Source organism: Camarhynchus parvulus, chromosome 2 (assembly GCF_901933205.1).
Source record: "Camarhynchus parvulus chromosome 2, STF_HiC, whole genome shotgun sequence".
Taxonomy (NCBI): domain Eukaryota; kingdom Metazoa; phylum Chordata; class Aves; order Passeriformes; family Thraupidae; genus Camarhynchus; species Camarhynchus parvulus.
In genome coordinates, this window is record NC_044572.1 from 44,400,162 (window position 1) to 44,470,252 (window position 70,091).

The window sequence follows — 70,091 nt, forward strand, 5'->3', positions numbered from 1 at the left end:
GTTGTTTGTTTGGTTATTTGTTTTAAATCTGGACTTGGGCCTAAAGCAGTGTTAGCTTTTACTTTGGGAAAGTTTTCCCACTCTGCTTTGGTGCTTTGTTATTGGAGTAGAGTGAAAAACTATATGGTTTTTGGCTTGTGGATTAACCTGGGCTCCTCTGTGTTTAAGAAATAGAGAGTCTAAACTGCACTGTGTTTCATCTACCATTGGTGCTGCAAATCCAAAAGCTTATCTACTTGTGAATTGGGGAGAATGAATTCTGTGATGCAAGCTTGTTTGTTTCTCTTTGTTATTTCTTTTGTCAGGTTTCATATATGGGGGAAGGGAAAGCCTGAAGTTCTGCTTCACTCTGTTCTGAAAGATTTATCACATGGTCAGGCATAAGACTGTTTCTCAGCTCTGATCCTTACTGTCCTTCACCCTTTCCCCTCTTCAAAAACATTCTGTTTCTGAAGTGATTTATTGATGTTGCTCCTTGGTAGCTATAGCAAGTCAAGACAATCAAGTGCATGGACTTGAAGTTTAGATGTATTCCCCTTGAGGTTTAATGCTTATACTTAACAGCAAATTGTCACTGTACAGCCTAAAGGTAAAGAAAATCAAATAAAAGATCTGGACAGAGGTGGTTAATCACCTACCTCCATCATGCCAGCAATTCAACACTAACAGTCTTGTCAGATAATCATTTCTAAAGCCATCTTGGCTTGGATTCCAGAGAGAGGAGTGTGCTCCCTCTGTGCATTTCAGGATGGCAGTGGGATCCCTCTTGGACTGACCTCTTGCTGGTAATGCACTGTTAGTGGTCGTGCATTGTCTCTGCTTGCCCCTGCAGTTATGGCTAAGAACACAGCTGGCTGGCATGTTGAGGCAGACGGTGTTTAGGTGAGTTGTAAGGACACAAGAGAAATAGTCTGATTATTCATGCTTTAGAAACTTTATGTTTCCACTCTTCCTGTGTGATGATTTGTTTAGGTTTTTTTTCTCTCAGTCTCTTAAACAGAACTGGAGTTTTGAAACATTGCATAGCTTTGAGTATTGTGAGTCTATATAGTATGTGTCTATATAAAATATTTATGTGAAGAGATGTATTATATGTTTCTATTAAAAACTGGTTGCTAAAATGAAGGATATAATCTCTTCAGTGTTTCTTTTAAAAAACCCAAACAGACAAGCCCCAACTGATGAAATGCACAAGGGATTGGAGGGAGTAGAGACTTAAGAAGGCAAAAGGAGTTTTCCAAGAGGACAGGACTGTGCATGTGTTCAGAGCCCATAAAAGGCAAGGAATATTCTCTTTTTCTATGATGTATAATATGCACAGGTTGTGCTAGTACAACCTAAATCAACTTTGCTTAAATGGAAAAACCACACAGCACTGGGGAATGTTGTGTTTTACACAGCTTCCTCTGCCTGCTTGCTGTGTGTAAAGACAGATGGCTGTTGAATCCCTGTACTAGCTGGTGAAATACCTGCCTTCAGAACAGTGGGGTTTTAAGCTCTCCAGGGAGAAGCTGTTTTTAGTCACCTGCTGATCAGGTTTCTGCTACTAAGGCAGTCTGATCTCAGCAGGGGACCAGAAATTGTGCCTGGGACACAATTGTCTCCTGCAAGGTATAATGCAAGAGAATGCTGGATTGCTGGGATCTCCTCTTGCTGTCACAGTATGGTCCTGGGATTCAGTAGCAGGCAGGTTGTGCTAAGCAAAACTTTATTGATGCTGAGATGTGCATCTTCCAGATGTGAAGATCCCAAGCCGCTTTACTTGCTTAGATGATACATTCTCACATGGAGGGTTATCTGTGTGTAACAAACCTACCAGACAGTGCTGAGGTGCAGCTTTGTGCCAGCTGAGCCTAAATTGCTTGTGCAGGTTCTGGTAGCGAATTAGGCCTGGGATAGTGCCTGCTCCTGTACACAGGGCTCCCCAGAGCTCTCCTGCTGCCTTGATGAACCACCTCCTGTGTAGTGGGTGTTGCCGTCCATGCTGCTGACAGCTGCCCCAGCTGTGAGAAGAGATAGCAGACAAGCTCCCTAACCCTTCTGGGTGATAGAAGGTGGGGAAGATTGAAAGTTTAAAGGCACCGTGGTTGTAACAAAACATTGAGTTACAGATCTCCCTTCCTCATTAAAAATGGGTAAACACTTTGCTTGCTTTTTTAATTTTAATGAGTTTTGTGCGACACATAAGCACTGACGCCGGAATTGAACAGAAAAGATTCCTCATCCCACACAGGCACCTATATATGTCTACTTCTGTGAACTCCATGTGGGTTTTTCTTCAATGTGCTTATCCCTTCTGGCTTTGGTGCTTATTTCAAAATAGCAGGCTGATTTTCCACATTGCAGTTTCTTAATTTGTGATTTTAGCACTGTAAAATGCTGTAGGAGTTTTTATCATAATGCATTAAGGAGTTTTAGTAAAAATTACAAAACCCTGGTGAGAGGTTAAAATGAGACCTCTGTAAGTTTTTGTAATAGGTGTTAGGCAATTGTAACTTTGTAGAACTACAAATAAATTTGTCAAAATATATTTTCACAAAATATGTAAGAAGTAATAACAAAACTTTGAAACACAAGCCAAAATGGAATTTAAAGGGAGGCACAGTAACATTAGTGCAGTTTCACTGAAAGTGGGTTGATCTTCATAGCTCTTTGCCTTCTCCAGGGGTGCTACAGGGTCTCTTGGGTGACACCCACTCATGTTTGGTGGGGAAGATACTGCCTGAAAGGCTTTCTGCCTGAGCCTCCTCCCCAGACACACAACCCAACCCCTTCATTGCAGGAGCTGTCCTGGCAGCAGAGAACACCTCCTCTGCAGCCCTGTGAGGAGCTCTCTCTCCCAGCACTGGGGGTCCTGGTACAGCCCCCTGCTCAGAGGCTTCTGGCCAGGGCTACTGCTCTGCTGCAGCCTGGGCTGGCTCTCTGGGAGATGCTCTTTCTGGGGCTTTGTGACCACCCCAGGCACCTACTTGAGGTCCTCAGTGTAGGACCCAAAGGCTGGTGGTAGCTCAGTGACACTTCTCTCTGCACCTGTGGGCCCCAAGTCTCCCTGGCTCTTCAGGAGGACTGGTGCCTCAAATCCACCTTTCTTGGCTTTGCTTGCTGCAGAGCAAGGCTATTCCCAGGGGCTGTCAGCAGCTCTGCATGTAATTGTGTAACAGAGTTCAGTGTGAACTTTGGACAAGGGAAACCTTGGCTAAAACATGTGATAAGATAGATACACTTTCACTTGAGGGACATGTCCATTAGTAACAGATTATTTTAAACTGTCTCAGCACACAGATAAAAAATAAAGGCAAGCTTTCAGGTTACTAAAGGAAATAATTAGAAATGCTTTATTGTCCAGCTTTATCACCACTTTTCCAAGCCTTCCCATGGGCTGTGGGCCTCATGGTCTACCAGAAAGGTCCCATAAGCGCAACAATAAAAAATAAATGAAGTATTAGTGATGCCAGAGGAGTCTATAACATTGACCAGTGGCACTCTTTTGATAACATCATACTTTCTGCAATATTCAATATCTAATTTACAATCATTATGTTCAAATATATTTTTAATACAGATAGGTTTCAATTGTGCAGAAGAGCTCTCCAGGCAAAATCCATTACCCACACCATGGTGACATCACAACCACCTCTCCTCTTCCTTCCCAAGCTAATATTCACCCTGCTCCTGTCTCCCTAGGAGAGGCACAGCTTGTACACAGCCCCATCAGGTCAGCTCTCACCATCCACAGTGCACTTATCCAGGTGCCACAGATGTCTGTAATCTCTCAGGCAGTAATAGTTCACGCTCTGGCTGAGGGCTCACTAACCTGTTGCTGAGTTTCATTTTACCTACTTTGTCACCACCATGTGGCAAATGTTTGAATTACTCTCTTAAAGCATATTCTAAAGCTGATTTGGTAATCTTGCTAATTAACACCCTCTAATAAGTACAAAGAAAAGAAGTATAGAGAGCTATTTTCCAGGAGATAAAGAACATACATGAGATGATGTTGTAACCTGCTACTTGAGCAATTCTCCCCCAGGTTAAAATAGAAGGGAGAAAACTAAAGGAGCACTGTTGTTGGAAAGATGTGAAGATTAATTATCACTTGCAGAAGGCACTGGCAATAGTATTTGCACAGTCCAGAAATCTGTCCAGAAATGTATCCAGATCTTGATGATAGCAAGCATAGCAAAGTAATTATCACTACTTTTCTTTTTTTCCTAGAAATTCCTTTCTCAGGCCTGTGTCTGAGAATAGGCCAAGGACAATGAGAAAGACGGTGAAGATTCTTAAATCTCATCACTTTCTGTGGTTTCTTAAACGCAAACAACAACAAAAAAAATCCCAAACCCAATAACACACAGAAACATGGGCAAGTACCACAAAAATGTCTACTGCAGAACACGGATGTGTAAGTTCAGTGTCAATTTCACGTCTTTTTACTGTCATTTCTGCAAAGGACAGGAACAGCCTTGGCTGCCCAAGCTCTCCTGCATGGTGCCAGAGCAGTGCCTCTGCAGGGAGGGGAATTTGGGTGCAGGGAAAGATGCTGCAGCCCCTTAGAAGCTTCCCCCCACAGCAGGCAATTTAGAACCTAGATATAATTCATCAAATAATCACCAGTCCTTAGAGCATATATTTCACTTTCAGCAGGAAAATGGGATTGTAAAATGTTCAAAAAAATCTTTGCTTTCTGTTCACTTCAGGACCTCAAGAACAGCCTTGATGTTGCTTGAAGCACAAGCCTCAGGATGCTGTGAAGCAGCTCCAGACTGACAGAACCACAGAATCAGTTCAGTTGGAAAAGACCTCTGAGATCCGGGAGTCCAAGCCGTGATCAAACACCACCCTGTCAACCAGACCGTGGCACTGAGTGCTTCGTGCAGTCTTGCCTTACACACCTCCCGGGACAGTGACTCCACCACCTCCCTGGGCAGCCCATTCCAAAGTGTAATTACTCCTTCGGTGAAGAAATTCCTCCTAATGTCCAACCTAAACCTCCCCTGGTGAAACTAGAGTCCTCGTGTCCTGTCGCTGGTTGCCAGGGTCAAGATGTCGGTCCCCACCTGGCTACACCCTCCTTTCAGGCAGGTGTAGAGAGCGGTAAGGGGTCACCCCTGAGCCTCCTTTCTCTGGGCTAAACACCCCCAGCTCCCCCAGCCGCTCCTCACAGAACTCACACTGCAGACCCTTCACCAGCTTTTTTTCCCCTTCTCTGGATTCGCAATCCCACAAATCCTACGAGCTTCGTTCAGAGCCAATGTCAGGAAGGGGCCGGAGCAGCGGGCGCGGCCCGGGGATGCCGGGGAGGCGCCGCCGCCGCGGAGCCTCGCCCCCGAGGCGCCCCATTGGCTGCCGAGGCTATATATGGCCGTCAGGCGGGGGCGGGCTCTCTTTCGGCTCCGCGCCGCCCGGGCTTCCACACGGCGTTGTCAGCGTGAGTCGGGGCCGCCGGGCGGGGGGCGCGGGGGCGGCGGGGACGCGTTCCGCGCCCTGCGATAACACCGCGGGGCACTGTGCATCTCGCCGCACCGCCGGCGGCCGGGCTGAGCCGGGCCGGGCCGGGCCGCGGGGAAGGCCGAGGCCTGCCGCTTGTAGCGCGGGAGGCGGCCCAAGATGGCGGCCGGGGCGGCTGGACCTCGTGGCGCGTCCCCGCCGGGCTGAGCCGCGTCCCTGTGCCCGCAGGTTCCCTGTCGTTGCTTCCCAAGGGAAACCCCACAATGTCCGGAGGCCTCGATGTCCTGCAGATGAAGGAGGAGGATGTCCTCAAATTTCTCGCTGCCGGGACCCACCTGGGAGGTACCAACCTGGACTTCCAGATGGAGCAGTACATCTACAAAAGGAAGAGCGATGGTAAATAGGCGGGATGGGTGGCCCGGGATGGGCAGCTGGGGTCTTGTGGGCAGAATTGGTAGAAGCAGGAAAGTCCTATGGCTTGATCTCTTTAGCATGGTTTCTCATTGCCTTTGCCATGGATACCAGTGTTAACTCAAAGAAGTACCAATACCAGTGTTAACTCAAAGAAGTATAATAAAATACTGATTTTGGAACAATTCTACTAGTTCTTGACTATCTTGATCTTTGAATCTGGTAAATCAATCACACCTGGCTTCAGTAATTTTGCTAGTTCTTTACTATATTAACAAAATGGTTTTAGTATGTCAGTTATGATTTCTCCTTGTTGGTATTGGTTGTCAATCTAAGCTGCCATGTGTTAAAAGATAAAAACTCTTACCAGTGCTAGGTTTTTGATGATAGGTGCTGGAAGTGTGTGATGTTAAAACCATAAGGGGAGAATTTTCTTTATAATAGCTTTCCATTAGCTAGAATGAGACTAGAGTGTCATCATTTCATAAAGGACACTGAGGTGCTGGAGCATGTACAGAGAAGGGCAGCAAAGCTTTTGAAAGGTCCAGAAAATGTAGTGAATAATGATTAAAGGAGCTGTGTTTGTTTAGTCTTGAGAGGAAGCAGCTCAGGGGGATCTCACGGCTCTCTACAACTGCCTGAAAGAAAGGGTCACCCTTTTCTCCTGCCAGCAGTCAGAGGATTCAAGGAAATGGGCTTGAGATGAGATAAGGGAGATTCAGATTAGATGATAAAAAAATTCACCGGTTGGATGGTCAGACAGTGGAATAGGTTGCCCGGTTGTGTTTAAGGGGGCCCTGGATATGATGTTGATTGTATGAATTTTGGAGTGACCACAGCCATGTGGCAGGTTTAATGGCAGAGGAGTGCTATCCTGTTTTAGGATCTTGTATTTGCTGGTTGTTCTAAAGCCTTTTGTTGCCAACAGGTATTTACATTATCAATCTGAAGAGGACCTGGGAAAAGCTGCTCCTGGCAGCTCGTGCCATTGTTGCCATTGAGAACCCAGCTGATGTGAGCGTCATTTCTTCCAGGAACACTGGACAGGTATGGACGTCAGGAGGCCTGCAGTGTTGGGAGCAGGGCTCCCTTGCCTTGCATGCATCGCTGTCTGCCAGTGACAGCTTGGTGATAATAGGCAATAACACCAGTTTTAACTGTAGGAATGCTTTCTGTAAACATGGTTTTTGTGTTGACTTGGCAGGTTAAAACAGATGAGTTGAAACCCACTCCCCATTTGAGGGTGTTTGATAACTTGTTTTTCTTCCATATCCTTCTCCTTGCTGGATTTCTGTCATATTAGTGGTCAGTCCCCTGGTGACCCCTTCCTGCCAGACCTGCTATGTGTAATTGGCAGTGATTTTCTGGGGACAGTAAGCCCCTGATATACAAGTTGTCAAATAAGAAATTTTCTATTATTGAGCAAGGTAAATTAGCTGGTATATTTGTAATTTTGACTCCTAAAATTTTTAGCAAAAATGTTCTGTTGTAGGAGGTGATAACTCTTAATTAGTCACTGGAGTTTGTGAGGTTAGGTTGTTCAGGTAACTGCAGGTGGGGCCACAGATGTTTAGGGAGATTCAGGGGTGGATTTCTGAAGGAAAAAAGGTTAGTTTGATGTGCACACTATTAAAGCTTGATGCTGAGGTCAGTTTCTGGCCAATGAGCTCTCAAGTGTCGGAAGTGTGCGACAGCAAAGGATGGCAGGGTTTTCGCTAACGCCAGGAGAGGGGCTCCCTCTAGGATTGGAGTTTGATAGTAGGCCCTGCCACATGCCTGACAAGTTGGAAGCTGTTAAAATTGAATGAGAACTGCCAACTGCAATTTTAATGGACAAAGGTACAATTTGTGTGTATTTATTACTGAGTTTTTCTGTAGTTCCCTGAAGTTCCTGGATAACGAAAAGATACAGAAATCATGGAAGAAAACCTGCTTTGCTTTTTTTGTAAGCTTTTTGTTTAATTCACCCTTCCATGATTTGATTATGAGAGATGGGAGTACAGCTTGCCAATAACTTGGGGGGCAGAGAAGGCTTTTTTTCATGTCCTGACTTACTGCTTTGCTGGTGGATACGGTCTTTTAAAAAGCTCATGGTGTAGCTCTTTTCAATAACATTTTTATTTTGTCTCCTGCTGGGTTGGTGAGCCGTGATTTCACAGGAATGGAAGCAAATAGTTCCGTTAAATTTCATGCACATTCACTGGCAGTGCCTGGGTGACTTGGCTGAAATGCACTTTTCTGGCTTGGTTAAAATGCAGTTTTCCTACTTCACCTTTGCTGTGTCCCTTTTGCAGCGTGCGGTCCTGAAGTTCGCTGCTGCCACTGGGGCTACTCCCATTGCTGGACGTTTCACCCCTGGCACCTTCACAAACCAGATCCAAGCAGCTTTCCGTGAGCCGCGGCTCCTGGTGGTGACGGACCCACGGGCTGATCACCAGCCACTGACTGAGGCATCCTATGTCAACATCCCCACCATCGCCCTGTGCAACACGGACTCCCCGCTGCGCTATGTGGATATCGCGATTCCCTGCAATAACAAGGTAACGCTTCCCTGTGGCGTTCAGGGCAGCTTCCTCTGGAGTGTGCCCTGTGCTTCCAAGATGGATGCTTTCTGCAAGGGAAGGTTGGCTCGTGTCTCACGTGTATCTTGGGGGATGAGCTAATGAATGTCTCTCACAGGCGGGTGGGGAGGAGAAAATAAACTGCACACAGTTGGAGCTTGGAGCTGAGGCTGGTTTCTGGCCAAGGAACTCTCAAGTGTAGGACGTGTGCTATAGTAACCTGGCAGGATTTTTCGCTGACACCATGAGGGTCTTTGTGACCCAATGAGTGGAGTTTGATAGTCATTCTTGCCACAGATCATGAATATGAATGAAAGATAAGTGAACTGATGGAGAAACTGCTCTGAGACATTACCTTGGCAGAAATCACCTGAAAGGTAAAGTCTAGGAAGATGAGAAGCTATCTTAGATCTCTATGGGAGTGTCAGTCAACAAAACTAGTGTAAGCCGCATGTGAGGATGTGTGTAAGCTTTGTTTATTTTGTCAAGTTTTCAATTTCTTCATTCTCGAATATGTGGTGAACATCATCGCTGTCTTTTGGATGAGACTTACATCAGGGTGGTGAGCAACGTGAAACTCTGTAACAGGAGAGTTACTTCAGGCTGTGATGTAATGGCATCATGATTTCTGCAGAGACATGAAAATGTCACTGGGAACTTGAAGAGTTACCCTTTTTTCAAGTTCAAGTACTTAAGTTTGGCATTGGCAAGTAATGTCTTTCACCAAGCACAAGCCTTGGATGGGGTACAGATAAGTCTTCTGCTCTTTCTGGAAAGGTTTAATTTTACAGCCAACTCATACCTACTTTCTGCTGTTCCAGGGAGCCCACTCAGTTGGCCTGATGTGGTGGATGCTGGCTCGGGAGGTCCTGCGCATGCGTGGCACCATCTCCCGTGAGCACCCATGGGAAGTCATGCCTGACTTGTACTTCTACAGGGATCCCGAGGAGGTAGGAATCCTCATGGCAGGGAGTGTGTCTCTCTGGGATGTTCTGCTTGTGCTCATATCCCATGGTCCTGTGTATCTGCTGTCGAGGACAGGTTTTGCTAATGTAATGATGGCACTTGACACTCTACTGTGGTGGTTGGTTAATTGTATTCCCAGTTGGTACCTGTTGCCTGATACTTGAAAGTAAGGGTTATGTTCTGGGATGTGTTCCTGGGAGACTCAGGCTGGGCTCTTCCATTGCAGATTGAAAAGGAGGAGCAGGCAGCTGCTGAGAAAGCAGTCACGAAGGAGGAATTCCAGACTGAATGGACAGCCCCAGCACCTGAATTTACTGCTCCTCCTCAGCCTGAGGTTGCAGATTGGTCTGAGGGAGTGCAGGTCCCATCTGTGCCCATCCAGCAGTTCCCCACAGGTCAGTTTGGGGGGGTGTCTGTGGGAAGGGGTGGAGGGTGTTGTTGAGGGTGGAAGGAGCTGGGGAGTGCTAAGTGTTGTTGTATTTGTGATTGCAGAGGACTGGAGTGCCCAGCCTGCCACCGAGGACTGGTCAGCAGCTCCCACTGCCCAGGCTACTGAGTGGGTTGGCACTGCCACGGAATGGTCTTAACTTCAGCCCTGCTGTACTGTGAGAGAAATAAAGGCTGGTTTAGTACGTGCTGTGCCGGTGCTGCGTTTGTAAAGTTGCTGGCTGGTGACGTGGGGTAGCAATGGGGCACGGTCCTCAGGCAGGAGTGGGCGTTCCTGTTACACCCTCTTAACCTTTCCTGGCTCCGCTCCAGTGGGGAGGCAGCAGTGTGTGTGCTCAGGCAGAGCAGTTTGCTTTCAGTTTTTCTTTTTTTATAGCAGCCTGTCTGGGTCCACCCAAATGGGCTGCTTTTGTTCTCTGCTTGGGGTTTCACAAGTTTGCAGGGTGAGGATGGTTCTGGTGACCAGGTGTGGGTGGTGGCCTGACTGAACAGTGTGGTGAATAGAGTCCTTGAGTTGGGAGCTGCTCCTCTGATGGAATCCCAGCCTTAGCATCAGTATTGCCAGTTTCTTCCTCAAAAATGTTACAGTAATCTTCAGGAAAAAAACCACCATATTAATTAATCTGCTTTAGTTCTTGAGGATTATATTGCTGTGATTATTAGCGATAATGGGAGGTAGACCAAGAAAATGGGGTTTTGCTTGTTGGAGGTGAAGATTGTTCAGATTGGATCCTTTTTTCCATATTGGTGTGGTTGCAGATGCTCCTTTTTGTACCTTCAGCACTGCCAATTAACCTGTAAAGAACGTTTTCTCTTGGTGCATGTGCTCATTTAGTTTGTAATGGTGTGTATTAGCAGTAAAAAACCTAAAGCAAGTTATGCATATTACTGCACAATATCTGTCCAAAGGAGACTGATTTTTATTCCTCTTGTCTTCACCCATTACATGCAAGGTGACTAAAAGTTTTGTTAATAATGAACAGGTGAGCACTTCACCATTTTTTCCTGAAAGAGAAAGAGACGCTCTGTTTGTTCACTGCGTTCCTCAGAAGTGTGCTTGTGGCACGTCCTCTGCTACTTCCCAGAATCCAGCAGGGGGAGGCCCCTTCCTGCCACCTGAGGTCTGTCACTTGTGTGTCAGCGTGTGTTGGGAGCCTGGTCGTTTGGGGACTATGTACCTGCTGATTGACTCCCCAAATCTGAGATTGCCCCAAAAGATTTGTTGGCCTGGAATTTTTTTCATTCTGCTGCATTGAAAGTTCCCAAACTCAGAGCAGTCTTACTCCTTGGTACATTGAATCTCTGCTGTCACTGTTGCTGTTTCACGGTTGCCCCTTTTATCCGTTGTGTAACTTGTTTCCTGCGAATGTGTTCCTGTTAATGAGTATGTAGAAGTCATCAGACAGCTCCTGTGTGGGTGATGGTGCTGTTTTAAATCAATTGGTTCTGAGTAATTGCTGCTGAAATATTCCTGGCATGTTACTGCAATGTGGTTGTTTTCATTTAAGTATTTCCTAAAGTATCACTTTGACTTTCATGATTCTCATTCTTGGAACCAAGGACTGGCAGTGGCAGGTGGATCTGCACAGCCTGGTCAGGAGACAGATCTCTGCATGTGGGTTCAGAATCACCTTGTTGGGGCAATGGGTAGAGTGGGAGAGCTCATTTGCCTGCAGCACTGCAGAGGGATGAATAGCAGCCTTTAGGAAAGGAGGCAGCCTTGGCTGTGACAGCAGAGGACTCAGTGCAGGAAGGCTGTGATCCTCAGCATGCTAGAAGAACAGGGTGGCACAGGAGTGGAGACAGCAGCAGACACATAGCAAAAGATCTGCCAGAGCTTCCCCTGTGGCAAATACCTGGCAGATGTAATCTGTTGAGACAGTGCAGAGGAATGAGTAGATAGGAGCAAATCCTTGAGACACTGGCTTGTTCATTATTGCCTGTTTTTGGTAAGTGCAGTGTTGATGTTGAATAAGAACATCAAAGAGCTTGTAACTGTTCTGGATTGATCTGATTTGACCCAAAATGGCTTAGGCAGAGGTCTCTGTATGGTGGCAATTTCCATTGAGGGTCATGATAATGTTTTCTTTCTCTGTGACCTTATCTTTGGTTGATGGAACTGGGTTGAATGGAGCTAGGTGAACTTCTTAGGATAGCCTTCTTCCAAAGTTGGTTGGCTGGGGTTTCAGAGCATCGTAGGACCCCTCTGGACAAATGAGCTGTTGCAGTCTTTGCCGGTATGGTACTGTGTGATCCATGAATGTCTCATACATGCAGACTTTCCAGTTCCCTCCCTAATTTATATGCCACCATTCACAGATTTTCCTTTTCCTCTCCAGTCACTCCTTTGCCTAAATAATCACGGTATTTTTAGTATCCACGTATTGTCAGATTACGCCAAGGTTATTCATTTGCAGGAAGCAAAGGGTTTTATGCACAGCTGAAGAGATTCATCTCTCTGCTTAAATCCAGGCTGCAAAAATGTTCCACTCTTTGCATCTGTCTATAGGATGTTTGATGTTGACTTTTAGGAGTATAGTATACTCATATTGTGAGCCTGTTTATTCAGATCTGTGCACTGTATAAGTGTGTAAAGGAAACTAAAGATGTGTGTGATGAATTCACCCCACTGCTCCTCTTGAGGCTTCTTCCCCACCTAGGACTGTGAGCATTCTGCATGCAGTTGGAGTGGATCTTGTAACAATTTTTTTTTCTTGGATTACTAGCATCTTGATGCAGATAGACTCTACATGGAGTAAAGCACGTGGTAAATCTGCAAAATGAATGCAGCACTCTCCAAAGCTGTGTATCTTGTACCTTCTTTGGACAGATAAAGCCTGGCATCTTGAATATATTGTCTCCCCAGCAGAGGGAGAAAAAAGGAAAGCATTCCAGATTTACATCATTATTGCTGTAGGACCAAGGTGTTGCTTGAGTTTGTCCCCACTGCCCTGCAGCTTCCAAAGAGCCAGCATTTCAGGCAGTTTTTTCTCTCTAGCTAGTGCTTGGCACTACCAGCTCCCAGCCCTTGCAGCCTAAAGCTTGTGGAAACCACAAGGCCTCAGAGTTGGTGAAAACCTGATCTGCATTGAATCTGTATGACCGGTAAAGGTAGAACAGTTACAGTTGTGTGTAGCACTAGGAATGAAGAACATCATTGATCATCAGCTCTGCAAAGAGGCAGACTGTGGTAAACACCTTGGGCATCACAGGTACAATCTTACTATGTCACAACACTTGATTTTCTCAGTGCCTTGCTTTATGGGGCACTGATTTCTGCACCTGTTTTTATTTGGTTTTTTAGAGCTTGTGATTTTAAGAATACTCACTGCCATTTTTCTGCTGTCCAACTTTGGAAGCATGTAGTTTTCATTTATACATTGTTCATTTATACACTCAGTAGTCACTGATGAAAAAAACTACATAATGAAGATACATTTTTGATATCTCTATACCTGAAAGAACATGTCTTTTCTGGGCTGCTGCTTAAACCCTCAGTTCATCAAGTGTTAATAAAGACTTGAATTTACCTGGTATGTCTTCTCATGAGATGGAGTCCTAAATATTTCTGTCAGTGTTTGTTTCACTGGCTACAAGATTACTTTTATTAGTTCTGTTGAAGCATGAATAAAATAAATTCTAAAGGGATGCAGGATGCATACTTAGAAATTACGGCTCCCTAACCATGCTTTGAAGGCCAGAGAAACCTGCTTTGGTAGAAAATCTTTCTCTTCATGCTAAATGCCATTGCACCACATGCAGAAGGGTTCCTGGGGGTAAGTCACACAGTTCACTCTTTGTTTTGGTACAGTTGCTGGTGACATTTGGGCAGAACAAGGGGTACCACAGTGTGGAGGGATAGAATGTAAGAAAATAAAGATAGTGCAGAAGGTAGTCTCACACCTGCGGAGTTGCAGCTGCACTAAAGATTAGGAGCAGGCTTGCCCTTAATAGGCCGCAGCTGTGTCCAATAAGAAGAGTGCTACGAAGGAGTTGGTTAGCTAGGTGAGGAGAGAGTTGGAGTTTGTTGGCCGTGCTGTGAGAGACAAGGAGTCAGTGCTGCAAGGGGGAGCCCATGAGAAATCACCGAGAAGGTATGGGACTTTTGCAATAAGATGACAACCCCACAGTGCACGGGGACAGCCTGTGCCCACTACCCTTGGTATGGGGCTTGGGTTTTAGCAGCTCAGAAGGGGGGGAACAGGGTCTATTTGCATGGGCCAGAGCTGGATGCTGAGGACTGAAACAGAATTGTGGCTCTCAATGGGACTGTACACCCTCCCACCAGGTATGTGGGTCAGTCAGGTTTAGGGTTTTGCAGAGCAGGGAGCTCAGCATGGCAGCTGTGGCACAGTTCAAAACTCAGAGCTGCTCTGCTACAGGGCATGGCTGTGCCAGACTGGGGCAAGCTTTTGCCATACGAGGGCGTGCTGGCACTGCTCCTCCCTGTGCTGCAGCTGGAAATGTTAGGGTGCAGCCATACAGACTGGAAAGCTGCTGGGAAGCTCACCTGGAATGCTGCATTAGTTAGCATTGCCCAAGGAACTGGTTCCAAAGTGTTTGCCACCTTACTTCTTGAGAGCCCAGGGGCTGCTCAGAGTGAGGGAGGTGGTCTCAGTGTTTGCCTTTTGGGTCTGAACCAAGTCAGGACCACGCTACCAGCCTTTTCTACTCAGACACCGGCATGGTGATGGAAGTGGCTTTCCGGGAGCTGGCTGACACCCCAGCATCGCTCCCACCTGGCAGGTGACTGGAGGATGGTGGCGGTCCCTGCACAAGTGCGACGTACGAGTGCGGGGATCCTTCCCAGTGCCCAGTAGATGGGGCTGTGCTTCCTGCTTTCCCCGCGTTCCGGCCGCCGCTGGCAGCGCGGCAGGAGGGCTGGGCAGAGCGGACACCCGCGGAGGGAAGGTACAAAGCTGCCCCTCACTGGGCTTTTTGACCTCCCTGTACCAGAATGGTGCCGTCTCACCGGGACAATAAGATACCTAAAAAAAACCCCAAACGACCGAAACCCTACTATTTTTCTGTAAGTGTCTGAATGTTAAACTTTTTGCCTCCATGCTCAGCTGCAAACCTTGATCTTGACTGTAATTTCCCTGTGGGAGCAAGTGTGGGATGCCGCTGGCTGTGAATGCTCCAAGCTGAAGAAACTCCATGTTGGAAAGCCATGTTTCCAACTCATCTTTCCTGTGTGGCTTATTGCTTCCAGCATTTTCTAGAATGGCTCATCTTCTCCCCAGTACTCCCAGAGCTCCCAGGTATACAATTCACTGCACCTGTTGGCCTTGTTTATATACGAAAAAATTAAGCAGCACATGCAAAGAGGGAATCAGGTGTGAACCATTTTCTCTCACTTCTTATTTTGCTGTTAAAGGCTCTAATTTGAGAGGAAAGATTAAAAAAAAAAAAGACACTACCACTTCCCTCTCTGCAGCACGTTTTCAGAAGGCTCCTTTAAGCCTCATTCCTGCTCCCAGCTGGGTAAGGTTTTACAAGCCCCAGGTGCCACGGGCTGAAGTGTCTCCTACCATTTTCTCACAAGGACTGGTGTGGGGAAGGAGTGAATGTGCTGTTTGTTGGCTTTTCTTCTTGGCTTGTGAGGCAAACCCACTTTGTCCGTGTGCTATAAGCAGGTAGGGGCTCTTCATCAGCTCTTTCAGTAGGGCTGAGAAGTCTAGCAGCTCGTTTTTCTCACTTCAAGGGCTCAAGTCCTTTGAAAAGTTTTGAGACAAATTTTAAGTCATAATTCTTTTCCCTAGGCCTGTCTTGGATTTCTGCTTGCTTCCTATGCTGCCTGTGCTCATTTTATATTTTATTTTTGTTCTGTGAAAGCTACATGTTTGTGTTTATTGTTTCAAAATAAGAACTGGGATTTCTCAAACTGTACCTTGAATATAGAAGAAGGAACTTCATTAAAATGTCAAATCTGTGACTTGTGATTTAAAATATGCCAAGTTATCAAGTCTGCATGGTTCCCAGCTGGGATGAGTGCTCTGTGAAGCCATTCTTTTGTGGCCTGTGTTGTCTCCCCTGGGATCTCAAGGATGGAGCTTGCTCTGTTAAGGTAAGTGTCAAGCTTTCTTTAAATTTTATCTTAGATCTTCTATCATTACAAGAATAGTGGATTGACCTTTCCTTCTTGTGTCCATTTGGTAGGCACTGCTCTTCTGCTGTTATGATAATTACAACACAAAATACAGAGGCGAGCAATGAGTGCCTTCTGTGGTGCAGTGCGAGCCAGAGTGGAGCAGGGTGGGCATCAGGCACAGAGCAGCTGCCTCCTTGCTCTCCTAGGCTGGGGTGAGCTCAGCAGATGTGGTAGCTGCTCAAGCAGTATATTGCTGGTACCACAGGGACCCCTGTGGCAAATGTGCTTGGCATCTTCCTGGTTAGATGAGATTTAAGGGATGCTGTCTAGGATGCATCTGGATGTTGTGGAGCCCCCAAAACTGCCCAGAGGCTCCTTGCTCACCTGGAAGGCCAGGTGGAACAGCGGTTTCACAAATAGTTTAAACAGATGCTACTTTCAGAGGCTCTTCCTTGCCCTCTATATTCTTTCCTCTGAATTCATGGTCTGGTGGTGGCAGGAAAGAGGAAACCCTTTATTTTAGGTGGAGATCTGTTTTTCCTGCTGGACACGGGGTTGGAGGAGTACTGTGAGCAATGATCCATCCCCAACAATGTGACGGTTTTGGCAGTTTGGTGGATAACCAGTTCAAATACAGTACTTGGTTTCAGTGGCTCCGTGGCAGTGTGGCATACCCTGGCGGTGACTTGTCCTGTTCCAGCAGGACTAGTTCAGCTCCTCAGAGCCAGCTAAAGGTCTTTAAAAGCTACTTACCCTCCATGTTACTGGCATACGTGATGAGGAGGACATAAAGTGCTGAAAGGGCATGTTCATGACACTGGGCTTTCCCTGGAGATTGATTACAAGAGGTTTCCACCACTTCTGCACAAAGGAACTGCTTTTCTCCATGGATCAATGCTCAGGGTAGTGCTAAGGCAGATGTTTCCCCACTGTTGGCTCTCTGTGGCTGTGGCACACCCCCATCCTATGTGGGCATGATAGCAGAGGTGGGGAAAGTTGGGCAGAAACTGTGGAGAGTTCCACAGGCAGAGCTGCAGCTGCTTGTGAAGAAAACCTTGCCAGTGGCTCATTTGTTATGTTTGCAAATGCAGTATCAAAATGCTTCTGCAGCCTTTTCCTCCTAAAACTGCAGGGCTTCTTGGGGAGCAGAAGCTGAGTTTGCCAGGGTCCCATGCAAAAGCCCTGCAGCCCTGGCCACTGCAGCAGCTGCAGATGGAGCTGGGGGACCTGCAAGCTGCAGTGGTGCTGCTGTGGTGGCAGTGAAGCTCTGTTGGTGTTCAGGCAGTGTTTGTGCTGCTCTGTCCAAGCTGCTGTAGCAAAGTGCTCTGGCTAATGAAAAAGACATGGGTTTTATTATAGTGGGGTTTTTTTCCTGTCTTCCTGGCCTTGAGCCCTCCAGGCACCTTATTAAAATAAATCTGATAACAGCCTTCATATTTGGAAGATCCTACATATCTGCCAAGGCACTGAATTATTTACTGCTGCTGCTGCTATCCAAAAAAAACCCAGAAGTCCCATATGTGGGAAATGTTTCTTAATTAGAGGAAGGTTTGGATCTGCAGGCTTTTGTAGGAGGTAAGCCTTGGCTCCCCCAAACAACTTTGCTTTGAGGGAGGGAGAATGGAGGAAGGAGAACTCAGCTGCTTGGGATGTTTCTGCAGCTGCTCTTCCCTGGAAAAATGGGTTAGTAACACCATTAAAATAATGTTCCACCTCCTACTAACCTGATCTCTACACTTGATCACTGTGGTGGTTTGTCTATCCTCAAGCAGTCCAGGTAACAGTGCTGTGCTGCTATGGTTGTTTTCATTTTATTTTCAACTGAGCTGAAGTTATTTTTTCTCCCTCCCACATTGCCAGGAGAGGGATGACACTGACAGCTTCTGCAAGCATTGCTCGGTTCTGAATGGAGAAGCTCAGCTGCTTTTATATCCTGCAGCTGTTTCCTTGCACAGCTTTTTCACTGCCTTGTGCAGCAGTGGTGGGTGCAGTGTGCCCTTACCCCCGCACTGGCCCTAAGGCAGGTGCAGGGCTGTTGAATTTCTTACCCTCCAGATTTCCCAGCTCTGTGAGCTGGGCTAAAGGATGGTTAAAGGTTAAATCCCACTCTTGTTGCTCGGGCATGAGCCTCCAGGGAGCACAGCTGAGATCAGCACTGGGATTCTTGTGTCCCACTGTTGTTCTCCTGCCTGATCTGGTCCCCAGGAGGTGAGGAAGACTCTCAATGATTGTCCCTCTCCTCCCCTTGGCTTCTCTGCCACCTTCAAGTGACTTTTGTCCATTGGGTCTTTGCATGGAGGTTTGATGCTGATGCACATAAAGCCTTTGCTTGCTGGGAAATGGCATCTGTCTATCCACCCATCCCTGGGTGCCTGTCAGCTCTCCTCCCTCTACCTGCGTGCTTGGAGCACCAGCTGCAGAGAGAAATCTCTGTGCTTCAGCGCTTTCTAGTTCTGCTGTCAATCATGGAGGAGTGGTGCAGAAAATAATATAAATTCTGAAACATTTAAAAAATCCACTCATCTTGATCTCAGTGCCTGTGTGGATACATGCACACACAGACTGTCTCCTGATATGTGGGAAGTTGGTGGCCTTTGTTTGCTGAGGTCATGGAGCACCTGGGTATTCTCTGAGTAGCACCATGTGGTACCAACTTAAGATTTAGAGACCATGCTTACAACTGGGTTTGGATGTTTCTAGATGTTGGAATGGAAGAGGACCCCAGGGAGTTGTGTCCTGTGATTGCAGCAGTGCCAAGTCTCCCTGCATTAGCTCAACACAGCACAGCATTGTGTTGGTACAGTCCATTTAAAACACAAGGCTGGGCTCTGATTCAGCACTGATGACTATGTTGTGTGAGAAATGGGCCAGGACCTAAAATCCTGGGGTTTCAGAGTCACTTTTTTCCCCAGGGGAACACTGAATCTGAGCATTTGGGAGTGATAAAGCCTTGGCTGCAGATGAAGCCAGGCTGCCACCTGCCAAAGGACAAGCTGCTGCCTCAGGGCTCAGGCAAACGGCAAGAAAACCACGACAGAGAGCAAAAAATCCCCACAGCTGTCAGGCTGGAGAGCTGATAACATTGCACGCAACATGGATCAAAAATGGAGGGAATCACTAATTTAAAGTCTTTTGGCAAGCACTCAGGTTTTTTTTTTCTTTATCCAGGATGTTTTTACTTGGAAGGGATGTGATTTAGAGAGGTGGTGGGGTGAGGCTCAAAGGTCCCTGTCTGACCTGCTTTGGTGCCAGCAAAAGCACTGATTCGTGGTTGCAGAGAGTGCAGGGAGGGGTCTGAACATGCTGGGGTGCAGGAAGGTGGGAGACCTGCTGTTCCCATGGCCTGCTGGGGTCAAGGCAAGGGCCCCCAGGGCATTCCATTAATTCTTAGTGCATCTTCACCAGCATAGAAGCTGCTCTGGTGCTGTTGACACTGGCAGGGGCCCTGCCTCACTGGGCTTCTGCCAGTGCCAGTCTGTGAATGTCCTCCTTTGAGTGGGGCAGCTATTGCTAGAAATAACCTCTTGGCTTTTCTGTATTTGAAAGCAAAACTCAACCACCTGAATTTTGGAGAAATTCTGAAGTTTCTTTTTTATCTGTCTCTTGCTTGTATTTCCTGAGGGTTTCTTTTTTAGGGTTCTGGTGCCTTTTTTAAGCCAAAGATATAAAGAAAAGAGCTAGGTCTCTACAAATGAGCACAACACAGTATTTAAGCTCTTAATTCCTGCAGGGAAACAGATACTTAAGTGTTTTTTTGGGGTTAGACCTTTAAAGCAGAATCCTTTTAGAATTTGTCTCATGTCTGACCTAACCAGACTGCTTTGCTCAATTCCCTGAAGGTGAACATTCCCAGACTGGCACTGGCAGAACTCCTGCCCAGCCAGACAGGAGCTCATGGGGCTCCTCAAGTTTGTGGGGCAGGATAAACTGATAAAACCCCAGTCTCCATCATCAGAAATTTTCTCTGGGAAGTGGTTTTTGGCTGTCTTTCTTACCTGGATTTGTCAGAGTAAGTTTTTTAGGGTGGATCTGAGAAATTTGTGTTGGTGCTAGTGCAGCCTGTATTCTTTGTCCCTACAATGGGTCTTGTGGTATCTAGAGCCTGTTTGTAGATGAGAGGTTTCTTTAGCCTGGATGTGCAGCTGAAAACCCTCCTCAGCACCCTAAAAAAACCTACAAATCCATCCCCAGGCCTCTGTTTTGTTAGCTTGTTAGTTTATATGAGAAAACCCTCTCCCCTGTCCATGAGCAGAGAAAGATTCCAAAGAAGAGCAGAGGCGGGTGACACACAAGACCTCTGCAGCTCACATTTTCAAGCAAGGTGACAATTCTATTTCTGTGGAGGTTCAGAATGTGTGATAAATGGCTTTGTCATAGCGCAGGATTAGCTATAGGGGAAGAGAATGAAAGCTCAAGATGCTCTTGACTGCGTGTTTAGGATACGTGAGGTTATCAGGAAAAGGAGTGCTGTCAGTAGAGGGGGCATCCAGTGCTTGTTTCCCTTTCTCTCCTTGGAAAGCTTCATATAAGCCACTGAAAATACAAGTTCAGGTGTTTCAAGGTTCCCTTTTGAAAAGAGCTTACTGTCCTTCTGCAGCAAAAAGCTGATTTTTCTGCTTTGGAGAACCTAAGGTGCCTTGGTACCAAATACAAAATCAGTGTATTCTTTGCATTCTTTTCTGGCTTTATGAGCAAACCTGCTTAATGGTGTCTACTGTTCTCTGCTCATTGAGAGTACAGAAAGTAGCTTGTCTTGTATACAGCTGGGCACTTTATGATAGAAATGTCTGAATTATGTTTTCGACCCTAAAAGAGAGGGGTGCACATTGTTATCCCCTTCACAGCTCATGTTTAGCCACGTGTTTTGCAAAAATGCCCTTTAAATTTTTTTTTTTATTTTGCTGAGGTTCCTGTTCATTAGTAACACTGAGCAGATGCACTGCCTGGCCATGCAAACTAAAAACTGATGCCCATGAGAGCTGCCTGTTTAAAAACAAATCTCTGATGAGAAGAATAATAAAATGATTAAGCTTAGATATTTCCTTGTGTTTTTTTAACAAAACCGCTTGGCTGCAGCATTTGAGCTAGTGGCAGTACAAGATGTGAAAAATTTGCAATGCAGAGGGCTCTTCCAGTCATCTATGAATGTAAGCTGAGAGCTGTGAGAGATGTTACTAGGAGGTTCCCAGTACTCACCACTGAGCTTTACTCTTTTTTTTTTTTTCCCCTTTCCCCTTGAAGTTAGACTGAGCCCTGGAGGAAGATTAGGATGGATAGAGTCTTTCAACAAATGCTAGGGAGTTGGAAATCAATGCTTTTTGCTGTTTCTAACAATAGAAAAATAGAAATGGAACCAAACACTACTGAATATTCCAGTGAGTTTGTGGAGTTTAATCTTCAGTTGCATGTGAATAACTGGTAAATGGACTCAGAACTCCAAGAGATAAGTAATCATTTCAGTCAATATGAGGACTGAGGGCTGGCATCTTTACACCTTTCATGACTCTTGTGCTCTTGCCCCACAGTGGATTGAATTTGGGGCAGAGTTTCCACCGACCTGCAGGAATTGTCTGGCTGATATTATCACCCTTTTATCCTGGAGTCTCTGAGCCTGCAACAGACACTGATCAATGGGTGAACCTAATGTATTATAATTAGAGATAAACAAGCCTTGAAGGAGTAATTAGTTAATGGGCAGTTGTGTGCTCCAGAGATGGCACAGTGCTTTGGAATGCTCCATATTATTGCTGGTCTGATTCAGAGAGTATCCAAATCTTGTAATGCTTACTAACCTGGTCTAAGTCTGCCTCTGCTTCTCTGGCTTTCAAAACCTGTCTGGATTTCTTGATGTCTTCTTCATAATGCTTCTTGTTGCCTTTATATGTGTGCAGGCATGTATGCACACACGTGCTTCCAGCCTCTTTCAGTTTGCTAGCAGAGGTGAGTGAGATCTGAAGCTACATTCTCCCCTTTCCAAATTGTGTTTCAGTGTGAGCTGAGGAATGAAGAGGAGGAGAGTGCTCTTCCTTGATATGCAACCAGTCCCTAAGATACCAGAGTCTGCAGGGCAGGCAGGCTGTGCCAGAATCAGGGCACTGTGTTGTTTCTGTGGCTTACTTTCTGAGTTGGCAGGCTGGGAACACCTTCCCCCAGCACTTTCTGACCTGTATGGACACCTCCAAGGAAGGATGTCTCCTGGAAAAGGCCTTCTCTTGTCTGACTTTTGTCCAGTTCAGTGAATGGGTATCTCTGCAGAGAGCTCACCATACCTATGTTGCATCAGCAACTCTCACAGTAAAGAAGCAAGCCAAAACCTTTTCTGTGAGACCCAGATCAGAGAAATGTCCTTCCAAGCCCAGGAAATAAATCCAATGAGCAGCTTCTCATGTGGAGGCTCCATGGGAGAATGACCAACCCTGACCACAGCAGTGTCCTGGGAACAGCCAAACTGACTTTGAGCTGTGTACCAGGAGCAGCTGCTTCTAGAAACAACCCATTGACTTTGCTGGATTTGAAAGCAAAATGCAATGATTTCATTTTTGAAGAAATTCTGAAGTCTCCTTTTCTTTATCTCTTGTTTGCATCTCCTGGAAGTACTTCTCTACTGTTCTTAAATGGCAACAGGAATTTCTAAATGGTTATAATCAGAAACTAGGCCAAGGCACTGTTAGTCTCTCAGTTGTGCTGGGTGGTGTTGCTAGACTAGGAATCATATCCAGGGATTGAAATAATGGTGCAAGCTGCTGTCAACAGACTGTGAAAAAGAGGAGTGGAGTGGGAACCTTGAGAAAGTGGTGGTGGGATTGAAAGATGAAAGTTTGGAGGAGGTAGGCTATAGGAAAACTATGACAAGGGACAAAATGCAGCTGACAAAATTCCCTCTGGTATGAATCCTCTACTCCTAGTAGCAGCTGCCTTGTGGCTGAGCAAGGACACTCAATTTTTTGTAAGAATATTAAATTCTCCAGGCAGAGGAACAACAGAAAAAACCCACAACAAACCTCTGTTTAAATGACAGGTAAAGTCACACCACTTTTATTAATTAAAGAAGCCTCTGAAAGTACTGGCAAGCACTTGCTCCACAGAGCAAGTTAGTGGCCACAGGGTGCATCCTGTGCGAAGCATTTCAGCAATGTCACGGCTGATCTTTGTTCTGACCGCCTCCCATTTCCCTTGGGATCAAAATCAGCACAGCCCTTGGGAGTAACAACTCAGAAGTACTACTAAGTGTCTAAACAAATCTGTATTAGAGAGCGTTGGGTAGATAGAGAGCACCACGGGTGGATGTCCAGCATGCGGGAATCATTTCCTACCAAAGCTACAACGGTTCATGCAGCACAGGAGAAACTTTGCTGAGGTTATCGAGCAGCCCGTGGGTAGCATGGCTGCCCTCTCCCTCTTCCAGGGACTGGTCCCAGGGGGTGTCCCCACGGCCTGGGCTGGCCAGGGTAGGGTGCCCGAACGCCCAGTATCCGTGGCTGTGTCACAAACACCGGCGATGGTGGGGTGAATGCTGCTCCCCTCCCGCCGGCCATGGGGCTGCCAGCCAGGGCTTCTCCTCTGCCTGGCTTCCTGGCAGGGCTGGATCCATTTGGAGACTCTATTTTCTTGTCTAGAGCAAAGATGATGAATGTTCTTTTCTTTGCAGCAAGCACTGCCTTTCATCCTCTCCCCAGTGACTGCTGTTTCTTCTCTGTGCAATAACCAGAGTGTCTGGGGATTTGTGTTTGAGCCTCTGAGTGAAGGAACCAGGAACAAGAATGTTCCTCCCCTCAACTCAACAGCCAGTTCATGTCCCTGCTGTCCAGGCCCTCTTTTCAGGTTCTTACCAGAAGCATTGATAAAACACAATAATCCTACCAGCCATGCTGGTACACACCTAGGCATGGGGTGTGGTGGGTAATTCCTGATTTTCAGTCTTTATTTTCAGTGCACTCAAAACACTGCCAGCACTATATCCATTTAAATGAATGCCTTGAGTCTGCTTTGGAGAGGACCTGTCCTGGGTTGCTCTGAACCTTCCAGTTTGTCTCAGTCCATCAAATTCAAGGGGGTTATGGTGGCACTAGTCTGCCTTTCTCACCTGTACCAGGATAAAATCAAAACCTTTCAGGTGATTTTCACAAGTGAGAGCTGGAGGCTCTGACAGTCAGGAAGTGGCTGGTTGAGACTGAGCCTGGAGGATCCATTTTCCTTGAAAATAACCCAATCCTGGTGCTAATGCCTCCTCCTCGTTCTTTGTGCCCATGGAACCCCACAGCAGATCTTAGAGCATGCATTTATTTACCCTAAGACTTAACCCAATCCTGTGAAAAGTTTCTGCCTCATTCATGATGAATTTTCCAATGAAAAGCTCAACTCAGGAAGAAAAAGTCTGACTCAACTCACCAGCCCTGAAACAACACTCTGTTTAAACACTATTCCCAGAATAAATTGCTGGTTTCATGACCAGCATGGTTAATAATTGGGATGTGAATCATAATTTTGGATTACAGTTCCCACTGTGACAAGCCTGTGTGAGATATAATCCAGTCTAAAAATGTGCCCTTCCTGAGTGTCCATTGGCAGGTGGACTTCTGCAACAGGACAAAATCTGTCCTAATTATACTCGTCCAATCCCTTGCTAAGGTGTATCCCTCCAGTTTTTCAATCCTATCAGTCACATTGGTGGCTAAATGAGCCCTTTCAGAAGTGTTATGGGGAGATTGTATTAATTTTTACCTTCCGCTTGTTTAGGGGGACTTTCAGTCTTTGTACTTGGTGTAAGTAAATCCTCCAGATCTTGCAGCATAGGGTTGGTACTGGCTTTGTTGTTTCTCTTGTTTTTCTCCTCTTCTCGTTGCTGCATCAATAAAAAACATTGGGTTTAGTTAAAAACTGCAGGTGTAATCTGGGAAATGGTGGCCTGGTGTTGTGTTTGCCTGGCTAAGTGTTTGTTGGTATGAACGAATCTCTTTGCCAAGTTCAAGGTGCTGAATCCTGGTCCAATGATCAGGTGTTTCCAGGAAAGAAAGTACATCCCAGACAGGACTGGAAAACAGTGGCTCTGCTCCTGTTAGGGCAAAGCCCTTGCAGATAACATGGTTTAGGTCCATCAGGCTGTCTGTGTGTTCTTACAGCTACCAATCTGCCCTCTCTGGTGTATTGGTTAGTTTTAAATGTGAGCCTTTTGTGAGAGAGGATGTCAGGGATAAATGCCAGAGGAAGAGGGTATGGCAGCACAGGGATGGGCTGCAGGGCTGGCTTTGGCAGTACTTGCATACATTTAGGGCTACAAAAGATTCTCTTCTGGATAGTGGAGGGAATCTCTACTTTTGGATAGGGCTGAGCCCTGCTTTGTGATTCCTTTAGCCCTGATCCCAGCCAGGCTGTGCAGCATGAAATAGAGTGTCCCCAAATCTGAGAGTGCTGTAGCACAGGTTCACCTCCTGCAGTACTTGAGGGTGCCCTTTGCACCAGGACACTTCCTTTAAGCTGAGTGGTTGATTCTGAGTTTGAGCATTTGAATGTAATTTATGGGAGTCCCTCTTCTCAGTGCTCACATCCTCACTTTTCATGTTGCACCAATCTCTGCTTTATGTGATGTTTTGCTTTATGTGGCACTGCCTCCTTGGCCTGGATCCTGTCCTGTGCCAGTGAAATGGCTGTGGTTTCCATGGGCTTGTCATTGTTCCTGGGAAATCTCAGACATCAAAGCATTGTCTGAACTTCTAGGTAACTTACTCTTGTAGATGAAAACCACAGTTTATGGAAAAGCCAACTGTAGTTTTGATGCATGAAATAGCAGATTATTATGGGATGTGACCACTCTGCACAGCTAGACATTAAATGCCATCAGAGGGGATTGAACAAGCATAAAATATGTAATCTTCTTGTGTCACCAAAGTGAAGAGCGATTTAAAGCATATGCTATGCATCAAGATTTAAGTGCATGGTATTTCAAAGGTCGTTTTGCCAGATCAGTATTTACCATTTGCATTTTCTTCTTCAGCTCTGCGTTGGCGCGCTGATATGCTTTAGACACAGCATTCAGGTAATAGATGGTGAGGCTAGAAAAGAAAACATGTTGCTGTAGTGATAGGATCAGGGGAAAGAGAAAGTTTCACAAGGAAGGAACATGTAATTTTTTGCCTACCTCTAATTCCTAATTTTCCCACCAGTTGTCTCCAAACTTCTTTTAGAAGCTCGGGGTTTAGGGATAATTTGGGCTGCCTGTGGCATGGTTAGCCAAAACAGGCTGAGCCCATCTAAAGCTCTGTTCTACTCAAACAGAAGAAAAATGACCAGCCTGCCCTCGTGCCTCCACTTTGGCTGGCCATGGGCTCTCTGCTTCCTTTGCACCAACCTTGGGGAGACCACGCACCAGTCTTGAGATGGAACTGCCACCACGTAACACAGGGACCTTAGGAAAAACTTGACACCTCTCCTGAAAAGCAGTGCTCAAGGATCAGTCCCCCTTCCCCCTTTTCTAGGACCAGCTGCATCCTGTATCCCTGGACGGGGCCCTTGAGGGCAAGCAGAAGCCAGGTTGGAGCAGAGCCATGAGCTTTTGTTTTGATCCTCTCTTCTCCAAAAAGGGCACGCCAAAGCCAGGGGAAAACTGAGCCAAGCTGGAGGGAACTGAGAGGCAAGTGGGGATGGGAGAGGGCATGCTGGCTGCCAGCCTCTGGCACACAGGGAGGCTGTGCTTTAAAACATGCCCAGGTGTCTGGGTCTGTCTTACCACCTCTGACACTCGCCAGCCAGTGATATCTTGGTAGTAAAAAAAAATGTCCCCTCTTGCTTTTGTGGAGTGCCTTTGTTTTTCTAAATTAAAACTGTCATCTGCTCAGTGGCTCCAAGCCATTTCTAGGAAAAGCACCAGCCATTCAGTTCACTGCTATAGTTGTTTGGGGTATTTTTTTTCAAAATAAAGTAGAAAATTCTCTTATTGAAGGAAAACAAAGGTTGGGAAAGAAAAATGGTTTCCTGACATTCATAACCTGTGTGCGTTGCTCCAGCCCAGGTTCATCAAACTCAAACCAGACTCAAGGATTTCATCAATTGAGTGCGTGATCCTAAGCCCAGCAAGGCACCTTGTACTGGCATGTGGGTTTCCAGGTGGAAGATCAGGAAGTGGTGCTTAGGATTGCCTTTCTTGAGGCTTTTTACAGGGGTCTGTTTAGAGGAAACACATTTGCTTCCTTTTGTCTAACATTAACTCAAAACTCAGTCATGGTGATCTAGGCTCTCTGTCCTGCCAATCCTCTTGGAAATTGTTTTTTCTTTTTGTTTTTCTGTGAAGGTGTGATAGTTTTATTTCTTCTATGTTATCAAGCTCATTGTCTAGAAAATACTACTTTGTAATCAGGGCTGTGAATAAGAATGATGTTGATAACACACTGATATTTTCATATTGCTAATTCTTGGTTTTCCTAAGTTGAGCAAGGACCTTTGTTTTTGTTTCAAGCTCTGTCAGTGAGGAGGTACACAAAAGAAACTGGGAGGGACCATAGGTGGGACAGGTGACCTGAACTGACCAAAGAGATATTCCACACCATACAATGTCTGGTGTATAAATAGGAGGGTTACCTTTAACAGGGGCCAGTCTGGTTTTGGCAAGGGTGGTCTGGCATCAGTCAGTGGGTGGTGAGCAACTGTATTATGTGTCACTTATTTTTCCCTTTTTATTATTATTACAATTTACCATTATTACTATATTTTACTTTGATTTTGATTATTGAATTGGTCTTATCTCAATCTGCAAGTTTTTCTTTGATTCTTCTCCTCATTCAACCAGGATTGGAGAGAGAGAGAGAAGAGGTTGAGCAAGTAGCTGGGTAGTGCCTAATTTCCAAGTGGGTTTAAACCATGACACCCTGGCACCCCTCCTCTCTGATGTATTGCTTCCCCAGTTCTGGGGAGAGTGTGGGTCACTGTCCTTTTCTAGCCTGCAGAGGAATTTTAATTTTTTCCCCTTCTTGATACAGTAAAATGCTTCTATCTTCTGCCAGGAAGCTCTGCAGGCCACAGATTGAAATCCTACTCTCAGCCTGAGTAGGATTATGTGATGTGCCCGTGGACACAATATCTTTCAATCTTCTTTCTCTGTATTTCCTGTTTCCCTTGTCCTTGGACAGTTAAAAGCTGGACAGTAAGCTTGACACCCATGTCACTCACTGGACCCCATCATTGTTTGGAACCAGGAGCTAAGAACTGAAATAAACAGAAGATGCATTTTGGATTGCACCTGGATAAAAGAGAAGTGGTTGTCATGACTAGAGAAAATTACTTAATTCAGTCCATAGTAAGTGGAAAACTCATTTTTGAGAGACTGCAATCAAAATCAACAGATTGTCCATTTGTGATCCACCTGTTGCTCTTTGTAGAGGCTATTTTTAGTTAGGCTGGATTGCAGGTTGCTTTGCCTGCTGCTTTGAGAGCTTCTGGCTCCATGCTCATCAGGATTAAATGAAGCTTTTGCATTTCCCTGGTTTCAGTCTCCTGGAAAACTGGATGGGGTTTATCACACGGACTAGTTCCAGCTTAACCCTGTCTGCCTGTCAGCACCATAGCAGAAGTTGAAGATTTTCAAAGTCAAGGCAGGAAATTAGGCACTTGACTGAAAAGGAGGAGAGAAAAGGGCCAAAGCCTTAAGAAACAACCTTGTTTGTTCACTGTGATCTTGTCTGTGATTATCACAGGCAAGGTGAGCACGTAGATAACAAGCAGTGCCTCTGCAAGGCACCCAATGCTCTCAGGGCACGTGAGAGCTACTGCCAAGGGGCCATAGGTCTGACTGGTCCAGGCACCACACAGGGGAAGCCACTTCTTTAGGGCTGTGACTCTCTTGGGAGCTGAACAGCTGGAAATCACAAGTGTGTAATACATACAGGCCAGACAGGCAGTGTATCTGGCTGGAAAGTGAGGATGTTTTGGGTAAAATGGGCATAAGGCATCTCTCAGTTCTCAGAGGGGAGCCAGGGCAGAGACAAAACTGTCTCAAGGAGAGTTGGACTGATGGTAAAGCTGTGGTGTGGGAATAGCCATCACTGGGAAGGTGTGATAAAAGGTGTCTCTTCAACAAATAAACCGGATTTGTGCTGTTACTTTTCCCAGCTGACAGTGGAGGAAAGGGCAGGAGATTGTCGCCAGAAAAAAAAAAAAACATTATTTCCAAAGGTATTACTCTCTCCCATCAGCTTTTTTTGATGGTTGCATCAAAGCCTCAGAAACCTGGCCTGCAGCCCTTTTGTAAAGGTGGTCCATTGGGGGTGTTCTGCAGTCTTCATTTTGTGTTTGCAGTAGCATATGCCAGTGCTGCTGTGAAGCCCACAGAGTTTCTAATTCAACAATGTGCTTGGCCCTGCTAGGGATGTGGTGTGAGACTTGTCTTCTGCACAGACCTCATCTGGTCTGTATAGGTGTAGGATCAGCCTGCACAACTTACAGTACCTGATCATCTTTTTGGGGTTAAAATAAGCAAGTAGTTTGAGGCAGGTAGAGGGGTGACATGTCATTTTCAGTTTCATTAGGATTTTTCTCAGGTTGTTTGTATAAGAAACTTTGTATGGAACTAGTATTTGATATAATTTAACGGCATTACCTTCAGTGTAGCTATGCAGGATGAAGCATCACATTGCCCAAGGGCAGCTGTGCTGGAGCAGCCCAGAGGCTCATCTCCAATGTGTGGATACCCCAGAAAGAGTCAGAACAGGAATCTCTGTATGTAACAGGATCCCCATATCTCTCCCTGTCTCCTATTGATTAGTCTGAAGTGCTCAGAATTGCCTACAGAATTTGGCCACAGCCCTTCTACTCATTTTGATAGCTTTGTAAAGCCTCAAGAACGGTGCCAAAAATATCTTCTCAAATAAAAGGAGAGCTAATCCTAATACTGCTGAAGGTGCTGGGGATTTAAGTTTGATTTCAAAGCTGAAATGATCAAACAGCACTAAAACAAATACCAGATGTATTATTTGGAAAATGAAGAAGTTAAACCCCCCAAACCCAAACAAAGCTCACAACACTTCATATTTTTGGAACATGTAATTTTTGAATGCCCTGTCTTGGCGGTGCTCTAAATACCACCAGCTGTGACAGAAATTGCTTCTCCAAAAGAGACCAGGCTGAGACTGTCCATTTATTTCCTGCTGGCTACAGAAAATTTTTCATATGGAAGCTGTGACAGCTTAGATATCTACAAGGCCTCTGTCAGCAATGTATTTCATCCACAAAGTTGTGTTTAATTGGGTCAGGTAATTAAATTTTGGGAAATTGGGTTAAGCAAAAGTAAGGGGAGTAGGGAGCATGTGTTTGCTCTAATCCATGCTGTTATCTAAGCAGAACCTGTATTTAGACCTGACTAATATACAAAAATTTTTTTCCAATCTTCTCCCCCAAGCCAGGCATGTAATATTGCAATGAAAACTTACACCATGAGCAGAATTGCAGGTATGATCAGTCCTGGATTTGCCAAATAGCTGAAGATCTTGGCAACAAAAAGTGGAAAATCAAGCTCGATGGTCTCTTGAATGACATCATACATCCTTTTCTTTCCACTGGGAAGACAAACAGCCAGTTAAGGAGTGTAGGTATCCTCTGGAGGGACAAAATGTCCCAGTCTCATGGTGCTAAGCAGCATGTTTCACCTCTCTTTCAATGAACATCAGCTTGCTGAAGGCCACAAAGGAGTTTAAAATGCCTTTATTTGAAATTATCTATTGGTTCATTCATTCCCTCACTCTCTCCCCTCTCTGACTATACAATTAATCTTTGCTAGGCCAACTTGCTCCTGGAGTCAATACATTTATTTCCACACTTGACTCCTTTATGAGTCCTGACTATTTATCCGTCTGAAATAGATAAAACCCTACAGACTGCAGTAACTACATATTTCTGATGAATATCTTGTTAAGTTTTGCCTTTTCATGGTAGAGATGACTTTCCATATGCAAATTCCAGCTTTCTGAAATAATGAGCCATCTTGAAGAGCTGCTAAGTAATGACAAAAATAGCAAGCTGTGATTATTGCTTAATAGGAGACTCAGTGAAAGAGTAATTTCAAACGGGATTGATAAAGCAGATGAGAGTATTCTGTATGAAAGAAGAACAAATCTGTAAAGGTCTGGATTATGTAATTGACCTTCTTCTCTCCCCGGCATCTCTGGGTCTGGGAATTCAACACCCTCAGGACTATTCCTCCCATTTAGGCTTGGTGCCTCCTGGGAGCTTGTAGGATTCCCATCAGGAGGGTATTGGACTCTCTGTCTCAATGTTCAGAGTCAATAAAGAAAACTTGGATAAACACTATCCCAACTCATCAGCTGCCAGGAGCTCAGGAGAGCTGAGCTTTCAGTCGAGCTGCCAAGGGTCTGAATCAGGCTGAGTGGCTTTTGAAGGGTTGATTGGGAATTGAAATAGCTCTTTCATATTGCAGATTAGTCATCTCCCAATGATAGTGTGCGTGCAACAAGTTACTTGTCAGATCTTCTGACATTACTCGTTGACACCTGTCCTTGTTAGAGAACTGAGGGTATTTTGGTCTCTTGCCTTTCCCCCGAGTCTTTGAGCTTTCTGATGTCATTCTCCGTCAGCAAGCAGATAACCCAAAACATCTACAAGAACAATTTGTTCCAAGCTGGCTCCTTGCTGAGTCAGATTCAGCAGGCCCAGGAAATGGCGTTATTCAATCAAATTAGACTTTATTGGCACGTTAATCCAGTCCACTGAATGCTTTGTGCAGTGCTGATTCTGTCCTAATTAAAAGGAAAAAAAAGCACCCCATAACATTTAAAAACCCCCAAACACCTAAGAAGGAGGAAAAAAAAGGCAGTAATTTTACAGGCTCACCTCTATCCATTTCCTGCTATTTGCTAACTAGTCAACATGTAAAATACATCCTTTGGACTAATTTTGTTTCCTCAATGTTCCAAAGAGCCTTTAGGATACTCTACTTGGGGTTGTTTGTTTGTTTGTTTGTTTTTCCTGGGACTGAGACTCCATCTCTGTTGGAGTCCAGTCCTTCTAACTTCATGAAAATATGAGAATTTTGCTTTCAAAACATGAAAGCAAAAATGAAAATTTTGTTCCCGTGCACCAGAGAACAAAAATATCCTTTTTGGTGTTTTGGTAGTACCTGAAAGGTCCACAGTCAAAGGAGGGAGGCAGGGACATGATGGTGTAAGCCACAGGCAGGAGGCTGAGGAAGAGGATCAGCAGCAGCAATCCCATGTAAAAATTGTTAGACTTGGATGCTTTGAAGACTCTTGCATGAGGGACATTGCTGCTCATAACAGCCCAGCACTGAAAATACATGGAGGTTAATAAGCGCAGCACGTTTATACCCACGAGCCCTGGGGCGTAAAAGGATCCCATCCTGAAAAGGAAAAGAGAAGGACAGGAGCTGTTTTTTGAGAGACTGGAAGGTTTACCCTTTTCAAGAACAGAAAAGGAAGTGTTCGTGTGCTGACAAGTTTGTTCACAAGGGAAGGCTGAGTGGGCTGATGGGTGCTACCCCTGTGCTCCCACAGCAGAAGTCACCTACACCCACAGGTTATGGTATGGGCCCCCTCACTGAGGGCAGCAAGGCCTCGGACTGCTCAGGGGTTGCAAAGAAAGTTTTTCAGGTTGTGACAAAAATTTCTTGGAGATTGCTTGGAAAATGTTAGGTGAATGCAACCAGAGGAGAGAGACACGCTTTTATAGTTAAGCACAGAAAGCCAATCAGTCAGAAAAAACAGAACCCAGAGCTTTATATAGTTGGCTTGGAAGCTTTCTTACTCCACTAACAGGTTTTCTCAATAACGTGAAAAATTTTAAAAAAGGAAATATCTTACCAAATCATTCCCTGGTTGAAAACCAGACCCAAAACGTTGCCACTAATGTCAAACTCTGCATAGGATGGCTGTATGGGGAAAGAAAGGAGAGTGTGCTGTTGCTGGAGGTACCTGCTGGGTTTCTGCTGGGTGCACGATGCTTATTTAAATCTGGCAGGCAGGGCTTCCTGGGAGGGCTCCTGCTGCGTGCACGCTGCTTGAATGAGCAGCAGCAGGGTGGGGAAGGCAGAACTGGAGCTACTGCTGCTTCTCTCTTGGCTTCCTGAAAACTGCCAAGATAGATGGAGGTGCTTAGAGCTGCTCTGTGTTTCTCTCTCCCTGCTAATATGACACCAGCTGTGAGCATGGCACGGGACCACGCTTAAACTCCAGCTGGTGCCTGGCTATGGGCTTACAGTTCACCCTGGTAAAATATTGAATCTTGAAGCAGTGATAATTATGAGCTGGAAGGCAAATGCTATGCTGGATTATGTCCGTGTCCCTGGGTCCAAGCTGCTGAAGAACAGAAACACAGGGCAAAGGGAGAGAAATGCAAGGAAATATATGACCTGATGGGTATTAGGTGGCGTTTTACTCTGTGCTAGCTGATATATTGCTCCATATAAAGCAGTATTTTAGCTATCTGATGTGGGTGCTAATGATGGCAGGCCCAGAACAGGCTGATCTGATCTGATCTACTGGCAGTATTTGTTGCTTTATAATGTTTTATTTTGTTAGATTTGCCTATGATCAAGCTATTTCTTCTATGTATATCTATTTTTGTGTGCATAACATTTAGGTGATTTTTGGCAGACGAAACTTTGTGTAAAGATTTTCGCATTACATTTTCTTGAAAAAATTACTTTTTTTAACTGCAATGCAGAAGAGTTCTAAGAAATGGTAAGTGATGCTCTTATGTCTTTGGAATCCTATGTGGTAGTGTGTTTTTTATGCCATTTGCATTTACTTAATACTGTCAGCAATTCGTGAAGTTGAAGATGTTTGTGCTTTATGATGAAAACTCAAGGAGAATCTAGTCAGTCTTGCTTTGCTGACTGCTCACAGCTTTGGGAAGGGATGGCTGTAAACAGTTTTCTTTGTTCTTTTGATTCTGGTCCATTTCTACTTTAAACCTTTAGCTAGAAGTTAATATTGGCTTCTTTTTCACATGAAAATAAAAGCTTTCAGTATCTGCTGTCCTCTGCTTTGAGTATTCCTAGGTGAGAAGGCTGGGTTAAACAAGAAGCTTATTCATTATCTGCATTAGAAAAACACATATAAAATTGTGCTGGTGTCCCTGGCTAGGTTGGGTTAGTTGGCCATCAGCAAACCATCTTTGCACAAGCCATGGAAGTAATTTCATGCTGCTTGACTGCTGGAGGGACCCTCCTAGGCCACCCTGGGGAATGTCCTCTGCCTCCCTCAGAAGAAACATTAAGAGCTCCACAAGCAGCAAAATCCCTGTTGTGCCCTGCCTGCTCTTCCTTGACCAAAGCCCTCCTTTTTGCTCTTCTCCAAACCACTCCTGGGAACCCTCCCACTATGACAGCTAGGTAGTGGGTGCACTGATCTGCTTGTAATCTTGCAAGGTATTTTCATCTCTGAATCCATCTGCTTTTGTTTCCTCTCCTGTGAAGCAATGGACTTCCCTCCATCCCTCCATTATTTTATTTGGTGTTTTGTGCAGCTCCAGTACTCACTGTTTGGTAATGCAGCCTTTATGAATACCAGCGTCCAGTGCTGTTGTGTGTTACACACGCAAGAGAGGGGAAGGAAATGCTCCTTGTTCCCCTGCAGCAGAAGAAACACCAGGAGCAACCTGGAGCTTCTAGAGCTTCTGGAGCAGAAGCTTCCAGGAGCAATCAGGAGACACTGCTGTGAGAAAAGCAGGTTCCTGCCTCCAGGGTGGCCAATGAACAGGAAGATCCAGGGCTTTGAAAGGGGAAGGCTTTGAAGGGCCCAAGGTTTTGGGGTTATAGCAACTGAATTAACACTGGATTATTTCTTTCTTAAGTCAGCTTCACGTCTTAAAGTTCTGAGATGGGGAGGAGAACTGCATTTTTGTAGAGTTCTTACTGGGATGGAGCTGATTGACCCAGAAAAATGATGCAGACTATGGATACCAATTATCCAGCAAGACCAGACAGCCACTGGAAGCATTCAAAACAAATTCATTTGTAGTTTGACCAAACAGCCCTAAATTACTTTTATCTTCTTGGCTATAAGATAGTGACTGGGCTGTAAGATACTTACAAATCCAGCCTCTAGGTCCCAGCACCAACAGTAATTCACAAATCTGACAAAGCAAGCTCGGATAAAATCTCCCACCAGAATGGTTATGTAGGTCACCAGGATATCAGACACAGTGAGCCTCATGAATTCCTGCAATTTAAAAGAAGGAAAAAAACCCTTTTAACTCCCATAATTTCAGTAACTCATTCAGGACTGTATTTTTCATTGAGCTATTTGTCTTTATATGACAGTAATCTTCAGAAAAGCATGCCATGAGCAAACTCCATGCCTGCTTTCAAGCTGTGCAGTGCCTAAGCTTTACCTCTGTGCTTGGGAGCTACGAGCTCTGTTATAGCTGTTAGACCTGATAGCTGCTGCTGGCATTATTGACTGCACTGCATGCTGTGGCAGCACGGAAAGTGGGAGCAGAATGCTAATGCTGCAGGAGTGCTGCTGTAAAATATACACATGCCCTCAGTTGGTTTGATTGTGCATTGCTCTGGTATGGCTCAGCCCTGTAACTTTTATGGGGACTCCTAAGAAAATTGTTCAGTTGTAAACAAGAGCTGTGTGTAAGTGTACAGAAAGGAGATGTGCAAGAGAAGGAAGGTAAAATTGCAGGCAAAAGGAAGACTCATAGGGTGGAAATAGCTGGTGGCCCAAGGATTCAAAAGGAAATACACTTACAAGAAAGGTTTTTAAAGTGTGAGGGGGGAAAGATAAAGATCTGCTGAATGACAGCTCAGCTGCACCAAGGATCAGCTCCTTCTGAGGGGTGACAGTGGCTGGTCTTTTCCCACATGGCTGAGAACCACCTGGCTTTTGAAGATGCCTTGAGTGTGCACAGGAATGCATAGCCTTGTAGTTTGGCAAGCCCTAACTCTGTCAGCCAGTAAACAACTGCTTTTACTTTTTAAGTTCTGCATAGTCTGACTGCAGATCTTCTTGGTGCAAGGTAAATAATGCAGGATGGATTTGTTTGGTGAAACTCTGAGGACTTGAAGGCCACTCTGTCTGCTTTTCCAAGGGGGTTACTTTTGCCTAATTCTGCTTTCATCCCACGGCCTCATGCTGCATTACTGATTGGGACATGTCAGGAGTTCCCTGAGGCATGTCCTCTGGTTGGGTTTTACACCTGCACCAAAGCCTCTCTGGAACAAGTGCCACAATAAATGGAGAAGAGAGGTTTGCTTCAAAGGCACAGTCATGATCTGAACAAGAACATGGTGCAGGTGTGGCTGCAGACTGCCTGGCCTTTTGTGCTCTTCACAGCCAGTGCCTCAGAGCTGTGCATGCCCTGGCTGCTTCCAGCTGAGGATTTCACCACCATGGCTTGAGAACCATGGCCAAGGGCTGGTATTGCCTTGGTGATGCTGTATGAGAGTGGGGAAAAGAGCTGCTGTTTGTGAGGAAATCTTCAAGCCTGGAAATGTTAAAGACATCAGTGGGAAAAAATGTAAATGGACCATCCCAAACCAACAAAGAGGCTTGGTACATAATGGATTTCTTACAATGCCGACAGTTGTCTCCCAGCAGGGTCCCCTGGGCACGTCTGCAGGATCCAGGGGAGCTGGGGTGACAGTGCTGTCATTCCCTGCAGACGAGTTGTGGTGACCAAGCAGTGTCCAGTGCGTGATGTTTTTTACCACATCCTCTTCCGCCAGCTGCAATGAACAGACACATCCACACCCCCCCAGACAAAACCATCAGAAAATAGAAAACATGGAGGTGCTTGGAGAAATCCAAGGCATTGAGTTCCTCCCTCCTCCTTAGCAGTTAGCACGCCTTGTATAAACATCTGTTCACAGTGGAGTTACAGTGCTGGCAATAGCACAGAAACTCCTCTTTTGCCCAGAGCTGGGGAACAGCAGCTGAGAGTGGGTGAAGGCTCCGTGAGCTTTTGGGGAACAAGCAGCATGCTCCCTGCACATGGAGGAGTCAGACCTCCTTCAGGATTCCTGTATGCAGATGTAGCCTTCACCCAGTCCTCCTCCTTCACATTATTCATAATTTTTCAGGGCAGAGCAAACCACCCTGGTTCTTCTAATTCTTCTCAGTTTAAAACAGAGCAATTTTTTTGTGGATAAGTTAGACGTTTATCCTTTCCTGCAGTTATCTGCCCACAACACACTACCAGGATAATGTTAAAGAGGGGAGGCGGGGGAAGAGGATTATAAACTGTATCCTCAGGGTCTGCAGTAATAGAAATTGCAAACAGTGTCAGATGGAGAAAAAAAAAATAGAATTGCCCTAACATACTGTGATTATAGGAAGACAACAACTATGCTCTTTTCAGGGCTGTAAAGAGAAGCCAGAGACTCTGCTTGGTGAGTCTCCTTGGGGCACTGCTCAAGAGGATTGGGGAACAGAGCAAGCACCTGCTGCAGAAGGGGTGATTGTCCCTGCTGGGTGGGGCGGGACAGAGTATGTTCACCCTCAAATCTGGGAAATGCCATTTGACCGTGGCTTTTTGGCTCAATTCTTACTTTTTCGTTGACATCATCCATCAAGGCCAACAAAAATGTGTAGAGGTTTCCCAGGAAGAGTGCGAAGATCCGCCCCAGCTGCCACTTCAGCCCGATGCGGGGATGGTAATTTTCTAGGGCAGCGATGGTCTCAAACAGCGGAGGGCAAAACATGCCCAGCAAGGACATCACAATTTCAACCTGCCACATGAGGAAAACGAGATAACTGCTCATAGTAACAACAGTGACTATCTTACTTTGAGCAGAGCGGGAGCTGCCAGCAACTGGTTGGATATTTCTGAAGGATTTATAAATGGGAGAAAGTCAAAGCAAACTCAGCTTCTGGCTTTGCTCAGCGTGCAGGCAGCATAGCATCAGACTTCAGGGCTGGGTTGCACGACTTGCTCTTGCAGGAGCATTTATGCTCTTATCTCAAAGTGATGAGCTCCAAAGAATTTGCTCCCTGTCAGTCCAGACTCATGAATATTTAGGTTCCACAAGTACCTTGCAGTATTGCTTGCATCAGCTCCAAGGTTCTTATTTTAGTTTCAGAGGAAGCGCAAGACTTGGCTTGTGTGCATAAAGATAATTAGTCAATGCTAATGTTTGTTTTCCACGTTCAGCACCTTTGCTTTTGCAGAAGGCATTTACAGACTTGAACGGAACCACGTCAAGATCTCAGTTTTGCAGTTCGAGAAAATGTGTCCCAGTGGTATCTTTGTTCCTCTTTATCATGCTAGATACTAAGCTGTACTGTAGTCAACGAAGTCATTGGCCAGTTAAGGTTAGCTCAGGCATGACTTAAAGGCTTTAAATTTTTTTATAGCTCTTCGGGCCCATGGTCTGCATCTGTACAGGTGCAGGTAGTCTCTGACTCCTCTTTGTGCTTTTCTTTCCAGGAGAAGTAACAGTACCCAGCACTATATTTGTTCAGATCTCACATTATCACCAGGAAAGGGTCAGACATTAAAGTTTTTTTAACAAGATTTTTTTCTTTGGGAAAAATCTATAGTGATAAATCAAAGCATTTAGTAAGCAAGTGCTGTCTTTCCAAAGTTTTCTGAAGGAATTTCAAAAATGCATGGCTTTGAATTTAATTCAGCTTTGATATATAAATGCATGTTAATGTAGTAGACATTAAAATTAAACTTTCCAAAGGTTGAAATATTTTTTACCGTATGTGAAGAGCTTAACAATTTGAATTTTTCATTCCAAAATCAGAAAAAGGGAAACTTTGACAACTGACATTTTTTTGCAGGTTCTAAAATTTTATTCCCATTATTCAAGGTGAATGACAAAGATTTGATTTTAGAGTTAAGTCTGATTACAAACATTTCTAACACCCAGAGAGCTTTCTAGTACAAGAGAGTTTGTAAGTGTTATGATGCAACTTGATTCTTAAGATGGTGATTGGTATTGGAAGTGCTGAAAAGCCATTGACTTTTCTAGTGATTTATTATAAGAGTATTTTCCCTTCTCTGCAGGAGTTGTTAATTTGCCCTAGGAAATTTCAGTGAGATCGATGTACATTGCAGCTACAACCAGTGCAAAGGTACTGAAGGGGACTCCTGGGCCCTGCTAGGGAATTCCCCTGCCTTGGATGCTGTCCTCAACCTGTGGCAATTAATTTGCTGGTGTCCAAAGCAAATTATCCCAGCAGAAAACTGGAAGCAAAGTTTCCTTACCTCATTTCTTTCATACCACCCAACGTTTTGCATTTTGGAAAATGTCTGGGAGCGTTTCACCACAAAATAAATGAGGTAGCCACTCCCACACAAGCAGCATATGATGAGAACATTGGCCAAAACCCGCAGGAACCTCCTCAGGTGGATATTCTCATCCTTGTTGCTTTCTTGCTCATCTACAATAGACTCCTGAAAAAAACAGGAGGGGCGCTTAGGAAATTGGGATGGATATCTTGCACCACCAAGCATAAGGCAGCATCACAAGGTTTTTCACCTTATGAAATGCAATCTTCTACTATTCTGGCTATATCCAACTTGGTAGTTTTGGTTAAATTCAAACTAAGCTCCATAGATGCGTCCTGGTTTGACTGAAAGATATCAAATGGCAAAGAGCCTGAAATATCCCAGGGGAACTGCACTCTAAATTAATACAAATTCTTTGAAAAGGCCAAAAAAGGGAGTTAGGGGAAGAGGATCACAGAAGCTGGAGCTTCCATGGATCAGTAAGCACCATGCCCTGTTCCTTTGGAGAGATGCTGAGTGGGTATTCAGATTTCCCCTTAAATCTCTGCCATTGGTAGGTGCTGGGAGTGTCTCCAGGAGCAGGCAGGGGGCAGTTAGGTTTACCTTGAAGCTGGTGGTGATGGATGCAAACTTGTTGTCTGCTGTCTCTGGGTTGCCAATGAGGTAGTCCCAGCTGGTGAACATTTTCCAGCTGAAAATGAAGTTGTTATCATCCCCATCTGCCGTGCTTTCGTTGGCATTGCGAGCCATCCTGCGTGAGGATGTGAGCGGTGACGAGGTCAGACAGTGCTCCACAGAGCCACCACACACCCTTTAGCTTTGTACAGCTTGGGTAAGATGGAGTGGGGCAACAATTCTTGGGCCTTGGGAATGACTAAAATGTGCCACTGGACTTTGAAGGTCTAAGGAGGACTGAACTGGCAGGGCCTTCTATTAAAAATAGTGATACAGAGAAAAACTAGCACAGGTGATTAAGGAGGTTAAGGATTGCTTTGTCTAGCTGGTGCCTGAAGAAAGTCTATTTATGGTGCTTCTGGGTCCTAGGCTGCACTATATGGCTATGGCTACCTTTAGTTAGTTAAATTTAGTCAAAACCCCCATGTCCCATCCAATACACTGCTGCACAAAGGTTTAGTGAGACTTCACTTGCTGCACAATGCTGGAGCCAAAGAGCTTGCAGGAAGTCATGCAGGGAGAGAGAAAGGATTATTCTTGTTAATCAGCATAGGAGCAGATATGGCTTCTGCTGTTTCCACTCTATTATTTGATCCCTGAAATCCTTCTGTAAGTCCCCCTAGAGTTCCTAGCACTAGTCCCTCAAGGAAGGCAAGACAACAGATGCTGCAATTTCATGGCAAATGTACGGCAAATCCCCATGTCCCGCTCCAGCCAAAGGCTCAAGTAGCTCTTTCTGCTGCACAGCAATATGGCCTGTTTCAGGAAGCTATACAAATCCGTGGGCTCATCCTCTCTTCCAGAGAAAGGAAGAACTTTTCATGGCATGTCCTTCAGGCAGAGATAGAGGGGCTTATTTCTTTATTTTTAACTTTGCAGAGACCATTACAGCACTGAAAAGTGCTTTGGCTGCACCCTCCGTGCTCAGAGGATGCTATGGGAGGCTCACTGAGGCTGGGGACAGTGCACAAGAAACACAGAAACTGTGGCCACTTTTGAACTCCACTGATTTGTTTAGAGACTCAACCAACACAGTCTGGTAGCATTTGGCTCTTTTCTGCAACCCTTGCACTGTCTGTGGGACCCATGTTGTCTTTCAGGAATGTTTGTTTTGCAATGAAAGCATGCAAAAGGAACCTTTGAAATTTACTGCAAGTAAAATCCTCCTTCATTTGCAAAATCTACCTGTTTGGTGGCCATGTTGGAGGAAGGGTTAAAGAGATCTGGAGGGGAGGAGAAGGAAGACGATGGCTGGAGTAGGAAGGGCTCAGAATAGTGCACATGAGCACACGGATGAGGCAGGGGAGTGCCCAGGTGCCCCCTTCCCCCCAGAGCCAGGGTGGTGGATGGGGAGGCCAAGTGCATGAAAGCAGCAGGCACACATCCCCCCTTGCCCACATTCCCCCAGCCATCCAGCCAAGGCTGGACCAAGTCTGGGTGCCCAGGGAGGGGAACCCAGCTGTGAGACACATCTGGGTGGATTTTGCAGAGGGTACAATGTCAGCTGCACTTACGATCTTATGACAACCATCAGGCTGTAGCCAAATACGCTGATCCCGACCATGAAATACGCCATTGGCAGCCTGTATTTCAACCAGCCAATTGTCCTCTGGTTGTTGTAGTAACCATAAAAGAGTGCTGAGTATTTGATATAGCCCTGGAGGTAAAGAAAAAGAAATCCTGTGTAAGCTGTGCAGCTTCTTCTCTGCAGGAAAGGAGTTTCTAGAGAAAACTGAAGATTTAAAACAAGGAAAATCAACCTGGAAAAGTTTTTAGGGTCTCATTCTTGTCTGTTTACTGCCCTGGCACCGTTGAGAGCTATATTCTTAAGAGTTTATTTTTCTAAGAAAGGTAAGATGAGGGAGACCATGCCAGAGGATAGTGGCTCAAAACTAAAATGTGGTTTTGATTCATCACCGTTTCATCTCTCCCAGAAAAACATCCTTATTGCTCTTTGTGCCTGCAGCCCTCCTGCTTCTCTAAGCCAATAATCAAACACTCAGATCTTGTATAAAAACAGTAGCAAAGGGCCTTCCTACCATGATATGAAACTTTTCCTTTCAGGTAGGAGGCAGCTGATGCTCAGTGCCTTGCAGATTTATTTCCTTTTACTGGTTGCCACCTGCAGAGCAAATATAACTAAAGAGTGAAATCAAAGCATTACTTTCCTGTGGAAAGCAGAACTCAGAAAAAATATCAACCATGTTGTCTCAAGTAATCTTTTTTTTTTTCTGTGCAATCTGTTGGGTATTCAACAAGCGTGCAGATCACCTAATCTGCATTAGCAATCTCTCCCTGGTTTTCTGTCATATCTCATCCAAGTTGATGTGTATCACTGCACATTGTACTTCTCTGGTTTTTGCCTCTTGTCTTTCAGCTCCTAAGTTAAGTGTACTTAATCAGTCTGGCCATGATAGTTGAGCAAGCTCCCCTCTGATCAAGCCTTTGGAAAGACACGACTTGAAGCTCCTATCAGAGCCTGAGTAATGGATCTTGTCTGGAGACATTGAAGGGTTTACATGGAAAGGGGCTTCTGGAGGCTGTCTAGCCAAGCCCCCTGCTCAAAGCAGAGCCAATTGCAAAAAGAAGTATTGTGACTCAGGGCTATGTCCAGCTGAGCTTTGAAAAGGAGCTCACATAACCTTTCTTCCAGCGTTTGACCACCTTCACTTGATCAATCAAACTAAGCTCCCCCAAAAACTCTTGACTTTTTATCCCTAACCTAATAAAAAGCTTTGGTACCCCCAGGTGCCACGGAAGCTGCATTTTTGCCCTGCACAAAGCGCTGTGCCATAGGTCCAGGATCACTCTGTGTGTGTTTCTACCAGGGCAGCAAGCCTGTGGCCGGCACGCCCCAGCACAGCTGCTTGGGACTTGCTGCACACAGTGTCTGCTGGGGAGGAGTGGTGGAAGAAAGCCTGGTGAGAGATAATGTCCCTGGAAGGCACTAGTGAAGTTTGTTTCTCAAGCTGTAATTCCAAACCTTCGTCTTCCTGATTCATCAGATGCCAGGGACTGAAAAATGAGTTTCTCTGCTCTCATCATCCAGTGTGCTCTTTAAACTCCATTTGTGAGACATTGTGTCTGGTGTCCAAGTGAGATTTATTCCTTTCTACTCCTCTAGAAATCTGTGATGTGACCTCCTTCCTGCCAAAGCATACATTTCCCCAGCTCCTCTCTCCTGAAAGGTATTTTTCAGGGTAACAGCATTGATTCTACATTTATGCCTACTCTGATTTATATTTCCCCCCTGCACCTCTCCTGTGGAACATGCTGGAACAAGCCTTTATTCATTTTCAAAGGGCAAGCACAGGGCTTCATTTGACATCTCCTGGCTGCAGAGGGTGTTGGTGTGCTGCGTTGCCCCACGGTTGGAGATGCTTCTTGAGCTTGGATGATGGCTCCCTGATGTCAGACAGGAAGGGAATGGGTGCTGGATGGGGACCTGTACAGCAGAGGGGTTCAGAGCACTGACACCTCAGTGACAGCAGGGGAATGTAGATGTGTGTACCAAGCCAGAGGCAGGACACTGGCAGGTTATGGGAGTAAGCATTTCCTGGAAGCATACAGCCTCATCCAGATCCAAGTTTCCTTACTGACAGGTCTATTACTTATGGTCTCCCAGAGAAAATCAGCAGCTGCATTTAATCAACACTCCTTCAGATTTTTTGTTTGCTTGTTTTGGGGGTTTGTTTGGCTTTTCATTCTTCTGGCTTAACAAATTTAAATGCTACCTCTTGTTTTTTACAGTGAACTGCTCAAATGAGTTTTTCATTCCTTACACTTCTATTAAAAATTCCCTAATTCACCTCTGAATTCTGGATTCTGGCAGTGAGGGAAAGTGCAGGGAGAGGAAGAATTGAAAGGATCCTCAGCAGATTATGGGGGGTAAATGAAGGCCTGGTCCTGGCAGGTTCCTGGACACCAGTATTTGAAGCCTTATTAATAGATTAGTTTAAATTATCTGGTTTACAACAAAGTAGCTTTTTGGTTTGTTTTGGTTGGTTGTTTTTTATTTGGTTGGTTTGGTTTTTTTTAAGCTAAGGAAATTGCAAAAGTGTTTATTACAGAAGGGCTGTAGCATGTGGTACCATGCTTGTAGCATGTGGGCCGGTGCTCATAAAATTAAAAAAAAAAAACATTTCCAGAAGTAACTACTTTGAAAGTCAGATCCCAAGGCACTGGTTACATCCGAAAATCCTCACCCCCTGCGCATACCTTAGCTTGGACTGTCACCCAAAAAGACTTAACCTCTTTGGCTTAAATCTTCAAAGTAACTGAGGTGGGAGGTGAATTGATGCTGCAGGCAAGCACCCAGAGATGGCTGGAAACTTGGATATTTCCTTTGAGTGCAAGTCCTAAACTTTGGTTTGCACTTCAGGCTCATGTAAATATTTCAGGGAACAGGGAGGGCAGGGATATGGGGAGCAACCCCCTTCCCAATCACTTTCTGTGGTCTGGCAAGGTGATTCCTGCCTGTGAAGGGTGTCTGCAGCTTGAAGTCTCTGTCTGGCTGCCTGGTTTGGAGCAGCTCCAGCCTCTCACCTGGATGCTTGCTGCCTTTCCAGCTGGAAGCAAAATGTCTTTTGCGTCTGCACACACGTGATGTACGCCAGGCAGCACATTTGTATATGGAAATGGTTCAAATCCATATGCAGGTGCCTGCACATGGGCATGCTGTTTTGGGCAGAAATCTCAGCATCCACAAAGATTTTGTTGCAACAAAAGGCTTTCCAGACTTCTTCTGGAAGAAATAGGTGCTCCTCTGGTTTATCTTGGAAGAAATTCATCCTTGTAGCACCACTAACTTCTGAGGGGTTTTAGGAGGTATTGAAATGATCTTTTATGATTAACACTTGTGCGCTTACCTCAAAATCCCAAAGAACTGAAAAATCCATAGCTGTTGCTTGTTCAGCCCGGGGTACAGTTTTCCTTGGCAAACTCCCATATGGCATTCCCATCAGGACCTGGAGAACATTAATAACAATGATGCATGTATACTATAAAACACCAAAGAGTTTTTAACAGGGTTTTTTTTTTTTCTTAATGAGTCTGTCTTGGTTTGCTTTTGGTTGGTTTGCCTTTTCTGTTGATTTTGATTTTATTTCTTAATGCTAGAGCAGCAGTTTTTAAAAACTGCTTAGCATTAATTTAATTTATAATTATTTAGTATTAATTATATCTATTAATGTTTAGTACTAAGTATATTTATTAATCTACAGTATTAAATTTATTGTTTATACTTAGTATTAATTTCACTGAAATAACCAGAGGACTTCCCTTTCCCTGGACATATCCATTGCACAGGAAATATTTTATGGAGAAACTGTATCCTCAATGAACATCTGCAGTTGAAATGTCCTTAGTGTGGCAAGGAGTTCTTTGCTTGAACTTCATGGGTCTAATGCAGTAAAGGGATTAGCTCCATCTATTTATGCAGAGCTACTCCTCTGAGAGAGTCAAGAGCACTGGGTCAAGCTTACAATATAATTTGTATTTTTCAGTCCTGAATTGAAAGATGTTCTCAAGGTGAGGTAAAGGGCAATTAGGTTTGAGGAAAAAAAAAAAGGTATGACTAAAAAATGCAAAGAATAGTTTTCATGGCCCAGCCTGTCCTCATGGCACCATGCAAAGCAGGTCCTGCAGCTGGAGCAGCAGTAGAAGTCCAACAGAGAATGCCAAGGGCTATGGAGAATTATTATATTTACAAGCTGACTGGTGCCAATACCAAAATCTCTCATTAGCATTCATAGCCTAGAAAGGCATATAATCTATCACTTATTTTTTAGGGCTATCTAATTACACTCAAAATAATTTATGATCAAATGTTTATTGCCCAGCTACTCTCCCGTATCGTAACAGCTCAGTAGGCAGTGAGTAACAGTGTGCACACTTCAGAGAGGAGAGCTCCTGCCATATGCATAGTTCCTAACCAAACACATTTGTATTGTTCAGTGCTAATGGTTATGTCTCTTCGTCCTGGGGGGAAACTGAGCTTTCCCTTTCCATAGTGTGAGCAAGCACATTAAGGAGAACAAAAGCGTGGTCCTCAGGAGACATTCTGCAGTGCATATTTGCTCCATAAAATTCTGCATTGAACAGAACAGATGCCACTGTCTGTGGATTGCACAGCCTTTAAATACTGCACTGAGTAATTTAGCCAGAGCTGTAATGGGTACATTAAAAAAATCTTCAATAAACGATCATATAAAGTTGGCTATGAGATCCTTTTCATTCTCCAAGAAGACTGAGAAATAGAAAAACTAAAAATAAAACAATTGCTTGTGAATCATATGAATTGGAAGTACAAAAAAGGGTTATTTCCCAAGCAAGTGTTACTTGTCAAAGTGGTGGGAAGTTGTCTGTTCCCTGAAGGGCTGTGCCATGGCTGCTGCCCCATGGTCATGCCCCCCAGAGGGCCCAAAACTGAGGGTACTTAATTATTTTCAGAGCATAATCCATTTCCTGTGGCTCATGCAGACCAGATCTTGTGCCTAGGACTGGAATGTCATGCTCTTCACTTTATTCAAAATGTAAAACTAGCCTTGACTTAGATAGATTGTTGAGCCCCTGTTTCAGCTGCTGGATGGGCAGGATCTCTGATCGCATTTGATGTCTCCTGATATCAATCCGACTTCCTCTCCTGTGTCAGTAACTCTTTGTAAATAATTGTCCTCAGGCATTTCATTTATCTAAAGTGATGCCTGTTATAAGGCATTTGTCCTGTCAATGCCATGTTTGTGTCAAGCAAAGGGCAAGACATTACTGAAAGGAGAATTAAGCACTTACCTCTGGAATGATAACCAGTCCAAATATTAACCCAAAAAGGACAAGATTTACTCCATACATCCATCGCAGAAATATGAAGTAGGAAGCAACAGAGGAGCCAAAGTGACCTTAAAGGAGAAGACTTTTCATGGTTAGGACTTTAGGAGAGTTAAACTGTCCTCAGCAACCCTTTACCCTCAGGTCTCCCTATGAGAGATTTCCCATGAGCCTCCCAAGGGTCCCCACAGCTGCTGGAGAGAGCAGCACCTGGAGCTGCCAGGGGTGTGTGCTCCTTGTCTGGCACTGATGCCCAGGGTGAGTGGAGACTGTGGACCAGGAAGCTGGAACATTGTTTATATGAAGGCAAAGCAATCTTAGAAAATGTCCCACTGCCACCAGACAGCAACTTCAACTTACTCTCCACTTCCTTTATCTTCATCTCCCAGGGTATGCACTGAGTTTTAAAATTTTCAAAGTCTCTCTTAAATTTCACCCATTTCTGAAACAAGACAACATTGCAGTGAGCAGAGAGGTGTGAAGAGGGGGTCTGCTCTGAAGCAGGGCTCTCTAATATCAGAGTTTGGTAGCATGGTTAGGTGTAGGTGTAAAGATCAAAGTAGGAGGTCTGGTCTGGGTCTTATCTTTTGGACTATTTCAGAAAGTCCCTTCAAACAAAAATCTCCCTCCCTTACTCCCAAGTGTTCACATTTATGATTTGAGTTTTTAAGAGTTTTAACCATTTCAGGCTTTTGGAAAGCTGCAGTTGTGCTATGGCTTGATCAGATTATATAGGGGCGGGAAATTCAGACCTGCCTCTAGATTGAAAGAATTGTTTCAGAACAAACTCTACTTAAAACAACATTTAGTTTGATAAAACACTGAGCTTGAATCTTTCCTCACAAGGCCAGCAGCTGAACTCCCATTGATTTCATAATCTCAGGTCTGGCTCTGTTTTGCACTTCTCAATATAATCTCCATGACAACATGCAACTTCAAAGCACAGCCATCATTCTCCCTGTTATCTCCTCATCACTGGAGAAGATGAAATTTTACAGGACTAGGGGTAGGGCAAGACTTTGGCAGGGCCTCTTTCCCCTTTAGGGATATCTTTTCTCACATATCAAGGTTTTGGAGATTGCAGCCAGAAAGCCATGGTTTACACTGGTCCTCTAAACCCTCCCCTGCTTCAGGAAAGATCACAATCAGGTTCAGGTAGGTGTGAATTTCCCCCTGTTCTTTCTGCAATAGTTGTAGATTTGAAGCCAGCTAGTATTATTTTTCATGTGGGCAGGAAGTTTTATTCTGACTTCTTTGTGCCTCTTTCACCAAATAGAGGTCAATAAACCCAGAAATGTTCTGAATACATAACTGAATATCCAAGCCTTTCACTGACATCTCTGTAGCACTTACCTTCGCCATCATCATCTTATATGCATACAGCTTTTTGCCCTTTCCTTTTCCCAGTGCTCCTTCAAACTTCTCTACAAAATCTTGTGCCTCCCTAATTGGAATATAAACAAGCAGGTTATTAAAACAGCAGAGGGGTCTTTAGCTTTTCTCCCCTACCTGCACCAGTGGGAAAAGCAACCATGCTCGTAGCAAGGTGGGGACTTGGTGTCTCTCCCCCCTGCTCTCTGCTGATCAGTTGCTGTGCCATGTAGAGCTCAGACACCCACCCAGGATTAGCTGTCAGGTCCCCAAAGCACTCACATTCATATAGAAATGTTTTATATTAGCTTTAAGCATTGTTAGTGCCCCAAATCTTGCTCCACACTTCTCCCTGGGTGCAAACTAAAAGCCTGCCCATTTCTCTCGCTGCAGAGCTCTCTCAGCCTGTGTGCCCATTATAATTTTTCTCTCGTGATGCATTGGTCAAGGAGAAAATAACATTGCCTAGTGAAATAAACTCCAAGAGGATGCAGAGCTTCCTTTTATGAACACCTCCCAGGATAAATATCAGAGATGTGCAAACAGCCCAAGGGGATAATCTCAGTGTCAGAGGAACGAGTTTATGCTAGTCAGGAGTAAAATCAAGCTGCAAAATGAAAGTAGTTTTACACTAGGATATCTAAGGGAAATACAGAGAAAGTAGTCTAGGTAGCTGCTGTTATGCTGAGTATGCTGATCTTGTGAATAAAATTATATTGTATATTGGCATTGCCAATGAAAAGAGATTAAATTTCAGGAGCTGGGAGGTTTTATGCCATCCTAAGCCTGTGGGAAAGATGGACTTCCACTTGGTATACATAGTTGGCTAGGTCAGCCTACAACCTTGGAAAAATCAGCTGTGACTTCATTTGCAAACCTAAAGTGAGATTTCTAAGTCTTGAACATATTGTTTGCTCTCTTTGTGTTTTACACCCCTCATCTGTGCAATGGGGCTCATAATTTCTTCTCTCAGGGTTGAGTCCATGCAACCAAAAATATCTAATGAATATTCAGTGTGCTGAGAGCCTTTCTGGAGACCCTTGGACAAGCAGTGCAACAGTTTTGTTTCATTAGTGGATAGTGATGACTGCTATAGCTCAGAAACAAGATGAAAGTATGCAAGGACATTGTCAAACATGATCCTAAGTAGAATTTTAGTCAGTATCCTACACCACAGGGGAAAAATTGCAAAATTGCATCAGAAATAACTCTGCCTTGCTTTTTTTTTTTCCTTACAGAAATTTGTAATTTTAGGGCCATAAGAATTTATTTGTTATGAGCTCAGGCTCATAACATAACTGTGAGGTGGAAAAGTTACTTTAACACAGTTTCCCTGTTATAGATCTTTACCCAGATTTTCAGAAGTAATTGGCAGAGTTCACAATTTCTGATTTTATTGGAAGATGGAACAGGTCTTGGCCTTCAGGGCATAAAAGAGAGAAGCAAAGACACATGGTGACTGTCAGCTTTGATAGCACAGTCTCTGCAGCTCTGAGCAACCTCTCAGCAGACACAGAGCAGGGACATCACCACTCCTTCTGGGGCTGTGTCATGGTTTAACATAGCTTGGTTTTTAGTTGAAAAGAAAATGTATGTGTGCTTTGCAATGGTATTTTGAAATCTCTCCTGGTAGAAAGGGGTTTCAGAGGTTCCTTAAGCAGTAGAGCTGGGAGCCGAATCATTGCTCTGACAGAGGAATGGTTTGTTATGAGCCATTCCCTGTCAACTTGTGGGTTTTGATTGCCCTGGTCTGCTCTGCCCCACTGTCCCCCATTGCCCAGCACTAAAGGGTCTCTGCTGCTGCCTGAGTTGTTCCCACCTTCATCAGGGTCTGTGTGGCAGATTTCTGTTAGCTCCATAAACCTCTGAAAATAATACAGCATATTTTCCAAGAAGCCCCGTCTCAGGACTGCGCACTAACAGGGCACTGTGCTGCTCTGATTTCTGTCTGACAAATAATGAATAAGCAAGCCAGGGTACGGAGTTTGCTTTAACAAGTAGCCTGACTGGAGTGAGTAATTTGGTTTTAAATATGAGGCTAGAATGTCCTGGCCATGGGTATCAGTTGAACAGATTTGCACTTTGTCTGTTCTTTGGTTACAGAGGCTGAAAATCAGATTGCATATTTTAACTCTGGGCATTTTTCCCCAGACAGGCTGGCCAGGTTCTGCCAGTCACTTTTTCTGATACTATGGTGTTACAGCAACAGCAAATATGTAATTTCAAGGAAAGACAAAGTGCATCTCATAGCAGTCAGCAGAGACCCCAGGAATGAGGGTTCCCATTTTGATGGGTACCTGAGCACCGAGAGCTTCTTCGCCATCCTCCAGGGCTTGTTCCTCATGGTGGAAATCAGTTTTTTCTTTTGCTCCACCTGCTCCTTCAGCATCGCAAGCTCTTCCTCTGACAGCGACTCCTCATCAGATGAGTTGGAGGAAGCAGAAGAAGTACTGGAAGACACCCAAAATAAAGGACACAGAAAACCTCACAGGGCTTAGAGGGAAGGTCTTCCTTGGGCTAGGCAGACTGCTGCTGGCCCTGGGGATTCCACTCTGATGTGGGCATGGTGCCTCAGCATCCCCTGGCTCAGTGTGATGCCAGTGCCCATCACACTCGGAGCAGAGCTGTTTCCAGCCAGGATAATGAGGAGCCATTTGTGCCCCACTACAACTTACTCAGTGTCGTGCTTTGGGCCACATGTCAGCTAAAGAACATTGCCTACAGCTCCCAGGGCTACAGCTGGCTCCAGAAAAATGGTTTTCATGCCTTCATAGCAAAATGGGAGATACGGGTAGGAGTTGAAGTTTGGGACAAGCAAGGTTTGAAGAGGAAGAGGCTTGAAAATACAAAGGATACATTTTAACTGGAATGTTTCCATAGACCAACCAAAAAAAGGTCTCCATGCCCAAATTTCTCCAGGTACCTTCTTTAGGGGGGCTTTTCTACCCCTGGCTGTATGTACTAAGACTCCACTACATGCATAGACCTGATCCTGGTTGAGAAATGATAATAACTTGGAAACAGTTTGGTTTTGTGGCATTTTACACGGTTTTCCACTGTGTCTCTTTAAGGAGAGCAGAAACTTATTTGCAGTCTATTGGTTTTGCCATTCTGATCCATAGGCCACTGGCATGTCAATATCGCTGCCAGTCTGAACAAGGCACTGTAGTCAGGGATTGTTTAATTACCTGTTTTTCCTGCCTTTCTTCTGTTTATTCTCCCCCTCCTTCCCTCTCTTGGTTGTTTTCTTTTCTTTGTTTTCTGATTCCTTTTGATCTTTGTTAGGAGCCGTTTTGCCTCTGTCTTTCTTCTGGCTTCCTTCCTCTCTTGCCTTTCTTCCATTTCTGTTTTTCCTTTGGTAATTTTTTCTCCTAGAAGCTCTGTTTTGTTGGCTGCCATTGTCTTCCTCTTTGCTCTCATCTTCTTCTTTGTCTTCTTTTTCTTCTTTGTCTTTCTCTTGCTTTTTGCTTTGAAGTGTGCTTGCTCTGCCAGTTTCCCTAAGGCGCTGTTTGTTAGTTTTCTTGTCCTTTGCTTCATCTTCTGCAAGTGATAATAAACAATTACATTGGGAAATCCATGCTGGCAGAATAAAGATTAGTCAGAAGAGCATGGGCAGGCAGGACACCTGATGCAAACCCTGGCAAATTCAAAGAGCAGGTGCCTGTTGATCTCTATGGGCTTTGTTTTATGGCCTGTCCAAGAACCGGGTGGAACTCTTTGGTTGTGCAACTCCCATTTAAGAGTTTAGCACATCAGTGACTTGTATGTGACCATAAGAAGATTGGAAATGAGTTACAAATGCAGAAGCCCATCCATCAGGCAGCACAGACAGATATCTCCCTGACCTGTAAACACACCAGAACAAAGGAAACAGAAATTGCAGTCTGTTACACAATGTGTAGTTTGCTTGTTGATGCGATGTCCTTGAAAGATGTTTACTTTTCAAGGCTGGGAATGGAGTTCTTCTATTTATAGAGAGAAAAGGCACAGCACAGGCAGTATCTGGTTTTCTTTCTCTCTCTCAGTTTTCTTTTATATTGGATGGTCTCTATTCAGAGAAGAAAAAGACCAGACAGTCTCTGAGGCACATTTCATTCTTACTGGCATTGCAAGCTAAAAACCTCCTCCTTCCAGAAGTCAGAAATGCTTCCAGCTTAAAGGATTGAAGTGGAGCATGATTTAATTGCAGAATTTTATGGAAAGGGGGAAAAATTTTTCAAAAGCCCCCAAGTGTCTCCAACTCTTTCACTACCAAGCCTATTAAAATTAATAGTAAGTTTTCCAGACTATTCTGGCTTCTTATTTTCCAAAATTTCTGTCTGATGAAAGTAAAGAGATGGAGATATTGTAATAGAAGAAGGAAATTGTGATGGAATGGGATCCAGAGTGTAAAATGAGGAGCCTAAAAGGTGAGAAAAATAGAAGCAAAAAAAAAGAATTTGAGTATTTGCATTTTTGGTTTGGTGAAAAGCTAGAAATTAATGACAAGCAAATAGTTTCTGGTTTTTAGTGGTAAAAAATTAGTAGGCAGTGGTTGTCACATTTGACACTGGGAATGAGAAGGAGCTTCCAATTAATTTCTCAGGAGGCATTATGCAGGTTTCAGTTACTATGTAATGGTCCATCTAAACTGAATTTTGATCAATCATCTAGATCAAAGGACCACCTGCTCTTTTTGGGAAAATGTTCATTTTGGACAGCCAATGATCTAGGGTTTTTTATTTGCAAACTCTCAAGTATTAGGCTAATTATGAAGCATTAATTTGTAACATTTATCTTACTGCCTCTTTTGCCTTTATGGAAAAGTTGGACATGATTAAAAAAAAAAAACTTCCAGTAATTTGCTGTAGTATGAGAAAGTAAACTACTTTCTTATGTTCTGTGAGTAATACAGACACAGCTGTGAGCTGTTTTTGCAGTAACAGCTACATTTGTATCATCTATACAGCGCTGTTATGGTCCTACCTCTTAGCTCTCTCACTTGAGATATACTATACCTGCAGAGTTAAAGATGGTTTTAGTCCTGTCACGGGCTTTTCCTGATTTCCCTCACAGACAGAAGTCTCCCTTCAATCCATTTTCATCATTATCTTCTTGAGGCCGTGACTGATGAAGATCCCAGTGTGTTACGGTCTGAGCAAGCATTACAGGGACGGCAAGCAGGACCTCAGTATAGTGCAAAGCCGCCCCAGCGCTGCACAGGGTGGTGCTTTACTGCAGTGCCTGATTTACTAGGGGCTGACTCCCAAGGGATGTGGGCTCTGACAACCTCCAACTCCGGGAACATGGATAAAACAGGACAGACTGCTTAAGAATGGCACTTTACATATCACTGTTATAAGTCAAACCTCAAGGGAAAAATCTGCTTGCTTGCAAGTAGCTCATGAAAGAGTTTGTGTTGTAGAGCAAGTCATAAGTCAGAGAGAAAAAGAAAAGGTATCACCTCTTGTATTTCAAACAGGACCACATTTGTTAATCTCTACATTACCTTCACTCTCTGTGTCAGTTTCCACTTCTCCATCAAACTCTATTCCGGCTGCAAAACAAAGAACGAAGAGTAATTGCATTTGTTGCTGGAATTTATACATGTGATGCTTGACACAGCTGACCCTTAAGTTCCAGCTGAGCTTGGCAGAATATCCCTTATTGATTATACATTATATTCCTTCCCTACAGCGATGCTCTTAGTATTTACTTTAGTCTGGCAGACCGACAAAAGTCCCCTGCCCAAGCAACCTGAAATTGTATGGTCTTTGAGAGATGCAAAATGGTGTGCTCAGGAAGCCCCAAGAGGTTTAGTCAAGTATTTGGCAGCATGCAAACTGAAACAATCTCACAGTGATACCAACCGTCTTCCAGGATGACCTGTAGAGTGCTTTTCTTTTTCTTCCCCATGGCAGCCTCTTGTCTGTTGCCCAGACACGGTAGCTGCTGCGCTGCACACACACCCCAGTCATACACAGCTTACTCCCTCTTCCAGTGCCCATGTGCTTGTCTCCTTGGCATTGCAGACAGATGGACACATCCAGCCGTCAGTGACCTCTTGCTCATGAGCCATGAGGACGGGGAGGGGTGGGAGAGGCAGGGAGAACCTGGGCTCTGCCTCAGCCTACCCGAACCCTTTCCCTTCTTCTCCCTTCTCCCTGTGAAAAAGCACCTGTTGGCATTGCATTGCATTTCATTATTTATACATGAAGGAAAGCCCTTTGGTGGGTACTTGGTGGTGTCGTATGAAACACAGACACAAGTCACGTCTGGTTCTGACATAAGCATGTGGCTGGAGGCTTTCAAAGGATCAATTTTCTTAATGCAATATTCTTTACTGACCTGTGACAATCTGGGTAACCCCTTTAGTCATTCTCCTGCATCTTATTAAATCTCTCAGCCAGTGCCCCTTGGGACACAGCTGTGGGTCACCTTTTGTCCTCCATGCATGTCCCTTGGAGGGGACTCATGAGCTAATAGACGCAGCAAAGAGTCAGGAGTCAGGATACCAGGATCTCTCTTTCCTTTGCTCCTCTATTCTGTGTGACCTTTGCATACTCATTCCACTTGCCGGTAAAATAGGATAGATTTTCCTTCTAGGTGCTCTGAGGCTTAATTAATTAATGTGAGACCCTCATTTGGAAGGTCCTTTAGAACCACAAAGTATTGTATTGCATTCTGCAGCTTGCAGTTTTTCAGTGGGCCAAGAATAGTTTTGTCTGAGTGACGTCCAGAGTAAAGCCTGCTTCGTCTGCCTCAGCTGTAGCTTCCGCAGAGAGCGCCCAAGGGTGCATTCCCAGTGTGGGGTTTCTCTTGGTCTCCCAAAAGGAGAGCTTACCCTCACACCATCTCTGAAACATACTGCAGACCCCTGGCTTGCACAAGTGTCCCTCGGGGACCTGGCATAATGACTTTTTTCCAAGGATTATCAGGAAGAGTGCTAATTCCTTCCTGCCCTCCCAAAAGAGAGGAGCGTTGCAGAGATCATCTTGAGGCTGTTGCCACCACTGGCATGTGCTGATGACTCCTGCTTTGGATCAGGTGTAGTGACTGAGGGGATGCCAGCCTGAACCTCTCAATTGCCGCTTTTTCTCATTGAATTTGGGTCCAGGGGCACCTTTCAAGTACTTTAAATCCAATCCCATGGATTGTTTGATCTATGTTTGACTTTAGCTCAGCTCTCCTGAGCTTAATACATAATGTATGGTATATGCCCATACATTATTAACAGCTCTAACCCTACAAGTTCGTTGCACAGGGCATTTTCACTGTGTGTTCCCCACACCAGTGGGCTTGACTGGGTCTGAAGACAGTGACAGTGCCTTTTGAAGGTCTTCCCAGTGAATGAATTTCACCTGTAACTCTATATGTTGATGTGGTTTGTTTCCAAGGTGATTGCTAGGTCATTGAATTAATACTGCTCTAGGAAAAAAAGGAGAAATTCCCAACTGCAGGAGGCTACTGGAACAGATCTTCTGCAAGATGCTGCAGTTGCCTCAGTCCCAAGCATCTCTATCCCAAACAGAAGATCTAGGGGCCTTCTAGTTAAATGAAGACCGAGTTTCTGAAGAACTTTGTGGCAGGAAGCAAAAGGGCTGTGGATGCTCATCACACCCCACCCTCCATCCCCCTGGTAGTGTACTCAGTGATAGCACTGCTTCTGCCTCATGGGATCACAGAATGGTTTGGGCAACAACTGACCTTTAAAGGCCATCTGTTCCAACTCCTCTGCAGTGAGCAGGGACATCTTCATGTAGACCAGATTGCTCATAGCCCTGTCCAAACTGACCTTGAATGTTTCTAGGGTTAAGACATCCACCACCTCTCTTGGCAACCTGTGCCACTGTTTTACCACCCTCATTGTCAAAAAAATTATTTGTACCTAATCTAAATTGACCCTCTTTTAGTCTAAAACTATTACCCCTTGTCCTTTAATGGACCTTACCCCTTCTTTCCCACCAAGGCATGCTCAGATGCTTTTTGCATCCTCAAGGCCTGTTCATGTGGGCATCTCATTGGCAGAGTTGAGCGTCCTGGTTTCTACTCCACCAGAGTCAGTGATTCACCCATGATCTGCACTGGAGCTGGGACAGCTGCAGACTCCAAAGCTGCCTGTGCCACTTGGCATGCCCATAGGTACCAAGTGCGTGATTTTGAAAAGTGATGAGGACTGCAAGTTCATTTTACTACCAAAATGTGTGGCCAGGTAGTACCTCTGTCTCCTGCCCTGAGATGAAACAGCTGCTCTTTGATTTTACTGTCTGCTCACAGCAGTGGGGGCAAGGTGTGATGTTTCCACAGCAGTCAGAGGCCCTGGGCACCTCTTGCCACATGGGGGGATAGGAGTCCCCTCACAGAGGGGGTGACAGCTGAGGAGTGCCAGCACATGGGACGGAGCAGGAATGGGGGCTGTTTCATATTGTTGTCATGAAGCAACAGGTCAGTATGGATGAGCATATTTGCAATAAGCTCTGCTTGGCTGTTGCTTTGCTGCCCTGTACCTACACTGCCCAAGGTTGTAGGACTGGCCACGATAAAACTGTGCTGTTACAGGCTGGATGGCAGCATTTCACTCTTGCATAGGTAGGGACCTTTATCTTTCACACTTCTGACTCCGTAGCATTCCCTTCCATGGAGAGGAGGGAGTTGCATAGGGCCTGGCAATTATTTCCTGATGAAGAGTGTTATTAAAGTGTCTGCCCAAGAACTTACCCCTAAGGAGAAATCCCTACATTACCTTTCCAACTCAGCCTGTGATGCAACAGACCCTTTGCATATGACAGGCTGAGCCCTTTGCCTTAGAGCCTCAAGAGAAATAAATAACCTACTCCATCTGATGCTGTCTGACTCCTCTGGAAATGATGGTCCCTCTGAGGCTGATGTGCAGCCACACAAGCGTGATGAGAAACCTTGGAATCTTGATTCCTTGCGGTACATGTCCTTGGGGGAACATGTGGCAGACTTGCAGAGCCACTGTCACTTTTGGTGTGGGCCAGGCAGTGCTAGAGGCTGTGATGCAAAGGAAGGCTGGGCAGAACAGCCTGGGGAGGAGAGGAGTGGGATTCAGTGCAACAAAGTGGTGTCACATAAGATGAGAGCAAGAAAAAGTGCAAAACTCGTAGGTTGTCTTGCCAGCCTTGTTTGCCTTGTTTTTTGGTAAGTGCAGATCTGTAATTTCCCCCCAGAATTAGGCTGCTGGAGATCTTGCTGTACCTCTGGGCTGGCTTTGCCTGTGTGATAACCTGCTTGTAGTTTGTGGACACTGAATAGCATTGGTGAAAAAACAAAAAGAAAGTTTAAAGGAAAAAAGATATTGCAACATGGAATTATTCATGGAGAAAATCCTTATGGTGGGATATTCTACAAAATGCTGTGTGTGAAGTAAGAAAAGTGCACTTCATATCCTTTTGACACCCATCTTTGATGGTAGAAGATGCTCCATTAAAGGAAAAATATACACAAAAATTTTACAATGAGATCCCAGCACGGCAGGCTTGGGAGAGCAGCAAGACACCTCATGGGCTGCGAGGGAGGTGGCACACGAGACTTTCCATGTCTGTGTGTGTCCATCAAACAGGTGACAGGCCCATGCAGGGCCCACCAGGACTTGCATAGCCATACAGTGAATGGGGAGTTCATCAGCAGTGCTTCAGCACCAAGCACACCACCATCCTCAGCTCACGATCCTGATTTTCCTAAGAGGATCAAGTGTCTTGCAGAGCTTAGGATTTCTTAGGATTATAGACTGGGGGGAGGAGATTAATGGATGAGTCTTTTACCTCTTGAGTTATTCCACACAAGGTGTGAATAAGTAATGCACAGCCACAAATTCAGCTATTACTTATGTAAATATCGTGTGTATGCAATTTATGGAGTTGTAGCACAAATGTTTTTTACTGTGTTATTTAGTATTTTTCTCCTCACACTGGTGATGACTAACACTATATAATTTGGCAGTTTTGAGTTTTAGCATAGGAGGACATTGGGCGTCTCACACACATCCAAGTGTTAAATAAAAAACAGTTGTGTTATGGAGAGAGGGTAATTGAATCCTGGAAGCACATACAACATACTTGTAAATGCTTAATGAGCTAGTGTTTCTCCCTTTCTTGGTTTCTGATTAATATAGGGCTTTAGCTAATTAATCCATGGATTCCATTTATTCAATATTCATCTCATCTATTAGTAATCTTTAATTGAAAGGGTTTTCAAGCAATAATAATAATAATAACAGTAATAATAATACCTGACCTGTGTGTGCATATTTTGATGAGGACCTAAAACTTGTGAATTGCCGGAGCCAACCTTAACAATGTATCTGAGAGAGACATTTAAAAGTGAGAGACCACTTCCGAACACTTCCTTGCTTCTGTTGAACTGTTAAAGAAAACCAAATTATTTTTAAAAACCCAAACCAAACCATGTCTCTCACACATGTTTCATAAAACTGGATTCAGCTCCAACCTGACTTTTGACCATGTCTGAGTTCAACTTTGCAAAAACAAATTTCTTACAAAGCCGTGAAAATCCACCAGGGGCTAGAGCATCTATCTCTGCAGAGATCATCCTTGCCCTCACGTAATCTCTGCAATGCTGCAGTTTTATTCTGTATTTTGGTACCGGGATCTGGAGCGCACTCTGACAAAGCAGCGTGGAAATGCTCAGAAAGGAAGGACTCACCAGCAACATAGACTGCAAACATGTGGAAAGAAAGTCTCCTTATCTTAAAATAATCTGGGAAAGAAATTTCTTAGCTCTTTGCAGACTTTGAAAATAACCCTCTGGCTCCCATAGGGAATGGTAGGTCTGGACTGTGGCTGAAGGCAGTAAAATGATGCCAAATGTATGCCCTATGCTCTCTGTTCAGGGTGGGCAATAGTTACTTGTAAAGTTGAAAAGTCCCACTGGAAGAAGTTGTGCAAGATTAATCTTGTGGTGTTGGGGATGCTCAAGTCAGTGCCTCGTTATCCTGGCCCATGAAAATGAGCTTTATCTGTGTAATCCCAACCCAGGGTGGGGAGCACAAGGTCCTCAGAGACATAACTACTGCTTTTTTATTACTTTCCTGTTGTTACTTCATAACCTCAAGGCACAGCCAGGAGTGTGCTGTGAAGGAACACAACCAGGTCTGTTAGCCATTAGCCTCTCTTAGCTGAAGAACTGCCACAGAACGGCTAATTCAGGTACCCTGTCAGGAAGAACTAAACCAAAACAGGGGGAGGATGTGCACTGGCAGGTCCTGGAGGTGTCCCAGCTCAGAGAGATATCTTGGAATGTCAGATCAATCATAGGACAGAGCCCTTCAGTCTTCCACAGTCTTCCACTGATTCTTGTCATGTAGGAACCAGTAAAGAATTTTTATTTTTTTCAAATGGGCTCACATCACCCAGCTGTATAAGATTAGAGCCCCCCATTTGCAGCAGCCTTGTGGGAAACACTGCAGTTATTAAGACCTCAGATTAATGCAAAACACAAACCAATATCTGCCAGCTCTCTGCCATCTTCACCTACTCCATGTCTCAGGCTCAGCACATGCTTGGAGTCATCCTGGATCCAGGTGAGATTGTCAGAGCTCTCTAAACACAACATGAAGGTGTTTAGCAATGGTGCTGGTCAGACGATGTGTGTTGCTGCTGTTATCATCCCTCCTCATTGCTGACATTTTTGGGGACAGGCTTTGAGGAGAACAGGCTCTTGATCTTCCAAAAAATGGAATGCATCATGGTCCTTTGAACCTGGCCCTGCACAAGTAACTAAGCGGTATTGGAAAAACTATTCTGATTTCGAACCGGCTATAGACACCCCCAAACCATGTCCCACACTCCTTTTAGGGAATGGAGGCAACACAAGATATTTGCCAACGCATTACTCCATTTATGCAGAGTAAATGAAATCCAAAAATGAAGTTCTCATGAAGTTTCCAAGGACAAGAAGAGAAAAGTATTAAAACAACAATCTTCTGGATTAATCTAAAGCATGAAATGAGTCAACACTCTCATGCAGGACTTAAATGGAGAATGATTATGTCATATAGGATTTATATGAGAAGACATGTGGTTTAGAGAACATGTGTGCAAAACCAGAAGATGGCATGTTTTTTTTGCAGAGATTCTGACATAGGAGGGTTTTTTTTTGGAAGAACATTTTTGCTGGGCTCCTTTTCCACCTTTTACTCCTGCTCTTCTAGAGAAAAATTTCAGCCAGGTCCCCTCAGCTTTGTAGGAGGTCCCTGAAAGAGCATAAATGAAGGTCACAGTGTGAGAAGATCAGAACGCCTCTCACAGGAGTTGAGCCTTTTTGGTTGACTCCTGTCCAGCCCCTCCAGACACAGAGCAGTTGCTGCTGCTGGATTTTCCCTTCTTTTCTTCTGGGTCTGAGAGGATTTCTCGGGGGCAGGGAGGGGGGAACCCCACATTTTTTCTAGACTCTCTTTGCCTGAAAAGCAACTCATTTCTTTTCCTTTTATTTAGAAATTCGAGAGAAAGCTGCCTGACAATCCAGTCATGGCAGGAGGATCTTGCATGCTTTAACCTCTTTCTTCCCAGAGAAGCTCTGCTTTCATTTGCATCAGCCAGACCCTCTGCTGCTACGAGCTCTTAAAGCTTTAGTGGCTTCCATGAGGATTTGCCAAGTCACACCAGCCGTGGGTTTGTGCCAAATAGCCCTAGGGCTTCTGCTGGATCATAGGCTCAGAGATGCACAGGATTTTGAGGGGTCTCCACACAATGCTGTTTCTGAGTTGGATAGTCCCTGTGAATGTTACTGCTTGTGTCAGAAGAGGTGACAGGGCAGCTGGAAGTCAGAATTAGCATTTCTGTTTAAATGATATCAAGGCCCTGTACATGGCTGGTTTATACTGGATAAAAAGTCCAAACTCACAGGCTTTTGTGCCATTGTTGGAAAGATAAAGACATATTAATGAAACATGTTGGATTACTTTTTTTATTAGCTTTTCCAGATAAGTTTTTAAAAATAATAAATTGCAGCATCATGGTGGAGGACAGAAGTCACATAACATGAGAGGTGGCTGAGACAGAAGAGGACAAATTTGTTTGAGGGAGAGGACTGCAATAATTTGGCATCCAAAGAGATTCTTTTAGTACATTTATATCATGCTATATACCTGCTTCCTCCTTTTCCTCGGTGTCAGTGTGATGAGCAGTTGTGATGAACAGATACTGCCCACAAGAACTGTATCCCTCTCTGCCCCTGCGAAAGCAGGATTGCCTGTGCCATGCTCCCGGTGTATTCCCAGCTAGCTCAGCAGTGACATCTCAGGACTCTCGCTGGTCAGAGTGACCCCGAGATGTGTTAGAAAGTCTCTTTTTCCCAGCCCAGCAGTCGAAGAAGGAGTCAGAGCTCTTAATTTCTCGGTCTCAAGGTTGTTTATTGTTCCTTATCTATAAAATTCTTTCTCCTGTCCAGCCGAGGTCCGCTCAGCAGGACAGTCAGAGGCATTCTGTCTGCTCCCCGGGTGGTGTTATCTTTTTATACTAAAAACTACGTGTACAATATTTGCAATTACTTTCCAGTACCTATCACCTCTGTTAGACAGTGAGCTTCTACTCTAAACCAATCTAAAAGTGCCAGCATCACAGCACAAGATGGAGGCCAAGGAGAAGAAGGAGAAAGGCTGGACATGCCCAGATTCCTCCATCTTGCCCCCTGAACCCCCATTCTAAAAATCCCAAAAATCTATTTTTTCACCCTGTGATAAATTCACTATCATTCTACTTAAACTTCCGTGGCTTGTAATTCTTCATATAAGGTTGGTAATTGTTTTTCCAAGGGCTAAATCAAAGGCACAGGTGTCTTGGGCTCTGTGCCAAGCTCTCTGAGCCCCCTGGGCAGGGGCTCCAGTCCTCCAGGGCAGCCAGAGGAATTTCCTGGGTTCCTACAGTGACTTGCCGCCAAAATGAGTTTCAGCCCACGAAGGGTTTCTGCACAAGGCAGGGAGAGGTGAGATGAGATGAGGTCCCAGGGGAAGGGAGCGCATTTCAGGGGGGATGGCGTCCGTCTTTTGCAGGATGGGCTCCAGAAAAGCGGGAGGAGCAGGAGCGGGTGCCCCGGGCTCTGGCTGGGTGATGCTCGCTGCAGCACTGCGAGCCCAGCCGGGCGCATTGGCACCTCCCTCTTGTGGCAGCCCCTTGGCACAGCAAATTCTCCGTCTCGGCTGCTTTACCGCCTCCTCCGCAAGAGGCAGCACACTGGATAAACGAATGGGGAGAAACCCCCTGTGACAAACTGGGATTTCTTCTTTTTCCTAGCACGCTAACAAGCCCAAAGACTTCCTATATCAGCCTCATCTGTATTAACATCTGAAATTACCACCTTCTGCTCTCTTGGGCAGAATTGGAGCTACAGCCCCCCAAAGCAGAAAAGAAGTAAAGAAAACGAGAGGGATTTGAGGGCTTAAACTTCCATTTATCCCAAATGGCTGACATGCCAGGCCATTTGTAATATTAATTTCATATTGTGTAAGTCCTTAATAGAAGACTTTTTATATTCTATCTATTCTATCTTTTTTTCTTTGTTTTTTTTCTTTGAAGTACTATTATTAAATGTAATGAAAATTTTCACCAAAAGAATAATTAAGTACTGGAATGCTCTTCCCAGGGAGGTGGTAGAATCACCATCTCTGGATGTGTTTAAAAAAAGACTGGACATGGCACTTGGTGCTATAGTCTAGTTGAGGTGTTAGGGCATAGGTTGGACTCGATGATCTTAGAGGTCTCTTCCAACCTCATTATTCTGTGATTCTGTGAAATACCTTGCTATTGAAGTATCTGTTTTCTTTCTTCTTTTTTTTTTTTTCTGTTTTTAATAAATTCATGTTCTTAACAAAGCAGATATGGGGTTGGAATTCCTGCTTTGTTAACAAAAGCAGATGAGAAAAATCTCTTAGGACTATTAACCTGAAGAGTTTTCAAAATTTTCATTTATCACAAATATCTTTAGGAAGAGCCCCAGACTAGTGGGGGAGGGGCTGGAAAAAACAAATTTGTTATTTCCCAGCAGGGTAGTTTGATGAGGCATTCATCACACTGAGCTCAGCAAGTCAGCCAGTCTGCACAGGAGGGCTGAGCCTGGGATCTGAGGTCAGCAATTCAGCACCAACAAGAGAAAAGTATTTAGATATGGGGGTAAGGCTGTGCAAGTGTGTGAGCAGCTAAGTAACTGACCTGACTGCAGCCCTGCCATGGAAATACTTTGTACTAGGCATGGTTTCAGGAACTTGGTTGGTCCGAGTCTCTGATGGCACACAAGGCCAGATATGATACCCTTTTGATTTCTGGTGTAAGTCTAGTGGTGCTGGAAAGATCTGTTTTAGAGGTACCTGAATCCCTTGTTGAAGAAAAATTCTGGGCTGTCTCTCTAAATTCCAATTTGATTTTACGATGTCTCATTTTTAAATGTACTACTGATACACTTAAGTATCAATTATTAAGGCAACAGGCCAGAATGTCTTCAGAAACATCTTGATTCTCATTAATAAAAAAAGATTCCTTAAATTCAGTGGAAACATTTGTTGTTTGGTCTCATGAACAAATTAAATTTCCAATAAGTAGCAAAGGAAGAAAATCACCAACAAGTTACATGCTTTTTAAATGTTAATTATTTCCATGCTTATTATTAAAAATGATTGTGTATTATTAAATAGAAACTAAGAAAAATATCATTATAAAGGTCTGTCCTTTCCTAGCCTGGATTATGTGGCAAATATAATCGGCTTATGAGAATCTATTGTTTTTACCTGGGGTTTATTTAAACTCACTGAGTATCAGCTGCTGCATTTATTCCCTTTCGATGGTTTGTGATGGAGCTCCCTTTGTTTAGAGAAGTAAGAAGAGGGTGATTTGTTACTATTATTAATAATAGGTGTGTGTGCCTATATATTTGTGATCATGTGGTTTTGTGTGTGCTTATGTGCTGAAACTTCATGGCTATCATTAATAGAGTGTAGATAGTAATTAATATAATGTGTAATGTAAAACATATCTGCGTGCCTCTCCTGGTGTGTGGCCATGGCTTCATGTTCATATTCTTTTGAGCTTACAAATATATACATTGGCTTCGCCTTCTGGAGGATTCAGGTTTTGAGTTGGGTAAATCAAGTGTCAAAACTAAAATTGAGCTGCTGTGGATGAGGTTTCCAGTCTCGCAATGAAACTGGATTTTTTGCAAAGCTTCAAAATAAATATTGAATGCAGGTGTGTACAAACAACCTTTTCCATCATCTTGTCTGTGTTACTATTTGGGGCAATGAATGATCTAGAAGCTGAAACAGGCTGGCTTTAGGCTGGAAAAACAGTTTCCTAGGCAAACTCCTAAGAAATGTTTTGTTGTTCACTGGGCAGATCAGCCTGAGTGTTATTGCTGAGCCACTGGTGGTAAACTTGGCTCATGTGGTAGTGAAACAAGGGGAAATTTAGCCTGATGCTTTAAATTTTTTCAAGTATGTAGTCACTGGCTCAGTTTTCTGGGTGCTTCTCTGATCAGAGACTTATTACAGAATTTGTTAAATCACCCTTGAGTGAGATTAAGATCAGGTGAACTACACTGCCATGAAGATCCAAACGAGAGGGTTTGAAAGATAGGTTATTTAAACAAGACAAAGCCCTGCTGATTAAACTATTAATCTTGTGTGTGGAGTGCAGAATGGATTTTGGTTTTTATTTTTGCTTTAACTGCATTGGCCTGCTCCTGAGGCAATTTGTTAGCAAGTGCTCATTTCCAGTGTCACTACACAGTCATGCTTTTGCCTTTTAATAACCTGCTTTCTGGTTTGTAGTTGCTTGCTATGACTGCAGGATTCTTGTCAAAATCAGTATTAACTTGCTCTAGCCATTGAAGAGAGAGCTCAAACTGTATCTATCAAGACCAAATGGACAAAGTCCTAAGAAACCTAGTCTGAACTTCTCTTGGACCCTGTTTTGAGTAAGGGGTTGAACTTGAGACACCCTGAGGTGTCCTTTCAACTCGAACTACCTTACTTAAAAATATCATGCACTTGTGAGCTAATGGGAACTGTTCTGTAGGGCATGAAGGAAGGCTGCTAATCTAGACTATACAATCTAAACCTTTACTTTGGGCTAGAGTTCTTAATCTCTCCTTTTCTTTGCAAAAAGGATGCTAGGGTTCTGTCTGTGTGACAGAGAGAAATGCTGATTACACCTGCTGCTTCCAGCCTGAAACCTATTCCTGTTTCCCCAGAGCAGCAGACTGTTTATTTTCTTTGGCTTTATAGGAATTGGAAGAGTTTTCTCTAAACCTCATGCCTTTATGAATATGAAAAAGATGTGCAAGGCCTTCACTTTGACCTGCAAAACTCAGAATCCTTCTGGGGTTTGCCTGAGACTCAAATTTTTATCCTCTTAAGTTATGCTAAAAGAATTTTCAGTGTGTGGTAATTTAAGTTACCAAAGTACTGCTGCTCATATATGTTGCATTTTTAGAGAGAAATATCAGCAAATTTGCCACAGGAAAAATCCAGCTTTATTCTTGTTTTGCCACAGGGAAACTGAGCCTGCAGGGTGTTAAACTAGGAGCTCCAGAAAGTTAATGAAGTCTCCAGCTTTGGTCTTCTAATTCCCAGATTTGTCCTTTACCCATATTTACTTGGAGGTTTTGCATCTCACCTTTGGTTTCATGAACATGTGTTTCTGCTGCTAGAGATTTCTGAGGAGGACCAAATTCCCGTTTTATTGAATTGCAATTCCTAAAACCATTATTAAGACATTGCCCTGCTGAATAGGCCAGGGTGAGAACGCAAACTAGGTAGAGCAAAAATTTAATTTGGAAGCACCTGTATTATCAATACCTGACCATGGCCAGAGAGGTATCTGGAGAAGCGAATGTGGAAGCACCATCTTGGGGCCAGGAGCTCCACTGACTCCCAGCACCTTTTTGAGGGGCAGCATCTTCTGTGAGAACAGTGCTGACCAAAACGAGGTGTTATGGTAGAGTGAACTAAAAATGCAAATGCCTCAGGCATGTTGTCACTCCTGACTGTATCCTGGGTGCATTGAGTGCAGGGGCAGATGAGTAACAGCCGACAGATCCCTCTTGGTCCTTGGGTACATGAGGTATTTGATGATTTCCACAGCTCAAACAGTGCCCCAGTAGCCCCAGGAGGGCAAGCTACTGCCTTTTCAACCAAGACAGACCTAGATGAAACAAAAACTAATTCTGTGTGCTTATTTGAGCCAATTTATTCTGCTATAAATAAGACGACATTGACTATGATGTATGGATCTGAGAAATACTTGTCATTGATAGCAGTGTACCACTTCAGTGGGGTTTCACTTTTGACCCCTGCCTCCCCCAGATGCTGCAGACTGGTGCTGTCTCAAGTGGGTTTTGTTACATTGGGAGGTAGAGGGAGGATTCTTTCTGCTTTCTCAGAGAAATAGTGTTGAATTGTGTTACTGCACTCACTGAAAACAACTTGGTAATTTACTGGGAATGAAATGTTGCTATTATAATAAAATATATAAATTATAAAAATTAGATTGTTCTGTCAAGAAACTCAGAGATTCAAGTGCCTATTTGAATATATATATATGCAAATCTAATGGATGCAAGGCTATAAATGCAGAGGAGAGAGAATGATTGCGGCAGTAGATTTGTGTAGTGATCAATCTATAAAAGTCAAACAGCCAAGGCAATTTTAAAGGATAATTAGGATATCATTAACAGACGAGTAAGTTTTCAGACACGATAAAAGGAAGATAAACTGTGATATTTGCCAGATAAAAGGATGATACTTGTTTTCAAATCTTCAGGCCCCTCCAAAGTTGCTTGAATAGATTCACACCTTAAAAAGCATCTCAGTCTGTCTGTCAGAAGAGCCCTCCTGGGTCCCTACAGATAAAACCCAACCTTTTCTTCACATAGCAAACTTCCTTGCTGTGTTTATCACCAGCAGCAGCTGTCAGGAAGGAATTCAGGCTGCTCTTCTTCGCTCCCTGGAGTTTCTTACAAGCTTGACTTGCTGGATACTTTTTTTTTTTTATTCTTCTCTGTTTTGAGGCACGCAAGCATTGTTTGTGCATTGTTTTAGCAGAGTGACTCCACAAACAAAAATTGCAAGCGTGCAAATTGGTAGCAGAGGTTGAAAGCACAATAGAGATCCTGTGTGAAATCAGAACAAGCTCTTGTGGATGATTTCAAAAGTAAAGTTTGAAAAGAATCTGTTTCTAAATGTCAGTTTTTTGAAAGATGCAGGGCAGGATGAAGAGAAGATTGCTTTGAGGAAATAGGACATTTGACTTTAGGAATCTGTAAGCCATCACATTTTAATAGAAGGTAGATGGCATATGTGTATATTCTTATACTGACTAACACAAGCCAGAATTGTAATGTATATAAGATTGAAGCAGAAAAAGACCAGTATATGCTAGGTCATAGAAGATGAATTGAAGAACCACCCCCTGGCAGTCAATGGCATTTTTTGATCACAAGCAAATCCATCAATAACCAATTACAATTTATGATCCCCATGCTACAAAAGCCCATGCGTCATATCACTGTGCTGGAGTACAGGCAGAATGATGCTGGGGCTCCTACTGGCTTCTCAGTACTACTTAGAGGAAATAAGGATATTATAGAGTATTGCTTTGTTAATTTGCTCTCAATTAAAATGTTATGCTAGAGTGAAAGCAGTCACAGGAAAGTAAACCATCACAAGGAGTGCTTGAACAGAGGTGGTGAACAGTGAGCACAAAGCACTCAGAAATCTGCAGTGTGAAGCATAAACTCTGACAAGGATGATCCCTACACTAGTAGGGATGGAAGATTGTCCTGTGGGCTGGCCAGAAACATTCTGGGCATTTTAAATTTTGGGCTTCATAGTGGTGGGACACATTGTCCTTTTATCCTTTTATTCCTGAGCTTCTTATCACGAGTTCTGTACATGTTCAGCCAACTTGCTGTGACATGAAATGCTTTGCAAATTCTTCCCAAGAATCACAGAACTGCAAAACAGAAACGTTATTCTTCTGAGTTCTTGCAGATTCCCTCTCTGTGAATATATACATATATATGTGTGTCTGTGTGTGTATATATATCTCTATTTCATTCATGTGGAAATAAGGTTGTGATTCATATATAAGGATGAGGACTTCAGTGATGCCTAGAGGTTCAAAAAGTATAAATCATCTTTTGTACTGAAGAGCATTACTATTCCTATTCAGTGTTAGAAACCTGGCCAGATCTGTATCCAAAGACACCCATGCTGTCTCCTTTTGTTAGCTGTGCATTTCCCCAGACAAGTCTAGTTTAGAAATGCTGGCCAAAGCAGAGTTAGTGTTGGTTTGAGTGCAGTCAGTGTTTTTAGGAGATGTCATTAATAAATCACTGTCAAATGTTCAAGTCCATAGTTCAGCTAGGTCATTTTGTTAGCATAAGGGAAAACTATGGTCAAGCTTCCCAGATGGAATTTAAATATGGGATAACACAAAAAGAATCAGCTTTGGATACAGTCTGGAAAAGTGGAGGTGTTAGTTCTCTTGTTAAGCACTGTAATACTACTGCAGTATTTGTACACTTTCAAATATCAATAAATTATCTCCCTGGCACCATAGGAAGCAGGGAGGTCCCTTAATTCCCCAGAAGAAAGGAAAGCTGATGATGTGTTTGTTTGCTGCCTTTACTGCACTGTGGTACAGGACGAGGTGCAGGCTGGCTGGGCCATGGCAGTGAGGACATGGGATTCTGCAAGCTGGCTGGGCAGAATTCACTCTGGGTCACTGCTGTCACCTCTGATGTGGCCTGTGTCTGACTTCTGTCTTCTTTCAAGACAGTTAGCAGAAATGCACACAGGCTTTTCTCTCTGGCTGCACTTTTTCTGGCTGATGTGTTGAATTTTAAACAAGCTCTCTGGCTCTTCCGTCAGTTTGCTGTGGAGGGAGTGTTTGCTACTTGACTATTGATGTGTTATTCTTAAAATGGAATAAAAATAATTACAGTATCCAGCATTTCAAAATACATGCTGTCTAGCATGGCCTGTGAGGCACTTCCTTATTCTCAGTAGAGAAAAAGCAAACCTCTGATTGTAGTTCAGTGCTTTTAATGTAGGCATGTCTCTTTCTCTGTGTGGAACTTGAGGGTAAGAGAAAGAAAAGAGGAAATTATTGGAAAGACTCCTGCTGCATCCTGGTTTTCTTTCTTTCCCTCCCCAATGTTTGAAAAATTACTATCACTGTTAATGGCCAGGCCCTCTGGTCTCTAATTAGAGAGAATGGTCAAAAATGAGAGGCAAGATTTCTGAAAAATAAAACTAACCTAAGTCAAGACTTCTTTCCGTCTTTGTCTGGATGCTGAGCTCAGGGCTAAGGTATGGGCTGCTAGTGATGAAACATCCAAGGTCATGCACAGCAGAGCAAGCAGTGCAGACTTTGAAATGCACCATTGACCATGCAGAGGAACAAAATTTCCAAGGAAAACAATAGTGTGAATTAATTGTTAGCTCCTGATGTTGGAGAGTGATGGTCTGCAGGGAGCTCGCCCAGCTCAAGGGGCTGAGCACATGGTGCTGATGGCACAGGTCAGGGTCATTTTCCCAGAGGGAAGGAGGCAGCACAGAAGTCTCTCTGAGTTTTTTATCCTCCCAAACTTAGGTGGCGACAGACCCACCTCCTCTGGTGCTACCTGCATTTAAGCAGATGAGATCCAAAATTATTCTCTTGGTTGCTGCATAAATACTCCTGGAGTGGCAACATCCCTCACGTGTGGAGCAATATTTGCTGTGCCTGCAATTGGTCAGCTGGGTGGAAAATAAAATCAGCATCAAGTGGAAATGGATGGAAACTGGGAAAGGGTAAAAAAAACCCTCTGAAAGCCTGGAAAAGCCTTTGAGAAGTGCTGGTGTGCTTGGCATTACACAGCACTGCCAACATCAGTGCTCTGTGTGCGGTGCTTGCTCGTGATGGCTTGGCTTTCTCGGAGTTTTTCATAGTCCCATAAAGGATATAAGCTTCTTGTTAGCTAACAAAACAAGCTGTGTAGTTTAATTAGCTCCCTGGGAAGGAAAAATCCCCGTGGATTTAAAATATGGCAAGACTCATGGATTTAAAGAAGCTCTGCAAACACAAACCACGTTTTTGGCT

General features: G+C 44.3%; 3 protein-coding genes and 2 non-coding genes across 5 annotated transcripts in view; 4 read left to right on the forward strand and 1 right to left on the reverse strand.

Annotated features, from left to right (window-relative positions):
• SLC25A38 (solute carrier family 25 member 38) overlaps positions 1-1,250 on the forward strand; it is an 8,823-nt gene extending 7,573 nt beyond the window's left edge. Inside the window, 1 exon segment of the mRNA XM_030943650.1 lies at positions 1-1,250. This exon segment is cut by the window's left edge and continues 2,589 nt beyond it. The gene's annotated coding sequence lies outside the window, so the exon portion shown is untranslated.
• A 4,123-nt stretch (positions 1,251-5,373) lies between these two features.
• RPSA (ribosomal protein SA) lies at positions 5,374-10,019 on the forward strand. Its single transcript, XM_030943651.1, has 7 exons — positions 5,374-5,428; positions 5,677-5,844; positions 6,788-6,906; positions 8,154-8,399; positions 9,242-9,370; positions 9,613-9,781; positions 9,879-10,019. Exons 2-7 carry the CDS (start codon positions 5,712-5,714, stop codon positions 9,971-9,973), a joined length of 891 nt encoding a protein of 296 aa, XP_030799511.1. The 5' UTR covers positions 5,374-5,428; positions 5,677-5,711; the 3' UTR covers positions 9,974-10,019.
• Positions 7,478-7,635, forward strand: LOC115901509. The gene has a single exon (XR_004060564.1). It is a non-coding gene; the product is annotated as a small nucleolar RNA SNORA62/SNORA6 family (small nucleolar RNA).
• Positions 8,561-8,719, forward strand: LOC115901497. The gene has a single exon (XR_004060553.1). It is a non-coding gene; the product is annotated as a small nucleolar RNA SNORA62/SNORA6 family (small nucleolar RNA).
• A 13,263-nt stretch (positions 10,020-23,282) lies between the features above and the next one.
• On the reverse strand, positions 23,283-53,892 carry TMC2 (transmembrane channel like 2). Its single transcript, XM_030963786.1, has 20 exons — positions 53,847-53,892; positions 53,486-53,533; positions 51,186-51,537; positions 50,295-50,447; positions 47,980-48,070; positions 46,987-47,068; positions 46,591-46,697; positions 44,670-44,768; positions 41,316-41,458; positions 39,730-39,877; positions 39,103-39,291; positions 37,439-37,618; positions 36,464-36,616; positions 34,974-35,102; positions 32,742-32,809; positions 32,042-32,281; positions 30,339-30,464; positions 25,895-25,973; positions 24,646-24,766; positions 23,283-23,536 (listed from the first exon to the last, which is right to left on the reverse strand). Exons 1-20 carry the CDS (start codon positions 53,890-53,892, stop codon positions 23,283-23,285), a joined length of 2,808 nt encoding a protein of 935 aa, XP_030819646.1.
• Between the last annotated feature and the right edge of the window lie 16,199 nt (positions 53,893-70,091).

Coding starts and splice junctions, on each gene's coding strand:
- RPSA (XM_030943651.1), top strand. CDS start 5,712: ATGTCCGGAGGCCTCGATGTCCTGCAGATGAAGGAGGAGGATGTCCTC. Junction 5,845..6,787: donor CTACAAAAGGAAGAGCGATG/GTAAATAGGCGG, acceptor TGTTGCCAACAG/GTATTTACATTATCAATCTG. Junction 9,371..9,612: donor TCTACAGGGATCCCGAGGAG/GTAGGAATCCTC, acceptor CTTCCATTGCAG/ATTGAAAAGGAGGAGCAGGC.
- TMC2 (XM_030963786.1), bottom strand. CDS start 53,892: ATGGGGAAGAAAAAGAAAAGCACTCTACAGGTCATCCTGGAAGACG. Junction 46,698..46,986: donor GAAGATAAAGGAAGTGGAGA/GTAAGTTGAAGT, acceptor TTCTCCTTTAAG/GTCACTTTGGCTCCTCTGTT. Junction 41,459..44,669: donor CAGTTCTTTGGGATTTTGAG/GTAAGCGCACAA, acceptor CTTTACCTCCAG/GGCTATATCAAATACTCAGC.